The sequence below is a fragment of the Lithobates pipiens genome, unplaced genomic scaffold, assembly GCF_037356315.1.
Source record: "Lithobates pipiens isolate NorthernLeopardFrog02 unplaced genomic scaffold, aLitPip1_a1.2 Scaffold_28, whole genome shotgun sequence".
Lineage (NCBI taxonomy): Eukaryota > Metazoa > Chordata > Amphibia > Anura > Ranidae > Lithobates > Lithobates pipiens.
This window is the reverse complement of record NW_027507789.1, coordinates 64,634,073-64,706,161: the sequence shown is the minus strand read 5'-3', so window position 1 is coordinate 64,706,161 and position 72,089 is coordinate 64,634,073. Positions and strand designations below refer to the sequence as shown.

At 45.1% G+C, this 72,089-nt stretch overlaps 1 protein-coding gene across 1 annotated transcript; it reads left to right on the top strand.

Moving 5' to 3' along the window:
- The first annotated feature begins 14,177 nt into the window (after window positions 1-14,177).
- On the top strand, window positions 14,178-61,701 carry KCTD2 (potassium channel tetramerization domain containing 2). Its single transcript, XM_077459329.1, has 6 exons — window positions 14,178-14,536; window positions 17,018-17,126; window positions 20,461-20,552; window positions 24,215-24,310; window positions 42,312-42,437; window positions 60,177-61,701. Exons 1-6 carry the CDS (start codon window positions 14,270-14,272, stop codon window positions 60,204-60,206), a joined length of 720 nt encoding a protein of 239 aa, XP_077315455.1. The 5' UTR covers window positions 14,178-14,269; the 3' UTR covers window positions 60,207-61,701.
- The last annotated feature ends 10,388 nt before the right edge of the window (window positions 61,702-72,089 follow it).

Here is a 72,089-nt window from a genome sequence, read left to right as displayed (position 1 = left end):
CCTCCGGACTTTCCGAACGAGCAGACCTGCCCACACATGGCTGAACTTTTCCGGTGGACCTATGGCGGGAGTCCGCCGTACTTTTGAAATGAACGGACTTGCCCACACACGGAGGAAAGTCCATTCATTTTGAATGTGGCTCCAGGTAACCGGGACTAGTGAAGGAAGTCAATGTCGCCGCCTATGGCGGAGAGATTGACACGTCGCTGGCCCCGTCACCTGGTATGGATTTTAAGGGGAACCCCCACGCCAAAAAAACGGCGTGGGGATCCCCCCCAGATCAATACCAGACCCTTATCCGAGCACGAAGCCTGGCCGGTCAGGAAGGGCCGCGTGCACTCAACATGGGGGGGTTGGTGCTTTGGCACCGCGCGCCCCCCCTACCCCAAAGCACCTTGTCCCCATGTTGACGAGGACAAGGGCCTCTTCCCGACAACCCTGGCTGTTGGTTGTCGGGGTCTGCGGGCAGGGGTCTTATCGGAATCCGGGAGCCCCTTTTAATAAGGGGGCCCCCAGATACCGGCCCCCACCCTATGTGAATGAGTATGGGGTACAATGTACCCCTACTCATTCACCTGTGAAAAAAAAGTAAAAAAAAAAAAAACACAACATAAAGGTTTAAAATAATTTATTGCACAGCTCCAGGGGTCTTCTTCCTTCTTGGGGGGGTCTTCTCGCCGGACTCCTCCGCTATCTTCTGCTAGCTCTTTTACTAGCGGAGGAGCCCGGCTTTCTTCTTCGTCACCACCTGGGGGTCTTCTTCCGACTTCGGGGATCTTGTCCCCCTCTTTGGTTATCTTCTTGCCGGGCCTCCGCTCCTTCTTCCAGCTCTTTTACTGGCGGTGGCCCGGTCTTCTGTCGCCGCCTTCTGTTCTTCTCTCCTTCTTCCTTGAGATGTTGACTTGTCGCTGTCTCTGGCCGTAATGACAGGGACGTGTTGCGCTGCGGCTTATATAGGGACAATGGGCGGGGTCACCGAGGGATGTCCCCGCCCATTATGATGTCACAGTCCCAGAGGATGCTGGGACTGTGACATCATAAGGGGCGGGGACATCACCCGGAGATGTCCCTATATAAGTCGCCGCACACCGCGTCCCTGTCATTTCGGCCAGAGAGAGCGTTGAGTCAACATCTCAAGGAGGAAGAAGAACAAGAAGAGAAAAAAAGAAGGTGGTGGCAGCGATAGAAGACCGGGCCACCGCTTGTAAAAGAGCTGGAAGAAGGCGTGGAGGCCCGGCAAGAAGAACTGAAGAGGGGGACAAGACCCCCGAAGTCGGAAGAAGAGGCGGTGGCGGCAACAGAAGACCGGGCCACCACTAGTAAAAGACAAGAAGATAACCGAAGAGGGGGACAAGAACCCCGAAGTCGGAAGAAGACCCTTGAGCGGCGGCGAAGAAGAAAGCCGGGCTCCTCCGCTAAAAAGAGATAGCAGAAGATAGCGGAGGAGTCCGGCGAGAAGACCCCCCAAGATGGAAGAAGACCCCCGGAGCTGTGCAATAAATTATTTTGAACCCTTGTGTTGTGGTTTTTTTTCACAGGTGAATGGGTAGGGGTACATTGTACCCCATACTCATTCACAAAGGGTGGGGGGCCGGTATCTGGGGGCCCCCTTATTAAAGGGGGCTCCCGGATTCCGATAAGCCCCCCACCCGCAGACCCTGACAACCAACGGCCAGGGTTGTCGGGAAGAGGCCCTTGTCCTCATCAACATGGGGACAAGGTGCTTTGGGATGGGGGGCCACGCGGCCCCCCCTTCTCCAAAGCACCCCCATGTTGAAGGCACGCAGCCTGGTATGGCTCAGGAGTGGGGGGCGCTCGCTCGTCCCCACCCCCTTTCCTGAGCGGCCGGGCTGCGTGCTCGGATAAGGTCTTATATGGACCTTGGGGGGGACCCCCACACCATTTTTTCGGCGTAGGGCTTCCCCTTTAAGTCCATACCAGGTGACGATGCCAGCATCGTGTCAATTCCTCCGCCGAAGGCGGTGACATTGACCTCCTGTGCTAGTCCCGGCTATCTGGAGCTGCGTTCAAAATGAATGGACTTTCCTCCATGTGCGGGAAAGTCCGTTCATTTCAAAAGTCCGGCGGACTAGCACACACGCGGCCGGATTGTCCACCCGGACTCGCAGTCCGGCGGACAATTTTTGAGTCAAAACTACTTTCTAAGTCCGCCGGACTTTTGGGGAAAAAAAGTCCGCCGGAGCCCACACACGAGCGGATTGTCCGGCGGACTCTGGTCCACTGGATAGTTTGATTGTGTGTACGTGGCATTACTCTTAATTTTGGGACCCTCATCATGTGATCTGATTCCAGTAGTGTTTTCAGTGTAGAGGAGGGACATCTGAGAAGGGATGCCCCATAGTAAGTGTAATGGTGACGTACCTCTGAGAATTCCTTCTACAGGGGAATTAATATAGGAGCGAGGAGGGAGTTGGGTGGTGGTTTAATCTTAGTAATAGCCTTGACTTTATCTTTAACCACCTGTAGGGCATCCTATGACGTTCTTGAGTTTCAGTGGTCAGACTGGGATGATGCTTGCAGCTAATAGACTCTAGATCTCTCCATAAAGAGGTTCTATCACACCCCATGCTGTCACTAGGGATGTTGCTCATCCCTTGTAATAGCAATAAAGTTGATAAAACAAATAGGGATACAGTGTTCCCCCTAGCTCATGCGCAAATACAAACACAGGTATGTTTAAACGGTGATCACACCACACACATAACTCTAGCACCAGACCTCCTCTTTTAAAGTGGTTGTAAACCTTAGATTTTATTTTCGTAAAAATAACAAACATGCCTATACTTATCTGCTCTGTGTAATAGTTTTCCACAGAGCAGTCCTGATTCTATTTTTCTGGGGTCTGTCATGGGCGCCCCAGGCCCCTCCTCTTCATCGGGTTCCCCCATGGAAAGTTGCTTTCCATGGGAGCACCCATGCATGTTCACTCCCGAGTCCTGCTGCTGCGTCCATTGACACAAATAGCAGGACTCGGCCTGCTCCCGTGTCACAGGATTTGATTGACAGCAGCGGGAGCCAATGGCTCCAACTGCTATCAATCTGTCCAATGAGGAGGGCGAGAGCGGTCAGAGCCTCGAGTACATCGCTGGATCGGACCGGGCTCAGGTAAGAAAAGGGGGGAGGGGGGAGCTGCAGCACAGAAGATTTTTCACCTTAATGCACAGAACACTTTAAGGTGAAAAACCTTAAAGGTGAAGTCCAGCCAAAGCTTGTTTGGCTGAGCTTCTCCTATGGATCACAGGAGTGCAATTCGTTTTGCACTCCTGTGACCCGTTTTCAGCAGAGAGCGGACTGAAGTCCACTCTCTGCAGACATCACAGAAATCAATACAGGCATCACGTCATCCCGACAATAGGAGTCTGGATCCACCAGGTTCCTGGACTGATACCCGTCTCAGTCTCTCCCTCTGAGAACCTGAGAAGGCCGCTCCCCGCCCCTCCACAGCTCAGCGCTCCAGTGAGCATGAAGGAGCAGAGCGAAGAGCTGCTTATTGACAGTCAGCAGCTCTCTGCTTAGGGAGCTTTGAGAACCGAGTGATTGGCGATGTTCGTTCGCCCGCTTCTCAGTACAGAGGTGCCGGGGGACAGGTCCGATGCTGCATCCACCTAGGTAAGTATGATGGAAAAACACCCAAACCCATACTTCTCTTTTAAGGCTTTACAACTATGTTAAATCACCAGCTAGGTTTTTTTTTTATCTATTTACTCTGTGACATCATCTTTTATATTTTATCAAAAATTGGGTATTATATTGTGTTTGTGTGCAATAAAACGAATTAACAACTTCAATTCAGGGCACTTTCAACTCCTTGCTGCCCCTGTCAATTTTTGGCTGTTAGCGTTGTCGCATTTTCAATTACAATTGCCCAGTCATGCAACACTGTACCCAAGCAACATTTTTATATTTTTTTTCCACAAATAGAGCTCTCTTTTGGTGGTATTTGATAACCACTGCGTTTTTTATTTTTTGCTAAACAAACTAAAAAAGACTGAAAATTTTGAGAACATTTTTTTTTTCTTTGTTTCTGTTATAAAATGTTGTAAATAAGTACATTTTCTCCTTCACTGGCAGGCACTAATAAGACGACGCTGATGATAAGGAACTAATATGAAGCACTGATATGCAGCATTGATGGGCACTCATAGATGGCACTGATAGGCAGCACTGATGAGCACTTATAGGTGGCACTGATTGGCAACTCTAATGGGCACTAATTGGCATCCTTTATGGGCATGGGTTGGCATCCCTAGTGGGCATCCTTGATGGGTCTGCACTGATAATCAATGCACTAATTGTCTGCGCAGACCCCCCCCCCCGTCAGGCAAACCACTGATTGGTTCTCCTCTACTCGGGCCTTGTCAGTGCGAATAGAAGAAAAGCCGATAAATGGCACTTCCTGGTTACAATGTGACCATCTGGGATTGGACACAGCTGATCACATGGTAAAGAGCCTATGTCATAGCCTCTTTACCTAGACCAGAAATGCGGTGTGTCAGAGTGACACGCCGTGCTGCATGCCCTCATGGCTTATCCTGCTGGACATCATATGATGCCCAGTCAGGATGATAGAACCAGCCTACAGCTGTCATTCTGCATGCGGCGGGCGAGAAGTGGTTGAAGTTTATATTTTCCCAAAAGTGTGAGTTTGAAACACTGCTGCACAAATACCATGTGACATAAACAATTGCAACCCCCATCGTTTTATTCTCTAGGGTGTCTACTTTATAAAGACATGATTTTTTGGGGATCCAAGTAATATTTGATCAGAATAATGTAGATTTGTACATGTTGGAGAGAAATGTCAGAATTGGTCTGAGTGGGAAGGGGTTAAGGACAGTACAGAGCACCTGAGGTCACTTTACAGATAAAACAATTAATCAGTCAAAAGATTACCAATCCCCTTTTCTAATTTGTAATTCATAGATCACATGACCACTGATCACTACAGATTAACCACTTTCAGACCGGACCAATTTGCTGGTCAAAGACCAGACCACTTTTTGCGATTCGGCACTGCGTCGCTTTAACTGACAATTGCGCGGTCGTGCGACGTGGCTCCCAAACAAAATTAACGTCCTTTTTTTTCCCACAAATAGAGCTTTCTTTTGGTGGTATTTGATCACCCCTGCGGTTTTTATTTTTTGCGCTATAAACAAAAATAGATCGATAATTTTGAAAAAAACGCATTATTTTTTACTTTTTGTAATAATAAATATCCCCCAAAAATATATAAAAAAACATTTTTTTCCCTCAGTTTTGGCCGATACGTATTCTTCTACATATTTTTGGTAAAAAAAATCGCAATAAGCGATTATTGATTGGTTTGCGCAAAAGTTATAGCGTTTACAAAATAGGGATAGTTTTATAGCATTTTTATTAATAATTTTTTATTATTTTTTTTTTTACTAGTAATGGCGATCTGCGATTTCTATTGTGACTGCGACATTGTGGGGGACCCATCGGACATTTTTGACACATTTTTGGGACCATTGTCATTTATACAGTAATCACTGCTATATAAATGCAGTGATTCCTGTGTAAATGACACTGGCAGTGAAAGGGTTAACCAGTGGGTGGCAGTGTAGGGGTTAAGTGTTCCTAGGGGTGTGTTACTAACTGTGGGGGGGTTGGGCTTTCATTTAGTGTACACTGATCTCTGCTCCAATCACATGGAGCAGAGATCAGCGTCACTAGTTGCTAGGCAGAATGGAAAAATGTTGTTTATACAGCATTTCCTCCATTCGGCCGCTCCGTGAGACGATCGCGGGGATGCCCGCGGCGATCGAGTCCGCGGGTCCCGCGACCGGACTCACGGGGGTCCCGACCAGCGCGGGAGCGCGCCGCCGGCGGCGCGCTCCCGATGGCACGGCGGCAACGAATATTGGACGTACATGTACGCCAATATGCCTGCCCGTGCCATTCTGTCGACGTACATCGTCGTGCGCTGGTCGGGAAGTGGTTAATTATAGTATACACGCCCTGCCTCTCCCCATCCTTAGTCTTTCTCCTCCCACATATTGTTCCTCTCTCCTCCCTCACACACCCGGAGACTAGACAAGCTCCCTCCCACATCCCTGGCCCCGACACCTGCTCTCTGGTCTGTCAGGGGCTGCAGAGGATTGCTGATAGCTAAGGATGAGCTCAGGCGTGTTTCAGGAACTTGGCACTCTACAGCGCTAATCACAGGCAGTGAGACATTCCTTGATCTCTGCAGCCGCGCATCAGGAAAATGTCTCACTGGCTGTGATTAGCGCTGTGCCGTCCTGACTTCCTGGCAGCCTCTGCACATGCTAGTTGCGAACACGCCTGAGCTCATCCTTACTGGTAGCCAATTCATCAATATCTCATTTACATCACTTTCAGTTTCTGTAAAACATCAGTAATTGGAGATTTTGATGAGTTGCTGTTTTGACACAACACCGGACAGCCACCGCATGCGCCGTAGACAGCGGTGGCTGTCTTCGGGTAAATATCTCCTAAGCCATATAGGTTTAGGAGATATTTCTTGGACCTAAAGGAAAGCCTTAATCCAGGCTTACCTGTAGGTCAAAGTGGTTTGTAAGGGTTTACAACCACTTTAAAGAAACCGGAAGGGAGGTGGCTGGAGTTTTTGATGAGTTGGCTAATTTGACAAAACACCAAAAAGCGGATACAATCCAGTAGATGAAGAGTTTGCTGTTTTGATAGAACAGCAGATAGGGAGTGAAAAGTTGTCGTTGCCATGGAGGTGACCATTTAGTTGGTTAGCATTGGAGCAGGCTAACTTTGTCCGCCCATAACACCGTGCATCGGAGTGTAGATGCTTTATGGTGTTCTTACAAAAAAGCAGTTTGTCTAAATCTCCAATTACTAATGCTTTACAGAAACAGGAAGAGATGTAATTGGAGAGCTCAATGAATTGGCTGTGTTGACAGAACACCAGGCGGTGTTTCGTCAGATTAGGCGATCCGTCAGAATGTGTGACAGAAGTGATGTTCTGTCAGCGCCATCTTGCTACACCCCCGCACTCCTCCATAGTAAGAATACACCGAGAAGGTGGTAAGTGGAAATCTTGTTACACTCAAATAGGCTACTACTTCCAGGCTAATTCGAATACCGAGAGTAACCCTGGAGTGATATGGGAAGCACATAAAGCAGTGAGCCGTGGGGTACTTATTAAACATGGTTCTAGGCTACACAAGCAGGGGACGGCACAATTGACGACGTTGCTGCTCAAGGTGCAAAACCTTGAAATGCGTCATAAACACACTCCTTCAGCGCAATTAGGTAGGGAACTGGATGTAGCTCGCAGACAGATTACCGACCTGCTCCATTATAAGGCCAAGGCAATGCTCCAAATATGCCGGAAAAAAATTTATGAATCAGGCGATAAATGTGGGAGGACCCTAGCTCATACTCTAAGAGAACAAACGCTCGCCTCCTATATACCATATGTAATCTCTGCAGGGGGCCAGAAGATCTCCCTGCCACAACAAATTTCGCAAGAGTTTAGAACATTCTATGACTCCCTCTATAATCTACACACGCCCCCCGCCACCCCCAAATGCTACTTCTCGATATATTGCCACCTCCCTCATGCCAACCTTACCGGCCAACGTTATAGAGAAATTAGAAGAACCAATTACGTTACTGGAACTTCAGTCGGCGCTAGGCGCCACCAAGTCAGGAAAGGCGCCAGGACCAGACGGTCTCACGAACACATACGATAAGATCCTTCTCCCATCTTTAGGTTCCCATCTGATTAATCTTTTTAATGTCCTGAGCACGGGATCAAGCTTCCATAAATCCACAGTACAGGCCCAGATCTCTGTAATAGCGAAAGAAGGTAAGGACCCATCGCAATGTGGGAGCTACCGCCCCATTTCCTTGCTAAATACGGACCTGAAACTTTTCACGAAAATCTTGGCCACTAGACTACAACAGCACTTACCTAGCTTGATCCACTTAGATCAAGTTGGTTTTGTGCCGATCAGAGAAGCCAGGGACAATACTATCAAAGTCCTGAATTAGGCAAACAAGGAACGTATTCCATGCGTATTCCTCGGGACGGACGCCGAAAAGGCGTTCGACCGAGTGAGCTGGCGGTTTATGTTTTCCACATTGGAGCACATAGGACTGGGGGACAGGATGATGCGCTGGATCTCGGCGGTATACTCCAACCCGACGGCCGGAGTGAGAGCAAACGGCGTTCTCTCAGATATGTTTGAGATAACTAATAGGACCAGGCAGGGGTGCCCGCTTTCCCCTCTGCTGTTTGCTCTGACTCTGGAGCCGTTCCTTTGTCATGTTAGGAGGAACCCAGATATTGTAGGGATCAGTGTTGCGAACACACAATACAAAGTCTCGGCTTACGCAGATGACTTAATGTTTACATTGGCTGACCCATCCCTATCGCTTCCTACCTTACTACGTGAATTTTAAACTTATGGCAAACTTTCCAACTTCCATATAAATCTCAGTAAATCAGAAGCCATGGGCATAGGCATACCCGCCCCCCAGATGACTAACCAACAAACATGTTTTAACCTGAAATGGACAGAAGTGGCCCTGAAGTACTTGGGCACGTATATACCCCCGAAAATATCCCAACTTTTTCAACTCAATTTCCCGCCCCTACTTCATAGAGTCCGAGCCCTGTTACACAAATGGAACAGCGGCCTCCAAGCTCTCCCAATACACATTCCGCTATCCTACTTCGCACAAATACGGTCAGCATTTCTAACTTTTCTTTGGGCGGGGAAAAAATCCAGGCTTCAAAAGAAGATCCTATCACTACCAAAACGATATGGGGGACTGGCGGTGCCGGATGTGCACACATACTACAAAGCGGCACAGCTGGGCAGACTTATTGACTGGTGTCGTCATGAGAAGGTTAAGCTGTGGACGCAAGTGGAGCAAGCCCAAAGCGAGATCCTCCTGAGGGTCGTACCATGGTGCTACAATGACGTGCCGCCGGCCCTTAAGCGCCACCCGCTCATAGGCAACACTGTGGGGGTGTGTGCGCATCTGGTTTCCCAGACCCCCCTATTTTCCGATAACTCGCCCCTATGCCCAATTCTGGACAACCCACGTTTCCCCCCGGGCGCATCTGATGCAATATTCTGAGCCCTGAGGGAATCAGGGTTTTATTTGGCCTCGCACTTTAGTATTGCGGGGTGCTGGAGAACGACCGCGGAACTGACAGACCCAATTGGCCCATACCGACTGGATTTTTTGAGAGCGGCACAACTGCGCCACTTCCTAGACACTCTGACGCCACCTAGGGCCGCGACCCCATCTCCCACACCCATGGACGACCTATGCTCGGGAACGGGGATGGTGGCTCATACTTTATCCTTGACCTACACGTTATTGAATGTACCGCCGAAAGGCTATCAGCTTCCGAGTCTCATTAAATGGGAAAAGGAACTGAATTGCATGTTCACAGATCTTCAGAAGCAGAAAATCGTGCTGTTTACGCACAAATTGTCAATCTGCACCAAAGTGCAGGAGACGAACTATAAACTCCTCACGAGATGGTATAGAACCCCGGTGGTGTTGCGCAAATTCTTCCCAGCAGTGACAGATGAATGCTGGTGCTGCCGGGAGGGAAAAGGAACTTTGCTACACATTTTTTGGTCCTGCCCCAGACTTAGGGGTTTTTGGGAGGGAGTTCGCCGAATCCTACAGGGATTCACTGACTATGTGGTCCCTGATGAACCGGCGTTCTTCCTACTCCATGCAAACGACATACCCACACACTCCTATAAGAAATCCTTGATACGACATTTGGTAGACACAGCGAAGGCATGTATCCCCCTTGCTTGGAAGTCTCCGCTCCCGCCTACTCTGAATACCTGGGTTAGGAAAGTCGAGGAGGTTAATAGGATGGAGGACCTCGTCCTGACGAGCCAACATAGACAGGAGTTATACTCCAAGACATGGCAGCTTTGGAATGTATTCAAATACTCACAAGAGGGGCAGGCCCTTAGGGAGCCCCTAGAACACCCACCGTGAAGTAGATGATATCTTGAACTGCTGAATGAATGATTTACCTTACCTGTGTATACTGGACACCCATGCTAATGGGTTCCCCCCCCTCCCGCGCCCCCCCAACCTCCTTCCTTCTGTCCACCCCTAGACCCTCCTTCCCCTCTTTCCTCCTACTCTTTCCTCTTCTTACTTTCTTTCTCTCCAGTCTTGCCTTCCTTGGCACTTCAGGGCTCTACTGGAGTTCTTGCGCTTCTTTACATTCTTTAAAAAAAAAAAGAAAAGGAGGGGGAGGCCCGGCCGGGCCTGGACAGCTGGTTGTAGAGTGTAGATACCAGGGAATACCTGTGCTGCAGTTGTATTATGTGTTGTATCCCGTAATGTTGTTACCTGTACCTGCACTGTGATTGTTCTGATTGTGTACCTGTTGTGGCCGGTTTGGTCATTTCTTCCGATTCCAAAAAAAAAGAAAAAAAAAAAAAAGAAATCTTGTTACACTCTCCGGAGTTTTGCATCTTACATTTATTTTTAACCGTAAACTGAGGTGAAATAGACTACTTAGAATTTCAGTGTAACTGGTTAGTAGGGATACGCTCAGGCGTGTTCGCATGGACCATGTGCAGAGCCCGCCAAGAAGTTGGTGCTGCGTTAATCACAGGCAGTGAGACATTGCCCGATCTCTGAAGCCGCACATCGGGAAATGTCTCACTACCTTTGATTAGCGCAGCGCTGCGCCGACTTCCTGGCGGGCTCTGCACGTGGTCCATGTGAACGCGCCTGAGCTCATCCTTACTGGTTAGATATTGAAGTTTCAAAGCAGCGGCAACCCTGCTGATCTCATAGGTTTGCTATTTTGACAGAAGTTTGCTGCTTTTAAAATTCAACATATAAACATTCATACGGGGTTCCAAGTACTGTATTTCACTATATAACCTCTGTTTACTGTTAAAAATAACTGTAAAATGCAAAACTGCCGTGGGTATAACAAGATGTCCGCTTCCCCCTTCTCAGTGTAGTGTATCCTTACTAGGGATGAGCTTCGTGTTCGAGTCGAACGTACTTTCGACTCGAACATTGGCTGTTTGGCCGTTCGGCGAATTCCGAACGTTTGGGCCGTTCGCGTCAAAATTCGAGTGACGCGCGCGGACCACAATGCACTGCGGTGGCGCAGTGCATTGCTGCCCCATGATTGGCCAAGCATGCACTGTGACCCCGCATGCTTGGCCAATTGCAGCGCCAGCAGAGAGGAGAGCCATGATTGGCCACAGGCATCCTGCCTGTGGCCAATCATAGCTCAGGCTGTGTAGTGCACGCCCCACACTATATAAGGCCGCCTTTGAGGCGGCTTCGTGTAGTGTGTTACTTAGCATCTGAAGCAGTGGGTGTTCTGTGTACCTTCAACACAGTACACACCAATAGTTTTTGGCTGATTTCCTATCTTGCTGCTGTGTAGTGGTTGTTGTCTGTGCCCTGACTGCAGTATACACCACTATATTCACCTCACCTATATAGCTAGTGATCTAGCTTTAACCACTTAACAACCGCCCATTGCCGATTATCGGCTTCAGGGCGGTTGTTTAACTCTGAGAGGCCGTTAATTAACGGCCTCCCAGAATTCTGCTCTCGCGTGCCCCGAGGTGTGCGCACTCGAGAGCATCCGTGACCGCCGGGTCGCATCACGGTAAACGGCCGCTCATAGCGGCCGTTTACCACGTGATTGCTCCGTCAAATGACGGAGTGATCACTTGGAAACAAACCGGCGTCATGTTATGACGCCTGTTCCTCCCTCCCCTCTCTGTACCGATCGGTACAGCGGAGGGGAAAGAGATCGGTGTCAGCAGCGATGTGGGCTGCATCTGCAGTGCCCACATCGCTGCTCACCGAATTTAACCCCTCAATTCCCTGCCAATACTCTGCAATACCAGTGCATACTCTGCAGTACCTTGCCATTACTCTGCAGTACCCCGCCATTACTCTGCAGTGCAGTACCCTGCCATTACTCTGCAGTGCAGTACCCTGCCATTACTCTGCAGTACCCCCCATTACTCTGCAGTACCCTGCCATTACTCTGCAGTGCAGTACCCTGCCATTACTCTGCAGTACCTCCCATTACTCTGCAGTAACCCCCATTACTCTGCAGTACCCCCAATACTCTGCAGTACCCGCCATTACTCTGCAGTACCCGCCATTACTCTGCAGTACCCCCAATACTCTGCAGTACCCTGCCATTACTCTGTAGTACCCCCCAATACTCTGCAGTACCCTGCTATTACTCTGTAGTACCCCGCCAATACTCTGTAATACCCTGCCATAAATTGCCATACCCAGCCATACTCAGAGATACCCAGCCATACTCGGTGATACCCTGAAATACCCAGCCATAGACGCCCCCCACCCCTCACCGCCCTCCGGTGCTTCTACCAACTCGCCAGTACGATCAAAGCCAGAATCTTTTTTTTATTTTTTATTTCAGGCTTCCCAGCCTAGAGGTGAGATGTGGGGTCATATTGACCCCCCAGATTTCACTGTAAAGAGGACCTGTCACCCCATATTCCTATTACAAGGGATGTTTACATTTCTTGTAATAGGAATAAAAGTGATCAAAAATATATTTTTGGGGAAAAAAATGTCAAACTAACATAAATAAAGTAAAATGAACAATAAAAAAATAAAATAAAAATTAAAGCGCCCATGTCCCCATGTGCTCGCATGTGCCACACATGTGAGATATCGCCGAGAATGTTAGAGCGAGAGCAATAATTCTAGTCCTAGACCTCCTCTGCAACTCAAAACATGTAATCAGTAAAAAAAAAATTAAAGCGTCGCCTATGGGGATTTTTTAAGTAGCGACGTTTGGCGCCATTCCACGGGCATGTGCAATTTTGAAGAGTGACATGTTTGAAATCTATTTACTCAGCATAACTTCATCTTTCACTTTATGCAAACATTGGGCTAACAAGTGGTTAATAATAGAGCTTGCAGTCAGTAGTGTTAGGAGATAGTGTGTGCTATCTGCGTGCTCTGTACCCAGTACATACCGCTATAATATAGGGCAGGCCCCTACTTTAAAACATCCAACTTACAAACATCTCCTACTTGCAAACGCAAGGAGACAGCAGCAAGTGAGATGAAAAAAGATGGACGACAAAACAAATTATACAGGGGTGATAACCCTTCCCTATGTTTTCCAAAAAGCTTAAAGATAGTTTTTTTGACTGGAGCTACACTTTAAAAATGTACCGGTTGAAAATGACAAACAGATTCAACTTAACACAACAAACCTACACAGTCCCTGTCTTGTTTGCACCGCCTGTATACTGCTGTTCTGAGTATATAGGGCCTGGGGGCCACACGCATTTCCTTTTTTTAATATGGGTACGGGGTTCCCCTTAATATGCGTACAAGACCGAAATAGGCTGGTAATGGGCAGGGAGGGCTACCCATGCCATGTTTCTCAATGATTTTCAACCATATTGCAGGAACCAGATATAACATTAAAACCGCAAGCAGTTTTAAATGGTGTTATTTCCGTTTAATGTCATTTTGTGCAGGGACTGTTCTAAACACGGGAAACACGTGGCACTTCACAGGCATACTACAGACACCCCCCAGGCACCATATTTAAAGGAATATTTCACTTTTTTTTTTTCACTTTAATCATCATTAAAATCAGTGCTCCCGCCAAAACGGCAGTTTTTAAAACTTTTTTTTGCAGTGACCCATGTCCCCTGAGGCAGGAGGCAGGTCCCCAAACCCTTTTTAGGACACTATCTTGCATATTAGCCGTTAAAATTAGCACTTTCCAAGTCGAACGTTCGAGTCCCATAGACTTCAATGGGGTTCTAACGTTCGTACCGAACGCGGGGGGGTCGTTCGCAAGTTCTGGTGCGAACCGAACCGGGGGTGTTCGGCTCATCCCTAATCCTTACTATGGAGGAATGCGGGGTGTAGCAAGATGGCGGCGACGGACCGTCATTTCTGTTACAATTTTGTACAGGTCGCCTAATCTGACGAAACAGCGGTGTCAGATCTATGAATGAGCAGCGAACTATGAATGGTTGCTATAGACGCCGCATTCTTAATTACCAAACACGTCACGGCTTTGTCCCGCCCCCTCCTCCCAGCTCGAGCTTTTGGACTGATGTTCCGGGTGTAGCAATATGGAGCGGGATTATGATGGCCTCGGAAGTGACAGTTCCATGCCCCGGAAGCCTTACTCGTTGCTGTTATCGGTATTATGGCACCGCCGCTATCCCGGTTCTGTCTGGTTTGACTAACCATGGCGGAACCACAGCGGGAATCCCCGTGCAGTCTGACCATACCGGTTGCGCGGAGCGGACCCCCCAGCCCGGGCTTCTCCTGCTCCGGACCCCGAAGTCCCCGCAGTCCCGGCCATCAAGAAACTACCGGTAAAACGGCCGGGAAATGGGTCCGTCTGAACGTGGGCGGCACGTACTTCCAGACCACCAAACAGACCTTGTGCCGGGAGCCCAAATCCTTCCTGTACCGCCTGTGCCAAGAAGACCCGGACCTGGACTCCGACAAGGTGCTGACCCGGAGCCGCTGGTCGTCATGGAGATGTGTGCTGAGAGGAGCAGCCATGGTCCCCCCAGTACACTCCTATATACACATATATAGTGTATGCGTTTAGATGTAGAGCGTTTCCTGAGCACATTCGCTTTTACTAACCGTGTGCGGTGCTTGCGGTGGGATCATTGTTCGTGGCACCCCAAATCTGCAAAAAAACGCCACATTTAGTGCAAAAAAAGGGACTACCCTATGTGTGTAGCTGTAGCCCATTCAGTGTTTTCTTTCCCCCCCCCCCCCCCCCACACATTCCAGGTGGATGAGGGAATCCTACCCCCCCAATGAGCTCAGGCGTGTTCGCAACCAAACATGCCCGTCAGGAATCTGACATTGTGCAGCGCTAATCACAGGCAGTGAGACGTTTCCCTGTCCGCAGCTGCAATCAGGAAATGTCTCCCTGCTGTGACTAGCGATGTGCAGTGTCAGATTCCTGGCGGGCGCAGGCATGTGGGATTGGATTGCGAACATGCCTGAGCTCATCCTTATTCCACACTAAGCTATTTTGACAGCTGGGAGACTTCCCCGCCATCAGAATACATACTGGCTATAACTGGCGACACTGATCAAGTAGAAATTTTCCAACAGGATGGTTGTACAGAAGTCGATTGATTTGACTTCTGTACAAACAATCTGCCCATACATGATCCAAATTCAGCTGATTTCTGCTGAACCAGTCGGGTTTCAGGACAAGCGGTCTGTTGTAGTGCGTTAATGTGCGAAGAACCTATTAACGTATTTTCACCCAGCCTATTGTAAGATGACGGCTGTGGCAGGAGCAGTGTTCTGGGAGGATGCCATATGACGTCCTCCCAGGATCACACCTCACCAGACATGGCAGATCACTGTACCATGTGGCCAATCACAGCAGATCACATGATAGTTGTACACCAGTGGTTCTCAACCTCAGTCCTCAAGTACCCCCAACAGGCCATGTTTTCAGGTTTTCCTTTATCTTGCACCGGTGCTTTAAATCAGAGTTGATGGCTTGGTATTTTGGACAGCTTTTTTGAGGTCTGAGGTTAAGAATCACTGTTGTACACAATGGAAGGCTTTATTGCATGCCTTTAATTGTGTTCTATTGTGATGAGCTCTGTGATTGGTCACAGTGATACAGACAGGGCCAATCGCTGCTAATCACAATAGTAAACACTGAGCGGTTTTCAGATTTGTACAGTGAGCTATAAAAAAAAAAAGATGGCTTCTAACTGTAAAATGCAACTGTATAGCATGTATGTAAAAATAAAATAAAAATCCTGATCACCTCCCCAGAGTAGTAGTGTTACTATAGTAACACTGTATTGCTCTGGTCACTGTATGTAGTAATAAAATAATTATGAAAATATTCATAAAAACATTCTTAGACTATAAGATTCTTACCAATATGTACTGCTATCTCCCATGTAAAGCAAACATACTTCAAATAGACTGTAGATTAGTGCAAACAGCAAATATTTACATAATTTATATATGCTAGGTAAATCTGATACAGTATATTGAGATACATTTACTCAAAATCATTATAGAAAATGCAGTGAATTGTTAAAATGTAGGGATTCAATGCATCCTGCAAATAAGTTAAAGGAACCCTCCATCTTATGAGCACAATTTACTGTTCCAACTGCCCAGCCAGTATGTGTGTATTAAAGTGATTGTAAAGTCTTGTAATTTTTTTATATTTTTTAATAAAAAATAACAAACATGTTCTACTCACCTCCTCTGTGCAGTGGATTTGCACAGGGCAACCCGGATCCTTCTCTTCTTGGGTCCCTCTTCTGTGCTCCTGGCCCCTCCCTTATGTCGAGTGCCCCCACAGCAAGTAGCTTGCTATGGGGGAACTCGAGCTGAGTCACAGCTCCGTATATCCATTCAGACATGGAGCTGTCCCTCCTCTCTCCTGATTGGTTAACTGACTTTGACAGCAACGGGAGCCAATAGAGCAGCTGCTGTGTCTCAGCCAATCAGGAGGGAGAGTCTCAGATGGCCAAGGGGCTGGGCAGGTCCTCTGTGAGAACACAATAGCTCAGTGAGGAGGCAAACAGAATTTTCACTTTCCAAGTGAATTTTCCCCAAAGCTTAGTGAATGAGCTGAAGCTCTGCCAACTTCCATCATCCAATCTTGTACAAGCAAAGAAATCAAACATTTTGTATTTTTTTTATTTTCCTTGCACATGATTGGGTATTCTTTGCAAATTGGAATATCAACACATTCTATAAGCTTGGGGGAAAATTCCCTTCCAAATGTGAACAGCCTATTTGTCTTCAGTAAGAAAACCATCATATTTACATTAATTCTTCAGTGTTCCTTTATAAAGGTGAAGTAATGGATAGTGGTGGTAATGGCAGCTTGTGTATTAGTATGATGTCAGAAAATAATTTGGTCTGTGTATTTTAAAAGTTTGCAAAAAAAAAAAAAGCTAAAACTTTGCTGGTTGTTTCCTAGGATGAAACTGGAGCCTATCTGATTGATCGGGACCCTACCTACTTTGGTCCAATTTTGAATTATCTACGACATGGGAAGCTAATACTCGGCAAAGAGTTAGCAGAGGAAGGTAAGAAATAAAGACACAAGGGAATTCACAAATGATGTCACACTAACAGGCACATGACCAAGAAGTTTTATGCTAGGGGTTGATAGGGATTAGTTCTTCATCGGGTCCCCTTTACGTTTGACAGCAAATGGCAGCAGGAAAATAGCCGCTATTCAGTCCAATAGCGGGTTTTGAATCCACCCACTGCTGTGTACAGCCAATCCGAAGTCAGGCGGACATGATGGGAACTAATCTCTAAGTTCCCCATCAAGCTGCATGCAGCTTCACCCAACCAGGGCCAAGCCATTTCCCAAATATGAACATCACCAGTGTCCCTGACCTCAGGGTGACAGCTGAATGGGGCCGGGGATGCAATACTGTGCAGGAAGCTGTTGCAGAGAGTGTATGCCCAACTGTATGTACAGACATGCCCCACTCTGGGCACTGATATACAATACCTCTGCATACCAGATCAGAGGTGGTCCTAATTACCACCAGATTCCTAATCTGCAAACTGGCGATAATTATTTAAAAGAGAAGTTCACCCTTTTTAAACCTTTTTATTAGGAGCCTGTAAAGCATTGTGCCTGTGATCAGCAGATCGTGGGTGAAATCTCAGGCTCCTGCAGACTGTCAATGTAGCTGTCTGCCGGTACCTCGTATGGGCAGCTAGTCACTGAATGACAGGAAGACTCCATAAGCTGCCAAGAGTAGTTATCAGCACCCTGGTAGTTCATTGAGAATTACAAGCCGTCAGCCGCAATGGCTGATAGTGGTGGTTCTCCCATTCATAGATCTCTGTGAATTAATGACATGTTTTTTTTTTTTTTTTTTCTTTTTTAAATTGTGACAGTGGGAATATCTCCGGCCCCCTGTCACAATGGTGACTTGATCGAGGTGCAGGGGCTGCTCAGTTAGTAACATGTTACACCCCAAATTTGGGTGTAGCATGTAACTAAAGGTGAACTTATCCTTTAAGAATATTGCTGCCATAGGGACAGGTTTTTAAAGCAGCAGTAGTAAGAACAAACTGAATTTGCTGCATGTGTTGGTAATGGTACCGACCCTGGCACAACTGCTTGTTTGAATTAGGTGCAGGTAGTTCTTAAGAAAACGCCCTCTAGAAAACTGTCAAGGTTACTGCTTGCTTACTGGGCAAGTGGTTAAAAAAAACCTTGACCCCCCCCCCTCCTGCCCAGACCAATTTTCAGCTTTCAGCGCTGATGCACTTTGACAATTTTCGCGGTCATACAACACTGTACCCAAATTACATTTTTTTTCTTTTTTTTCCCACAAATAGAACTTTCTTTTGGTGGTATTTAATCACCGCTGGGAGTTTTATTTTTTGCTAAACAAACCAAAAAAGATGCAAAAAAAATAAATAAATCATGTTTAATAGTTTGTTATAAAATTTAGCAAACAGGTCATTTTTCTCCTTCATTGAAATGCGCTGATGAGGTGGCACTGGTGGGCACTGATAGGCTTCACTGGTGGGCACTGATAGGCACAGATAAGGCGGCACTAATAGGCACAGATAAGGCGGTACTGATAGGCACAGATAAGGTGGCACGGATGGGTGGCACTAAGGGGCACTGATAGGTACCACTGATAGATGGGACTGATGGGCTCTGATAGGTGGCACTGATGGGCGGCACTGATGGGCACTGGTAGATGACACTGATGGGCACAGATATGTGGCACTGAGGTGCAACACTGTTGAAGCAGATTGTGGGCACTGATAGGTGGCACTGGCAGGGGGCAGGTGGGCACTGATGAGCTGGCCGTGATCGGGACTGAAGTCCCTCTCACGGCCGCCGGTGATCGGCTTTTTTTTTTTTTCTCCGGGAGGAGGAAAAATAGCCAATTACCGGCTCTGTTGTGTCACATGATCAGCTGTCATTGGCTGACAGCTGATCACGTGGTAAGGGGTCGGGATCGACCCCTTGCTCCGATCCGTGATCAGGCGAGTCTCATAGACTCGCTGATCACAGAGCGCGCCGCGCGCGCCCCTCAGGGGGTGCGCAGGGCGCTCGTGCACGGGACGACGTCAATAGATGTAGTCCCGGCAAAGCAGGTCCGCGCTGTAGCAGTCATTCGGCTATAGCGTGGATCTCCAGTGGTTAAACATCCCAGTTATCACTTAATATTCTAGAATAGAATAAAAATAATCTGTCTGACTTATTTTTGTTAAAAAGACCCTTTTACCACATTGGGCAAGCTTTCATAGCTATATGTATACAATCAATAAAATATGAGTTCACAACACTTTTATTTTTAATTCTGCAATTAATTTAACCTAAGAAAATCAGCTATTTGTTATTGGCTCCATTGTGTCTGACCTTTTGTTGCTAAATACATACTGTAAGAAGATGGTTAATGACCCCATTCTTGGTCAATAAATATTGAAAGTTACAAGTTTTTCTATAATACATTCTGAAGTGCCAAATTCCTTTGTCTGGAAATAAAATGTAGATAAACCCTAATAACGAGCTCCTCTTAAGACTACTTTAACACTGGGGCGGGCGGGTGTTGACAGTAAATCGGCGCTATTTTTGCGACGCTTTACCGTTGTTTTAGCAGCGCTATTCAACCGCTAGCAGGGGTTAAAACCGCCCTGCTAGCGGCCGTATAGCGCTGCTAAAACAACAAAAAAAAGGGTTAAAACCGCCCGCAAAGCGATGCCCTATTGTTTTCAAAGAGGCGCTTTAGAAGCGGTTTATACACTGCTGTTTTACCATTCTGCAAGCTCAACGCTTTCACACTGGATAGACAGGAGAGGCTCTTTGCAGGCGCTATTTTTTATCACTGTATCGCCTGTAAAGCGCCTCAGTGTGAAAGTAGCTGGTTCACACAGGGGTAACTCAGAACCGACTTCAGGTCGCCCCTAGTCGCCTCTAGTCACGCTACATGTAAATATCAATGTAAGTGAATGAGAGCCGTCTTAATGCACACTACTGAAGTCGCTCCGACTTCAGAAAAGGTTCCTGTACTACTTGTATCCGACTTGTAGGGGACTGGTACCCATTGATCCAAGTCGGATCTCCGTCTATTGAGGCGACTCTCACAGAATTATCAGCTCTCAAGGAGGAACTCCACGCCAAATAATAAAAAAAAAAAGGTGTGGGTCCCCCCTCCGGGAGCATACCAGGTCCTTAGGTCTGGTATGGATTTTAAGGGGAAACCCCTACGCCGAAAAAACGGCGTGGGAGTCCTCCAGATCCATACCAGACCCTTATCTGGTATTAAATAATTGAGTTCATGTGTGTCTTCTAAATACAGGGAAACCTTTAAAAACCTAAATTCAAATTGTTGATGCCCATTCTGTGCTGAAACAATGTTTATCCTTCCTCTGCAGGTGTGTTAGAAGAAGCGGAGTTCTACAACATTGCTTCATTGGTCCGGTTAGTAAAAGAGCGTATTCGAGACAATGAGAATCGAACTTCACAGGTAAATTTTACCAAAGAGGAAGTAAAGGCAATATAAAAAAAAAAACGCACCCTGTAAGGCAAAGGCATAATGAGCTAGTATGCATAGCATACTAGCTCATTATGAATAACTTACCTGAGAACGAAGCCCCCAAAGCGGTCCTCAGTCTTCATCTTCGCCGCTGCCATGTATCCCGGAGTGACTTCCGGGTCTCTCCGCTCCGGGGCTGTGATTCGCCAGAGCCGCGATGACGTCACTCCTGTGCATGCGCACAGGAGCCGACACGAGCGGCATATCGCAGTGATCTGCGGCCTGCTCAGTGCGCTTGCGCGCCGCATGCGCCGTGGACAGCGGTGCCTGTCTTTTGGTAAATACGGTTTAGGAGATATTTCTTGGACCTACAGGTAAGCCTTAATCCAGGCTTACCTGTAGGTCAAAGTGGTTTGTAAGGGTTTACAACCACTTTAATGACGTCTTATTTCCTTGGTGTTTTATACTCGTCACCTTTTAAACTTGACTTGACTTCTTTTATTCCATGGCATGAAATACAAAATGATTCTGACATGTTTTTGAATGACCAATGTTAGTGTACTGATAAATTGATAAATCCCAATAAGCTGGCAAAAAATTTGTCTATTTTTTAGAAAAAAAACATTGCAAATTGTATTAAAGAGGAAGTAAACCCCGCCAAAAAAATTATAATTTTCAAATGTTTGGATATTTATTAACATCAGCAATCATAATAGCTATAAATAATCCAAAAACGAGCGTTATAAATACCTTTTTTAGAAGTTTTATATTACACTATCTTCCGGGTATCGCCCGCGCCATTGTTAGTGCTGATTTTAGAAGCCTTTGCGGACGTCATTTCCGCCCTTAGTTGGTGTCCCTCACGAAATCTCGCACATGCGCCGTAGCGTTATAACCAAGCCTCGATCTCGATTGCCGTTACCACGGCAACAGCATTTCGTCACATGAAATGCTGATCAAGGCTGTAATATATGCAGTGAACAGCATAGCTGTTTCCATATATATATATATATTACTCGAACATAGGCATTATAGATTTATTCAACTTAATTTAGATGTAATAACCTGGAAAAACGATATTTAAGAAAACATTAAAGAAGAAAATTTGGTTTTCTATTTTCTCTGCTCTGATTCACTCCCCTTCGTGACGTCTTGTTCAGTCACAAGGGGGAGTATCAGGAAGAGCAGAATGATATCTACATCACAAGACTTCTCCTCTGTGCCAGTCAGAGGAGAATCTCGCGTACATACAATGCAGGCAAGCCGAAAAAACACACGCGGCAAAGGATACATGCCGCGCTTGAAAGTCCATACTGCGCAATCGCGCATGACGTCATGGACCATAAAAAGGTGATTTTTATCAAAACTAAACAAGTAAGTGCACTTTCTCAGGCAGCGATCAGCTGCCTGTGTTAAGTAACATCTGACAAGCTAAACATGTATCTGAGGGTTTACAACCACTTTAAGGTTGCAGTTTTTTTGTTTCTACATTTAACATTTGCTGGTTAGCTAATGCGCCTAAAAACAGCTTGCATGTCCTTTCATGTAGTGGCTCCTGAAAACTGCCTTGTAGATTTTCTGGCTTTTTTATTAAACCCTAATTTGTTCACTTCACTTGACTAGAAACAACAGTCATGAGTTGAAGAAATCATGTGAGTCACTCAACAAAGTCCTCCTGTCTGTTCCAGTGGTGCATCCTCTGGCCAAGTCTTCAGTATTTGACAATTTAGGGAGTGTCAGATTCCTGTGTCCCTCGCTCTGGTTCCACCCTCCAACCCTTACATTGCTACAATGCAGCACTGATGTGGGGGTGGGAGGATGGAATCACAGCTCAGGACAGGGGACAAAAGCACCCAAAAAGCATTCTATGCTTCTGAGAGCGTTTAGGATTTTGTCAGTGAGAACAGCTATTTTCAAACTGAAGTTTATTTTGCTTATATTCTGCAGTCCCTGGTTTCTCCCTTCCTGCTTCCTTAAAATGCTAATTTGATTTTATATAAAACCTTTTTGTTTTCATTAAAGTGGTTCTAAAGGCTGAAGGTTTTTTATCTTGATGCATATGCATTAAGGTAAAAAAACCTGGGCACCATCTGGATCCAGCGATGTGCATGAGAGCAGCAATTCTCTGGGGGCTCTCTATCTTCATTGGCTTACACAGCCAATGAGGAGCGGGCGGGGCAGAGCCACGCTCCTTATGTGAATTGACACACAGAGTGTGGCTCTGGAGTGAGCCTGCTCAAGTACCCCCATAGCAAGAAGCCTGTTATTGGAAGCAGGGGACAGGAGCCAGGACCACTGTCGGAGGACCCAAAAAAAGAGGATTAGGGCTGCTGTGTGCAAAACCATTGCACAGAGCAGGTGAGTTTGTGTGTGTGGTGTGTTTTTTTTTTTTTTTTTCTTTTTAATCTTTCCTCTATAAACACTTTTTAAAATACCTTTGTTATTTTAGACCAGCTGAAATCATCACTGAATCTTTTTGCTTCTCAATGCAATGCAGTCAGATCAAGGCTGCTGGGATAGGCCTGCAGGTTGCTGTATTTATCTTCCTTAAAATATCACTGCACCCTGATTGAGCACTTCTCTTTCAAGAGTCTTCAGCCCTGATGCAAGCAGTGGGCTGGCTGTTGGGAGGAATTATGCAAATATTGAAACACTTTGATCGGTGGATGTCAGTCTAAAGGAGTAGGCATTCTTGGGCAGAGTACATTTGAATGCAGATAGTTTTCTAACACCTTGATATAATGCTGACCCTCTATGGTTGAAAGAAATTAAAGGATAAGTTCACCTTTTAGGAATAATAAATGTGCACATTTTTGCAAAAAAAAGTGCATTTAATATTTTTTCTAACAGAATCCTGAAAAGCATTGCATCCATAATCGGTGGATTGCAGGTGCAGTAGCTGGCTCCTGCACACTCTTTCTTCAGCTCTGTGCCCGTACCTACGGGTTTTCAATTACAAAGCTGAAGGAAGAGTGAATGGTACCGCAGTAACAGACAGAACTTGCAGTTTCCCCTTTTGCAGATCCCTGTGAATGGATGATGCGGCTCTGTGGGCGGAGCCCTGCACAGCTGCGTCGTTTTTAATATGTGGCAGAGGGTGCGGGAAGAGGATCCCTTGCACACTGTAACAATGGAATGGGTGAGGGGGGTGAGCAGGGCATGAGCTGGAACATATTACATGTTCACTAAATTTGGATGTAACATATTCCAAAGGTGAACTCTGCCTTTAAATTCAGTGAATAAAGGGTAGGCCAAGGACAGTCTGGTTGGGGAGAAAAGGCTAGATGATGATGGATCTCAGCCTATATATGAGGCAGGCACTATCTGACTTGTTGCAGCTTCTAATGCACAATATAAGAAGACTGCAGTGTGCATTGAAATTAGAATATGCAGTTTGAGTACAAGACAGGAGCCTGTATGACACTGCAAGACTGCAGGTAAGGCTGGGTTTCAGCATCAGTTCTAGGTGACTGACATGGTCACTTTAGGAATTTAACCTTTACAACATGCAACAGTACATTCAATACATACATTTGTTTGGCTTAGTACTTTTTTTTTTTTTTTTTTTTTTTTAACTACCCTTGTATTTGTTGGGTTGTGCACATAGGTATATTCAAATTAACAGTGCTAATAGCTTTAACACTTTTTACCAGGGTCCTGTGAAACATGTATACAGAGTGTTACAGTGCCAGGAGGAGGAGCTTACACAGATGGTGTCCACCATGTCTGATGGGTGGAAGTTTGAACAGGTGAGTGCATGAAATAAAGATTTGTCATATTGGTATACAATAAAAGCTTTATTATTTTTTGTTTTGAGGTCTTATGTGAAAGGCCTCTGTACTTAAGAATGTACTATTTCTATACAAACAAATCCATATGCCACTATGCGAGTATGGATATCATACCATTAAAGAGGTGGTAAACCTATGACTTGGAATATGGATAAAGCATATCCTCTTATAGTGTGTACTCCAGAGCACTAAGTGTCATTTCTGTCTGCTCCCCTGTTCCTCTCTCTGCATAAGTTGCTTCTGACAAGTTTTCCTGGCACCAAAAGAAAGGAGGTGATGGGGTAGAGCTCCAGCACATAGTCTGTGATTGAAAGCCTCAATTCTATTCCTGTGTGCTTTGTTATGGGGGCGTGTACTACAAAAACCAAACAAATGAGGGCTCACCAGCCTAGTGGTTTCTCCCACAGCATTTATTTAAGATCAGCAAAAATAATACTCACAAATGTGAATTAAAATTGCTCATCAAGCTACTCATCTATACAGTGGCGTAACTAGAACCTTCAGGGCCCCAATGCAAGAAACCATGAAGGGCCCCCCCTGAACCCCAGCCAGGGCCCTTCCCTGCGAGTTCAGCGGTGGAACTCCAGGGCGTGGTCACAGGTATGACCTTTGTGAGCCCTGTAGTTCCACCACTGGCATCGGTAGTTTTTTTTATTATTTATTTTTTTATTTTTAGGTGCCCCATTGGGGGACTGTCCCTAGGCAGGATGGGGTCCCCGTCCCCAGAAGAGATGAGGTCCTTTTCTCCAGGGCAGATGAAGTTACTGCCCCCAGGTAAGAAGGGGGTCCCTGTCCCCAGGGGAGGTGGGGGTCCCTGTCCTCACATGAGAAGGGGCCCCTGTCCCCAGGGGGAGATGAAGGGGGTAAGTAATGGTGTGTGGGGGATGGGGTCCTCTGACTCACCATGATCAAGCTGTAGGCCACGCACTCATCCATGTTGGCCTGGGCTCCATCCAGTGTGCTGGACGGGGGATCAGCATATTTCCCAGAAAGACCTTTCATCATCTGTGTATGACGGGGGAGGAGGGGGGCTGGCAGACAAGCCTGCAGTGTCCTCCGGGGGGCTCTCATAGGGCTGCACTGCATCTGTGTGCTTAAAGTTTGTTTACCCAGGAGAAGTATGCAGTGCAGTGTGGGCCGGACTCGGGGGGGGCGGGACTCTGGCTGGGGAGAACAGACATCAGACTGAGCGGCAATGCATGGAGTAGGAGAGGGGTACTCTGAGGAGCCGGCTGAGGACACAGGTCATGCGAGGAATGCACAACTAAAGAGCAGCCAGTGCGATAGTCGGGAATGGAGCTCTGCTAGTCACCCTCCACCTCCAGCCACCCGTGGGCATGGTGCACTGGTACCCCTAGCTGCCTATGCTGCTGCCGGCCATATGTAGAGGGGGCTGCATGGGCCCCCTGCAGCACAGGGCCCAGTTGCGGTCGCGACTGCTGCCCCCCCTATAGTTACGCCCCTGCATCTATAGCCCAGTAGTCCTAAACTTGGCACACTCGAGTGCAGGGGGACCTCACCGGGCTCCTTAATGGCTAACACATTTTGAAGCACCTTCATTAGAGGTTTTCCTTCGAAACACGTTGGCCATTAAGGATGGATGAGCAATTTTAATTCACATGTTTGTGAGGAGTATTCTTGTTGATCTTAAATAAATGCTGTGGGATAGTGCACTAGGCTGGTGTGCCCTCTTTTTTTTTTTTTTTTTTTTTTTTGGCTTCAGGACATCCCCAGTCCTAAAGGGCAGCAAGGCTTGAGGAATTCCCCAGCGATGTTGTCATCTTTTATACCTGTACCAGGCTATCACACTTTTATGTGCAGGTGACATTCTGACATTTAAGGAGGTGTGTCTTTTCCCTCCAATCGGCTCTCAGAGCTCTCCTCACTGAGCTCTGTAGTGTTTAATTCCAACTGTCTGCCCTTGTTTTGTGGAAGCTCAGACAAGCTTTATAAATTCTGGACTTTGAACAGATGTAGAGAATTGATGACTGCAGATAAACAGGTACAATTTATTTAGGAGGATTTGTTTCATCTATGTATCCCCTGAGGCCAGTTACTTCACTGGATTTACTACCAATTTAAGATAGTCTCACACCTATGCAGATATTTGATTTAGAATGAAGGGCCTTGGATTATAGAGTTGTGCTCTGTATAAACACTGTACACTGGTTGTTGTAGCCACTTGCATTTATTGGCTTATAGTCCTTCTACTTAAAGGATAAGTTTGCCTTTTTACAAAAATAATGCACGTTTTTTTTGCAGGTAAAAAAAATTGTGCATTTATTTTTTGTTGTAGGAGCCTGTAAAGCATTACACTAGCGATCAGCATTTTTCTGATGCTATGCGGGACTCCTACAGCACTTTCAGTGTATCTGCTTGGTCATACCTCTTACAGGCAAGCTGATACATTCTGACAGGAAGAATCAATGAACCACCACAGCGCCGTGATAGGTCTTTAAAAATGACAAGCCAACATCTGCTGAGGCTGTCAGGACTTGTAGTTCTGCATTCACAGAACACTGAAATATGTGACGTGACCGTTAAATTTTGACAGCTAGCTGGGGGAGAAGTTCCCCCGGTAGCTGTCACAACGAGGGAGCGGAGGCTGGTTCTTTTATAACATATTGCATATTACACGCTGTATATGGGTGTAACCTGTAACGTTATGAAAGGCGAACTTCTTTTACTGCTTTTACATGTTGTACTAGCAGATTAAATGGTTGCACAGAATTAATGGTTTTACTTTTCTTTGTGCACTCATATTCGTATTCGAAGGACTAACTAACCATTCAACACATCCCTAAATTTGAAAAAAGGAAATTTTGCATTTTCAGTCATCTATTCAACAAAAATATAAATTAAATGTAATGGCATACTGTGGTAAAAAGTATATCTGTTACATGGACTCAGTGACATCTTTATTCAGACAGTTCCTATAGATAAAGGTATAAAGAGAACTTCTGCTTAAATCGCCTAGGCGATCAGAGTGGAGGCAGGGGGCAGATACCTATCAAAATCGGGTACCTGCTCCCCCTTCAAAAAAAAAAAATGATGTGCCCCATATGTGCATGGTGGGTGGGTTCTGCTTTAATTCATGAATTTTAAAAAAAATTGTGACAAAAAATTACAACTTAAAATAAAATCACCATGCTTCTTAATAAACACCTCAGACTGTCTGCTTTCCAAAAAGTGACCATTTGGGGGTTATATGTACTGTTATATGTACTGTCCTGGCATTTAAGGACCTTAGTAAATTAAACAGTAAATTAGAACTGATCTAGATAGATTAGATATAATAAATTTTTTTTTTTTCGTGATTTGTAGAAACTATAATATTCACACAAACCAATTAATATACACAAAGGCCCCTTTCACACTGGGGCAGTGGATACGTCGGCGGTAAAGCGCCGCTATTTTTTAGCAGCGCTTTACCATTAATTTTGCAGCACTATTCGGCCGCTAATGGGGCGCTTTTCCCCCCCACTAGCGGCTGAGAGAATTAAAACCACCACAAAGTGCGGCTGCAGCAGCGATGTGCCGGCGGTATAGCCACACTGCCCCATTCATTTCAATACACCACACCACCGCTCCAAAGATGCTGCTAGCAGGACGTTTTCTATCTACCATCCTGCTAGCGCACCGCTCCAGTGTGAAAGCCACATTGGAAAAACAGCAGCGGCTCTTTCAGGATGCTTTGCAGCGCTATTTTTAGCGTTCTAGCACTTGCAAAGTACCCCAGTGTGAAAGGGGTCTTATTGGGAATTTATTTTACCAAAGACCTGTAGCAGAATACATTTTGGCCTAAATTTATGAGGAAATTAGATTTTTTTTTTTTTTTTTTTTTTTTTATTGGATTAGTTTTATAACCTAAAGTAGATAAAAAATAGTAAATCTTCTTCTTCTTATTATTATTTATCGATTTTATATAGCGCCAACAGTTTACGCAGCGCTTTACAATGTATAGGGGGGGAACAAAACAATTACAGTACAATACGTACAGGAGGGCCCTGCTCGTAGAGCTTACATTCTAAAGGGAGGGGGTGGTGGTTCTTATCGTACATCACGGGACACAAAGCCATAGTAGTTACTGTGTGGATTATAGGTGATGGACACTGGCATACCCTAAGACAAGAAGTCCATTCCCTATATAACCCCTCCCACTATTGGGAGTACCTTAGTTTTTTCGCCAGTGTCTAAGGTGTTGGTCACGAGTGAAGATGTGCTTTCCTGAGCTCCACTGGAGAAATCCTTGCTGGGGCTAGCTATGCAGCCGGATCCATTCAAAGTGTCTTTTAGGCTGAATTGAATAGTACCCAGGTTTCGTGTCCGAAGAAAGGAGGTTTTGCCTGTAACGCTTCTTGCTTTAGAGAGCTGGATCCCGGGATCCAGTTCTTTTGGTATTAAGGTGGGATGCTATTACAGGTCCAGGATTGTGGGTTCCCCCGAGGGTCCCCGTTCCTGAAGGTTTAACGGAACCCACTGTGAAATGTGAAGATCAGGTCTGTTTGTTTTTACCACAGAAAACCCTGCGGTGGGAAAGGTAAGTGGAATTTTCTAAGAAATTTTTGAATTTTCTTACTAAGTGTCTCCTTTACTTAGTAAATGTTGTCATGCCTAAGTGTCACCACTGGGGGCTGGGTAGATCACGTACCTTCCCATACTTCTTCAAAAGATCACTCTGTGTCTGGAGCAGCAGGCTTCTTTCTTTATTTTTTTTCTCCAGCTAGCAGGCAGACCTCCGGTAAGTCTGGAGGGGTTTTCCACTTCTCCAGACACACCCCACCTGGGCTGTACTCTCCCCCTCTTCACAAGGTAAGAGCATTAGGAGAGAAAAAAAAAATCAGCACGCCTCCCTACTCGGCGGTGGCTTCCAGGTACCCTCCTCGCAATTTCTCCTTTACAGAACGATTCCGTAGGATCAGAGGCGCGCACTTGTGCAGGAAAACTGAAAAAAAAGAAAAGAAAAGGAGGGCGTGGGGCTTAGCACAGCGTTGGCGTGCTCCAATGTCCAGTGCGGGAGTGTACTTTTTAAAAGCTCCATTGTTGCTGCTGCAAGCTGGGACATGAGCAAAGAGGGGCATGAAAGAATTTTGTTGACACCAGGCATTCCTTTTGATACATTTACTATTGCATCAGGCTGAGCATTAAAGTGGTTGTAAACCCTTACAAACCACTTTGACCTACAGGTAAGCCCAAGAAATATCTCCTAAACCTACACGGAGCAATTGAAACTGCCTTTATCCTCTGTAAATAAAAACTTGACTTTTCCGGTAGACAATAATCAAATGCTGAAGGATCCAACGGATAAGAAGTTGGAATTTAAAAACAACACCAATATTTCTCTGGCAGGTTCAGTGGTTCAGTCTGCACTGGCAGCGATCGGTGTATGTCAGTCCTTAAAAGACCAGTTTAAACAGGTGCTCAAGATTATTCCTGATCAGCAGGCCCAAGATTTGGCCGGGATATCAGAGGCGTTATGTTTTACAATAGACGCTATGAGAGATAGTATTCTCCAGGCCTCACATCTTATGCTCGGGCTGGTGTATGTGCATAGAGTTCTATGGTTGAAAAATTGGTCAGCCGAAGCGCCATGCAAAAAGCTCTTGGCTAGTTTTACATTTCATGGTGAACGGTTGTTTGGGGACGATCTGGATAAATACATCCAAAGAATTTCTAATAGAAAAAGTTGCTTCTACCAGTTAAGAGGTTTAAATGTTTTTTTCTTTTAAACAAGCTTCTTCTCGAGTGCCAGGAGCATCAACCTCTAGGCGGTCACGATGGCCTCCACCGTCAAGTTCAAGAGGTAAACCTCAGGGTCAACCCCAGAGACAAAAGAGGCCCTGGGGGAGGAAACCCACAAAACAAAATACTAAAATCTCCTTATGAAGGGGTGCCCTGATCGCTTGAGTGGGGGGGAAGACTTCTGCAGTTCTCAAGGGTCTGGCAGGAACAGTGTCGACAAATGGGTGGCTTCTTCAATATCTCTAGGATACAAACTAGAGTTCTGAGAGTTCCAGTCTCCTCGTTTTCTCAGATCAAACGTTCCCAGAGATCCAGAAAAAGATGAGTCTCTTTCTTGCTTTGGACCATCTCTTGTCTCGAAAGGTGATATGGGTGGTCCCCATGGAAGAGCGAGGGTTAGGGTTTTATTCAAACATTTTTAACCAAACAGGGATGTCAGACCCATTTTATATCTTAAAGATCTAAACCGGGTTTTTGAATATCCGCTTTTTTCTAATTGAGTCAATCCAATCAATGGTCTCTATTCTACAAGGTGGAGAACTACTAGCGTTAATCGACATCAAGGATGCTTACCTCCATGTACCTATATTTTTCCCGCTCACCAGAAATATCTACACTTCGAGATAGAAAATCTTAATTTTCAGTTTGTAGCTCTGCATTTCGGTCTAGCTACTGCACCTCGAGTGTTTACAAAGGTCCTGGCTTTCCCCCTTCTAGCTCACTTAGACAATCTACTCTTGATAGATCAGTCGGTAGCCTGCTTAAACCAAAGTTTGGTCACCATGGTCCGCTACCTGGAATACCTAGGTTGGATTCTCAACCTAGCGAAATATTCCTTTAAAACCATCAAAGAGATTGAAGTACCGTATTTATCGGCGTATAACATGCACTTTTTCCCCCTTAAAATCGGGGGAAAGTCGTGGGTGCGTGTTATACGCCGATTCCCACTGTCTGAGTCAAAAATACCGAGCGCCGCCGAAAAAGACCGAGCCGACTGCTCGGCTCCGCTCATAGTCCCGCCTCCCTGCTGTTTCTGGAGCGAGCGATGCCGAAAAAGACCGAGCCGACTGTACTGTGTATTCGGCTTGGCTCGGCTCGCAGTCCCGCCCAGTATGGCTTGGCTCGGTCTTTTTCAGCGGCGCTCGTTCGGTCTGTCTCGGCGGTGGGATATTTAAACATGGGCAAGGCTGCAAACGGCGCTGGGCAAGCTGGAAATGACACTGGCAAGCTGCAAATGACACTCTGCAAGGCTGCAAACGGCGCTGGGCAAGCTGCAAATGATGCTGGGCAAGCTGCAAATGACACTGATCATTCTGATAAGGCTGCATTGACGGGCATTTAAATGTTTTTTTTTTTTTTTTTCTCCTTAAACTTCCCTCCTAAAACTTTTTCCTTAAAATGCCCTCCTAAACTTGGGGTGCGTGTTATACGCCGGTGCGTGTTATACCCCGATAAATACGGTACTTGGGTCTGATCATAGATACAGCTCAGAAGAGGGTGTTTTTGCCCCAGGTAAAGATCAGTTCCATAAGGGAACTGTTTCAGGTGGTCAAAGGAAAGAAGAATCCTTTTGTTTGACTTTGCATGAGTTTGTTGGGAAAGATGGTGGCTTAATTTGAGGCCATTCCTTATGCTCAGTTTCAGTTTTCGAGACTGCTGCAAAACAGTATCCTATCAACTTGAAACAAGAAGGTCCAAGCTCTAGACTTCCCAATGCGTTTATCCTCAAAAGTGCGTCAAAGCCTCCGTTGGTTGATAACCAATAATCTCCAAAAAGGGAATTCCTTTCTACCAGTTACCTGGAAAGTGGTAACAAAAGATACCAGCCTTCTGGGCTGGGGAGCAGTTGTAGAAGAAGCGTCTGTCCAGGAAAGATGGTCCAAATCAGAAATGACCTTGCCCATCAATATTCTAGAGATTTGGGCAGCTCGTCTGGCCCTGAAAGCCTGGACGCTCAGATTACGGAATTGTCTTGTCCGGATCCTATCCGACCATGCCACAGCAGTGGCCTATATCAATAGCCAAGGGGGCACAAGAAGTTGTGCGGCCCAGAGAGAGGTGAATCATATTCTATCTTGGGCAGAAGACAACATTCCTTGCCTATCGGCAGTCTTCATTCCAGGATTAGAGAATTGGCAGGTGGACTACTTGTGTTGCCAACGTTTTTTTCCGGGTAAATGGTCTGTTCTCCCTGACATCTTTCTATCAATATGTCAAAGATATGGAATTCCGGACGTGAATCTGTTTGCGTCTGGGTTAAACAAAAAGATCAACAACTTTGTGTCAAGGACAAAGGATCTGCTGGCATGCGGAACAGATGCCTTGGTTTTTCCGAGGGATCAGTTTTCACTGACTTATGCGTTCCCTCCTATTCTGTTGCTTCCGCAACTTCTTTGGAGGATCAAGGAAGGGACCTACCACCACGGCCTGTCCTTCTCGAGCAAGGTCCAGTATTCCATCCTATCTTACAAATGCAAAATTTAACGGTTTGGCTATTGAGACCCACATTCTGAAGGAGCGTGGGCTGTCAGGTACAGTAGTTTCTACTTGCGTAATGGTAGGAAGCCAGCCTCCAGAGTCATATATTATAGAGTCCGGAAGGCATATGCTTTCTCGTGTGAATCCAGGGGATGGCACCCCAGGAAATATGTCATAGGTAGGATCCTTGAATTTCTACAGATGGGATTAGAAATGGAGCTGGCCTTAAGTACTATCAAAGGCCAGGTGTCTGTCTTATTTTTTCAAGGACCACTTGCTTCGCACTCTCTGGTTCATGGCTTTATTGAGGGGGGGTAATGTGGATTAATCCTCTGGTTAGGTCACCCCTTAACCCTTGGGACCTGAATTTAGTCCTGTCAGCATTACAGAAACAGCCTTTTAAGCCAATACTAGATATTCCCTTGGTCCTTTTGACAAGGAAATTAGTTTTAATGACTGCCATATCTTCTGCAGGAAGAGTATCAGAGTTGGCTGCTCTTTCTTGTAAAGAGGCATATTTGATTATTCACAAGGATAAGGTTGTATTACGTCCTCATCCTAATTTCCTACCGAAGGTAGTGTCGGGTTTTCATTTCATTTAGGACAGGCAGCATCAAAATCTACTATTTCTAAATGTATTCATCAAGTGATTGTTCAAGCTTATGGTTTAAAGAAGAAAATTACACCTTTTCATATTAAAGCGCACTCCACCAGGGCTGTTAGTACTTCCTGGGCAGTGCATCACCATGTCTCCATGGCTCAAATCCGCAAGTCCGCAAGTTGGTCTTCAGTCCATACATTTACTAGATTCTATGAAGTAGATGTAAAAGGTCATGAGGATATCGCCTTCGGGCGAAGTGTACTGTAGGCAGCAGTATAAGTCCTCTAGTCTCTTGGTGCCCTACTTTTACAACAAAATTTTACAACCGCGCTCTCCCATATACCAAACCCCAGTGAAAATCAACTATCATCTAATAAAATTAAAAGCAAAAAAATAATAATAAAAATAATAATAATAATAAAAAAAAGTGATATGTAAACACAACTAGTGTGTATACACTATAGACAATTAAGATCCAGTGCAAATAAGTTCATACACAATATAAACAATTGAATTCAAACAGATAAATAAATAGAAAGAAGTTCATTGAAATAAACATAAATAAATTCATGCAATTAATAAAAATTAATTGAAAAGCATGATACACTAAATATGTAAACAATTACATGCACACAAATAATTTATAAAGTGCTCAGAGAAAATGTGCAAACAACAATTCCTTTAGGGATACAAACACAGGTGCCCAATAGACAGACATACACAAATAAATAAATGAATAAAAATATAAAATATAAGCGTGACAGTCCGTAAGATAGAAATATTTCTCCAAAGAAAATTCAGTGTAGAGCATAAATTTCCTTCACCACCACTATCAGCACGATTGATAGTAAGAATGCGTGCTTACCAAATCCCCAAAAAAACAGGCATGTATAATCAGGAATCTCAAAGGATCATCACACCAGGACAGCATCTCATCTTTCCACATGATGGGATCATTCATAGAATATAGATAGAAACTCCCATAGCGTAAATCCGTAAATAAAATCTTTTATTAAAGCGGGAGTTCCGCCGTGTTTTTTTTTTTTTTTTTTAAAGCCAGCAGCTTCAAATACTGCAGCTGCTGACTTTTAAAATAAGGACACTTACCCGCCCAGCGCGCCCGCGATGTCGGCACCCGAAGCCGATCTCTCGATCGTCTCTCGGGTGCTGCTGCCGCCATCTTGCGTATGGGAATCAGGAAGTGGAGCCTTTTTCGGCTTCATTTCCCGCTTCCCTACTGTGTATGCGCGAGTCACGCTGCGCAAGAAGGATAGTCCCCGCTGTCTCTGGGATCCGTGTGTTTCCCAGCAGGCAGCGGGGGACTTTCGGAAAGGGGCGTAGATTCTACTTTAGGGTGGACCTCCGCTTTAAGTCATAAAAAACATACTCACAAACAGAAAAAGTCAAAACAGCCGGCAAAACGAGCGCCCAAAAGTCACGTGATAGCGTCAAGCACGCCCTACTTTTGTTGTCTCCCTCCCTTAAGTTGGCATTGCTATGGGACATCCCACATAGAAACTACTATGGCTCTGTGTCCTCTGATGTACGATAAGAAAATAGGATTTTTAAAACTGCTTACCTGTAAAATCCTTTTCTTTGAAGTATACACGTGTATTGCTTTGCTACAAAACTGAGTTACTCCCAGTAGTGGGAGGGGTTATATAGGGAGTGCACTTTTTGTTTTAGGGTGTGCCAGTGTCCACCTGAAGGTGGCCTATAGCCCACATAGTAACTACTATGGCTCTGTGTCCTGTGAGGTACTTCAAAGAAAAGGATTTTATAGGTAAGCTGTTTTAAGAATACTATTTTTGTTTTTTCAAAAATTTCGGTCTTTTTTTAGTTTATAGTTCAAAAAATAACAAACCCAGTGGTGATCAAATATCACTAAAAAAGCTCTATTTGTGACTGGGGGGAAAAAAATTATAAAAATTTCATTTGAGTACAGTTTTGCATGACCACGCAATTGCCACTTAAAGTAGTACAGTGCAGAATAGCAAAAAAAAATGCTCTGGTCTTGAAGGGGGAAAAACCTTCCAGAGGTCAAGTGGTTAATGCAAAATTTCTTCAATTGCAGAATGTTTGCGTTTGCTTGCAAGAGCCGCCAGTTTCAAATTACCCCATCTTTCAGTGCGATTTGGATAGGGATCTGAAAAGGCAATTCCATAACCCTCAAAAAAAAAATTTGGATCAGTATTGTGTTGAAGGACACATTTTAAATTGAACTTTCAAGAAGCCTCACATTCTCATCAAGCACACTTGATATATTGCAGAATTCATAGTTAACTCAATGACTGCAAGCTTCCCAGACTCCTTCCATTTTTGCCAAACATGTTTACAATTACTGTGACCAGACAACTCTATATTTGATACAGATGTCTACAGCTAATGTTCTTTTTGGATAGCGTGGTTCTGGCACACCTCCCATGCAGGTTAAATTGGTGCAGTCGCTCTCTGAATATAGATGACATGAACTGTAACAAGAGTTACCTGCCCATCCCAACAATTACATTTTGTTTTGTTTTTTGGAGACAGTTGGAAACGCTTGGCATTAAATGGTATTTAATCACCGCTGTTGTGTGGGTTTTTATTTTTTATTTTTTTATTCCATTAAAGTGTATTTTTCTCCAAAAAGTGAATATTATAGTATGTAATATTTTTGTGTTTTTATTTTTTTATAATCTGCAAAAATGTCAATAATTCTGTGTTTTTCTATCAATATGGGGTGCTGTGTGTACATTAGTGAGGAAAAAAAATGAACTTAAATGATTTTAGCAAATGGCCTCAATATAACAAAGAGTGAAAAATTTAAGGGGTCTGAATACTTTCCATCCTAGTGTGTGAAAAAAAAATATATATATATATATTACACACTGGAACAGAAAGTATTCAGACCCCTTAAATTTTTTGTTGACATTTTTGCAGATTTATTAAAAAAGAAAAATGGAAATATTACAATATAAATATAAATATATATATATATATATATATATATATATATATATATATATATATATATATATATATATATATATATATCTATATCTATATCTATATATCATTTTTTTTTTGTGCGTGTATGTTTGGGGATTTAAGTAATTTTCTAGATACTGATTTTTACTTGTAAATAAAGTGTCAAAGAGTTTCAGAAAAAGAGACCACCGCCTGTGGAAGGTAGAGGTGCACATCTTCACTGGTCTCACGATTCTATTCCGCGATGCATCATGATTACCGAGAAGTTCTCAATTCAGCTTGGGCCGCCTAGGTGGGCCTTCCTCCCTGCAATCTTCTGGGACACATCACGGGTCCCAAAAGATTGCCTGGCTTTGCAGGACAGTGCAGTGAGACATGCGCACCCGGCTTTGAAGCTGCAAGATGTCACAGCTGTAGTGATGTCCAGTTCATGAACGAATCGTTCTTTTGAATCGATTCTTTTCAGTGAACTGGATGAATCGATTCATCTGAGTGAACTGATTCGTTTGAAACCGTTCATTATGCAGTCAGTACATAGAGTAGGCCTGGTAATATGATCCTAGAGTGAGAGAGCTCCGTCCCTCCATGCAACCAATCAGCTGACTCAAAGCACAGTGACACTCAGGAACTGGATACAAACTTAAAACAAGAGTCAGGAGTACACAGTACACCGAGTTAAAGAATCATACAAGTTACCGAGTTAAAGAATCATATCAGTTTTTAGAACACAGTACACTGAAAGAACCACCTGTAAAACAATACACTAAACCAATGAGGTAGCAGCAGTGATCAGGTGGTACGGACAGCCTAAGGCCCTTTCACACTCGTGCAAATTGTCCTGCGACTTGAGACTGCAAAGTCGCATGACAAGTCATACCCCGTGATTTCCAACGAGTTCAGTTCATATCTGTCCAACTTTGATGCAACTTGTGGCAGAGACCTCAAGATTACACAGACATTGCTTCAAGTCGTGGCAAAAATCATGGCAAAAGCACTTGACTTTCAAGTCGCACAAGTGTGAAAATGGCCTTAACGATTGAATTTTACTACCAGGGGTACTTCGCCCATGGTAGTGGTAGTAAAATCTGATCATCATTACTGCGCATGCGCTGTAAAGGCTACGGGCAAATCTGATGGCTAGCAATGTTAACTGTGAAGTTGGCCCATCAGAATGCAGTTCACATGCACAAAAACCCACTTTTCATTTAGGCTCCATTTCCACTTGTGCAACTTGTCCTGCGACTTTGTACTCTATGATTTCCAATGAGTATTATTCATATCTGTGCGACTTCAAAGTAGTCCCTGCACTACTTTGGTCCCACTTTGATGCAACTTGAGATCCATAGACCTCCGGGATATACAGGCATTGCTTTAAAGTCGCATCAAAATTGCGGCAGAATTGTGCAACTTTCAGGCTGCGTTAGCCTCAAAAGCCTGAAAGTTGCACGATTCTGCCGCGACTTGAAGCAATGCCTGTGTATTCTGGAGGTTTACATTAAAATGGGACCAAAGTAGTGCAGGGACTACTTTGAAGTCGCTGTGACTTGAAGTCGCACAGATATGAATGGTACTCATTGGAAATCGGGTACTTCTTGTCATGCAACTTTGCAGTCCCAAGTCGCAGGACAAGCTGCACAAGTGGAAACGGAGCCTAAATGAAAAGCCGGGTTTGTGTGCATGTGAACTGCATTCTGGGGAAACTTCACAGTTAACATTGCTATCCATCAAATTTGCGGAAACCTAGGCTCAGGGCCAGTTCACACTGCTGCATAGTGCAAAATCGCATGTGATTTGCACTGCAGTGCAAATCACAGGCGATGTCCGTGCAATGCGATTTCAGCCATACAGATAGTATGGCTGAAATCGTATCGCATTCGAACTAAACTCGCACAGGACCCTTTTTTTGGTCGTCACCAGAATCGGATCGCATAGCACCCATGCGATCCGATTCATGTCCAAACTGACCCTTTGCAGTGCGACATGCGAGCTGAAATGGGGGTGTCATTAACATTGTATGACACTCCCCAGCAGTTCGCATATGTCGTTGTGAACTGTTGTGCGAGTCAGGTGCGATGCAGGTACCCGTAGTGGAATCGCAGGGTTCCCGCATCGCACAAGTGTGAACCCAGCCTAACACAGCTGTTTGTGTGTCACCAAAATTCATGACACTGAGCTAATCTGACAACAATAGACTTGTGCTCTGCACCAATCAACTAAATCAAAGTAAATGTCCCCAGGACCTGCCAACCTCCTGAGTGAATCAGTCTTCTGATTCTAATCATTTAATATGGTTGAATCAGAGCTTCGGTTCACTTGCTTGTCAGTAGACTCAGCAAGTGAACCGAAGAATCGATTCATTTCAGTGAGCAGTTCGAAATGAACCGATTCACTTTAAAGATCCGGACTTCCCATCACTACACAGCTGGATGCTCACAGTAGTAATGTGGACAGACGGGGGTGAAGGTAGAGTTTGGATGGCCACGTCACTGGATTGTGGGACAGGTAAGTGTCTTTATTAAAAGTCAGAAGATACTTTTTTTTTTTTGTAGTGGCTGACTTTTAATAAACAAAAAATTGACTGGAACTCCGCTTTGCGTTAAAAATAACCTCACTCCCTTAAAAAGTGCACTATAGGGTACAGGCATTTACATACACTGCTGCTATTAGGTGGGATAGAATCCACAGCTGACAAACGGCCCTGTGAAGTTCCTTGTACTGTCTCTGTGCTGACAGTTCCCTGGCTTCCCTGTTTGCACCTTCCAGCACACTAGGAGTTAACACAGTGGAGTTCACACATGAATTGCAAATTTATGATAAGTCAAAGGCAAAACATGATTATACTCTCTCATTGAAGTCATCCATCTGCACCAAAATCCAAGAAACCAACTACAAAATACTGACAAGATGGTATCGCACCCCGCAGATGCTACATAAATTTTATCCCGAGGTGCCCGATCATTGCTGGAGATGCCAGGAGGAGGGCGGTACGATGCTACATGTTTTCTGGTCCTGACGAGGATAGCTCCATACTGGAAGGAAGTGCGGAACATTGTTCAAAAATTTACTGACTATAATATACCCGGCTTTCTTCTTACTACACATTACAACTATTCCAGCTAAAAAATACAAGAAATCAATTCTACGACATTTAATCAACGCCGCTAAGGCATGTATCCCCCTTTAAGTGGAAAGACGTATCACCCACTTCAGTTGGCTACACAAAGTGGAAGAGATCAGTAAAGAGATGGAATATATGTATCTTCTCTAAAGAAGGTCTAAATCTACTCAGATCATAGAGCATAGATACCGTACCTAGCCGCCCAAAGATTGGGCATCCTCGTCTCTCCCAGGGTTCCCCCAATGAGACTCGGGGGATCACAAATCCGAGTGAGGGGCCAATCCCGGCCCCTTACCACGTGATCTGCTGTCAGCCAACGACAGCTGATCACATGATGTAAACAGAGGTTCTTCTTCTCTCTTCACTCTTCACCAGAGAGAATAGGTTCAGAAATGGCTGTTGCTAGGCAGATCGTCCTAATCTGCCTCTTCCTATTACGTGGTGATCTTCGGACTTCTCCTCCTCGCGTTGTCTTCTAGTGAATGGGGCACGGTGTGTTGTGGGAACTGTGTGTCCCACAACACAGCGCGACTCACACGTGGGCAGTGAAGCTGCAAGGCTCCACTGCTTGTTTCCCTTACTTTGAATGGCGCTGGGACAGGTCGGCCAACATCGTGGGCACCCTAGAAAGGTAAGTGCTTATTAAAAGTCAGCAGCTACAGTGTTTGTAGCTGCTGACTTTAAATTATTATTTTTTGGCCCACCACTTTAAACCCCCTTCCTAACCAGACCAATTTTCAGCTTTCGGTGCTCTCACACTTTGAATGACAATTACTCAGTCATGCAACACAGTACCCATATCAAATGTTTGTCCTTTTTTTTCACAAAAATGAAGCTCTCTTTTGGTGGTATTTAATCACCGCCGTTTTTTATTTTTTTTGCGCTATAAATCAAAAAAGACTGAAAATTCGGTAAAAAAAAAATGAAAAAATTATTTTTCTGTTAAAATTTTATTGGCGAGTATTGGCAGAGTATTACAGTGTTGCAGAGTATTGTCACTGAGCAGCATTGTGGGCACGACACATCCAGCCCACAGTGCTGCTGCACTCTCTCCCCTCTTTGTCCCCTCTCGGTACAGAGAGGGGAGGGAGGAACCGGTGTCATGACGTGACTTTGACAGAGCGATCACTTGGTAAACAGCCGCTATCAGCAGCCGTTTACCTTGATCCGTGATGCGCTGGGTCCTCCAGACCCAGCAGTCACGGATGTTCCCAGGTGTGCGTGGGAGCATGATTCTGGGAGGACGACCCACGGACGTCCACCCAGAATAAGCCGACCGTGCTGTAGCCGTCTTTCGGCTATGGCCCGGTCGGCAAGTGGTTAAAATGATGTAAAGTGTTTTCCCAATTGTGGTTTAAGGACCCTAAAGTGAAGGATGTGTGTGAAAAATGAGCGGCATTAATGCCTAAGAGGGTAAGGGCATAAATTAAAGCTAAGGGAGGCCATAACAATCAACTACTGACCGATAGTTAAAAAAATACTTTATAAACTTGAAATTGTCTCATTGTAACATCATGTTTGTCCCAAATAATTTGCACAGTACTGTATAGTGGCATCTATGCTTTGTCAAGTCAAAGCATAGATGGCTGATCGGGGTATATACTACTTCTCTTTATTAACCACTTCATTAGCCAGCCATAGTCATATGACATCCACAGATGGGCTCTCCCATCCTGGGCAGGCGTCATGGTGTCCTCACCTTCTTGCTGCTACTGCTCCTGAGCGACGATTGGGGTTGAGGCTTGTCCCTCGGACAAAGCCTAGCCCCAATCGGGGTAAAGAGCCAATAAAATTGGCTCTTTACAACATGACTGGCTGTGTCCAATCACAGGCGGTCATTACTGGGTTCTCCTCCTTACACACCAATCCAGTGTGAGGAGGAGATCGCAGTTAACAGTTACAGTTTACTGTAAATATTACCTGTGCCCAGATTGCCCTCCTGAATAAAGAGGACCTGTCATCAATACCATCTGAGTACCTGTCACCATCCATCCCATCTAAGTACCTGTCGTCCATCTGTCCCATGAGAGTACCTGTCCCGTGAGCCCATCAGGAGTACCTGCCTGTGCAGCCCATTAGTCCCTGACATGCAGCCCATCAGTGTCACCCATCATACAGCCACTATGTCCTGGAAAAGGTATACGCTCCAGAAGAGGCATATCAAATACCGAGTCTGACCAATGAGAGCAGTGGGGAGCTCTCCCTGCCCAGTTACAGTTCTGATTCCATTCTGGTTTGGAATATGAGTCCGTCAAATGCAGTACATCAGGATCAGAATCAGAGGAGCAAGTAGTCCGTCCAAAAAGACCAGGCAGCTTTCAGCAGTGCCAGACACCCCCCCAAAAAGAAAAAAAAAGTGTATGCCTCCTTATTAAATACCTTGGAATTTCTACTTTACAAAAAGGGGTCATTTGGGGATTATTTGTACTTTCCTGGCTTGCTAGGGTCTCAAGAAATGAGATAGGCCTTCAGTACATCAGGTGTGATCAATTTTCAATGAGTTGCACCATAGCTTGTAGACTCTATAACTTTCACAGAGACTAAATAATATACACTAATTTGGGCTATTTTTACTAAAGATATGTAACAGTGTACATTTTGGCCCAAATTTATGAAGAAAAATGACTTCTTTGCAAATTTTCACAACAGAAACTAAAAACTTTTTATCGCCCTACATTGCAAAAAATAAAAAACTCGACAGTGATTAAATACCACCAAAAGAAATCTCTATTTATGAGAAGAAAATGATAAAAATGTTGTTTGGGTACAGTGTAGCATGACTGGGTAATTTCATTCAAAGTGTAAGAGCGCTGAAAGCTGAAAATTGGCCTGGGCAGGAAGGATGTATAAATGCCCTGTATTAAAGTGGTTAAAGGTATCCTAAAAAGATACTACCTGTATAACATAATTTTTGCGCCATAATTAATGACCTTGAGATTGAGTTGAGTTCATTTTTAGCATATTTGAATCATGTTACAACTATCATAAACTTGAATATTCTTCTCTGCCTAGAGTAATAATGTAATTGTATTTTTTTTCTTTCTTTTAAGCTTATCAATATTGGTTCTTCCTACAATTATGGGAATGAAGACCAGGCTGAGTTTCTTTGTGTCGTTTCCAGAGAGCTGAACAACTCTACAAATGGATTGGTCATTGAACCCAGTGAGAAAGCTAAAGTAAGTGCATCTGGTGAACTGTGTGTGTGCAGTATACAGTATGTATGTAAGCTTGTCTTAGTTGCAAAAAGGAAAAACAGTTTATAGGAAAACTTTTTCTCAAGCAGTTTATCAGGACATGCAGATCACTATATACTACATTTTGCTCTAAGTATTTTGTAGATTTTTACATTTAAAATAGATCTGACCTCCTAAAACCTTGGCTGCTTTGAGTACCAGTGACTTTGTCCTGTTCCAATTGCTTACTCTGAGCTATGCTTACCTTTAGGAGCATGCTACACGCATATTTAGGCGGTATCCTGTTCCTTTACATCCGCCATAGCTTGCAGTATCCAGACATTTTACCAGCAATCTGCTGATCATGGATGCAGTGCTTTACAGGATCCAATGAAAAAAATATTTTTTACCTGCAAAATGTAAATTTTTACTTTTTCAAAAAAAAAAAGTAAACTTATCCTTTTAATGACCTGCTTCCTTGGTGCTTGCTCTGAGTATTACAGTGGTCATAAAGACTAATTTTTTAACTTAATGCATTCCTTGCATTAAAATGGTTCTAAAGGCAGTACAGTTACCTCTATGTATTAGGGTAAAGTACCTTCTGGGTGCAGCTCACCCCCCCCCCCCCCCTACGTATACTGGAGCCCCATCTCGATCCAGCAATGTGCATGAGAGCAGCAGCTCTAACGGGTCTTTCTCTTTTTATTGGTTCGCACAGAAGTGGGAGCCGTTGACTCCTGCTGCTATCCATCACAGCCAGTAAGAACTACTGTGAAGGGATTGTATAGGCCAGAAGGGATTGTATGGGCAGAAAAAATAGTAGGATACCCAAATGAAGAAATAATGGGGTGTTTACAAAAAATATAAACAAAGTTTATTATAAAGTTAAAGGGGTTGTAAAGGTAAATATTTTTTTCACCTTAATGCATTCTATGCATTAAGGTGATAAAACATCTGACAGTGCCTGGCGCCCCCAGCCCCCCTGTTTTACTTACCTGACCCCTCAAAAGTCCCGCGCTCACCTCCGACATCCTCTTCGCCACTCAGGCTGGCCGCTGATTGGCTAGAGTGGATGGATTGAAAGCAGCACAGCCATTGGCTCGCGCTGCTGTCAATCACATGCAATGACACGGCGCGCAGCGGGCGTAGCCGAGTGATACAGTGAGCTGCTATAGCTGCCGGCTGTATCACAGGAGCATGCCCACAAGTGCTTTTCACCATGCGAGGGTACTTGCTGGGGGAAGCCAAGACAGCCGCAGAGGGACCCCAGAAGACCAGGTTCAGGGCCACTCTGTACAAAACGAGCTGCACAGTGGAGGTAAGTATAACATGTTTGTTATTTAAAAAAATAAATAAATTACTTTACAACTCCTTTAAATACGCATAGAACACAAAATAGAACAGCTACCACAGATGTTGAGACATACGACTCTAACTGACACGGTCAGAGAAAAATGTCAATTCCGACATGTTTTCGGAAAATACAGCCACAAGGCTGAATTGTTGCTGTATCCATATACTTCCTCAGGGGTTAGAGGGTAGCGTATTCCTAACATTCTATTAAAAGATATACATATATATATAAAGAGTAGGGCTGCAACTAACGATTATTTTCATAATCGATTAGTTGACCGATTTATTGTTTCGATTAATCGGTTAATAACCTTAAAATAAAAATAAAAAAGGTAATTTTGCGGCGATTTGCATTTTTACATTTTTTTTGGCCAATTTGTTGTTGGGCAGATTAAAAAACACAAATTGCCGCAAAAACGCATTATTACATACTTTTCTGCAGCATCTCCATTGAAGTATATTGAACCAAATACAACAAAATAGCACCGTTTTGCATTAAAAAAAAAGTCTTTGTCTTTTCCAAATACGCAGAAGCTGAAAAAATCATGAATGTGAACGTGTCCCATAGGAAACCATGTAAATTAACTGTAGTGTGTTTCTGCAAAAAGCACCAAAAAAACGCAGAGGTGTGACCCAGGCCTGACATGTTTAGTAACATAATGGGGTTAAAAAAACTAAAATTAGTACAAAGAGCAAATAATCGCTACTGTAAGGGGTTTTTACTATGGGACAGTGAAAGTAATATTTACAGTAGCGATTTGCTCTTTTTGTACTATAAAGGGCTCATTTTTTTTTTTTTTTTTTTTTTAAGCCCATTATGTTAGTGGTTGATTTATTGATTCTGAAAATTGTAATCGATTAATTTCATAATCGATTAGTTGTCGATTAATCGATTAGTTGTTTCGGTCCTAATAAAGAGTGAATACAAAAAATGTGTACATTGAGTAATACAGTAAATGTACTTAATAACAACAATCAAATACATTCTCACACATTAAGATACTTACAAATTCAGTGTTTCTTTAAAATTAGGTAGCACAGGTGGAGACAGATGATCCCTCAAACTTCAAATATTGCTGAATCGTGAGGTAAACTGAGCAGCACTTAGGTAGCAAAAAGACATAGTATATATAGCAAATGTCTAAAAAAATTAAACCAAAATGAAATGTGCACGGCTTGAGCAGCAGATTCCCCCAACCAGTAAGTGGCAAGTGCACTGACTTGTTACAAGGAGGGCCAAGAAAAAAGGGGCTGGAGACGAATGCCTGCCAAAAAGAATAAAAATAAAATAAAGTGTAAACTGAATCTCAGCAGGTCTCTCTATAGAATATGGATACAGCCAGTTAGTAAAATTGTATATAAATATAACAGGTGAGGGGATAAGGCGGCATCAGCAATTCGGCACATGGCCAAACATCAAAAAAGGATGCCGTGTACTGAAGTAGCCTCTAACTGCAGCATTGTATGTAAGCGTATACATGAATAAAGGAAAGGGGATAGTGGTAAGAAGAGTATCCTACCTCAGACCATAAAGCACTTAATGCAGCTCACTCCATCAGAACCTGTATCCTGGCTGTGCAGCAGAAGTGCCTCTAAACCTTACCTGCTTAAATAATGACCCAGCATGGGAGATGACAAAAAAAGAGAGACTATCAGCGCTTGAACTCAATTAAAGCACCTGTGCCAATTGACTACAAGCGGTGTTACATAATGGACCGACCTAGAGCGATCCGTCCGTACACCTGAAGTCTAAGCAGCCTAAAAGGTACTGCCCATAGACTAGGCCCACCCCCGGCTCACGTGGTGCCCGGCGTCACCGGATCACTACCGGTGATGTCAGGCGTCAACAGAGCCACCGACACGTCGCTGAGGGCAGGTAACTACTGGCAAGGGTGGAAAAAATGCCTACTGCGCAAGTGCGGGGAGACACTAACGTGTCTCCCAGTCAATACGCAATGTAGTGCCACCCACAGCAGAAAACCAAGCACCTCCCAGATGAAAACTGCATCAATCCGGAGGCCACCGGTGTGCCGAAAAGTGACGAAAAGCCACAATGCAAAGAGGGGGAATGTCTGCCCAATTGTTTAAATTAAAATTGTAGCTGGCAAAAATGCTAATATAGTGCATATCTATTAAGGTATATGATTCACCAAATGAGAGGTGGAATTCACCAAATGAGAAGATGAAGGCACACATGTTTAACATCTTATACCACTGGCAAAAAAGAAACAGAAAAAGAGGTTTAACATCTTATAATCAAAGTATAAGAGCCCGTTCACACAGGGGCAACTTGGGATCCGACTTCAGGTCGCCCCTAGTCGCCTCAGGTCGGACAACATTTAAAAATCAATGTAAGTGAATGAGAGCCGTCTTAATGCACACTACTGAAGTCGCTCCGACTTCAGAAAAGGTTCCTGTACTACTTCTATCCGACTTGTAGGCGACCGGTACCCATTGATTTCAATGGAAATCGCCTCCAAGTCGGATCTCCGTCTATACGGAGGCGACTCTGACAGAATTATCAGCTCTCAAGAGGGCACTCCACGCCAAATTTATGACTTGTATAGGGACAAGGGGCGGTGTCACATGGCTTTATGTCACATGGGTTGGTGTCACATGGTGACCCCGCCCCCTTACGATGTCATAGTCCCCATGTGACATCAACCCATGTGACCAACCCATGTGACATCAACCCATGTGACCAACCCATGTGACATAAAGCCATGTGACACCGCCCCTTGTCCCTATATAAGTGGCAGCGGAGCGCGTCCCTGGCATTGTGGCCGGAGAGAGCGTCGAGTCAACATCTCCTGGAGAAGAAGAAGAAGAACGGAAGGCGGCGGCGGCGGCGACAGATGACCGGGCCACCGCCTGTAAAAGAGCTATAAGAAGGCGCGGTGGCCCGGCAGAAGAACCGAAGAGGGGGACAAGACCCCCGAAGTCGGAAGAAGAGGCCGGCAGCGAGGAAGAAAGCCGGACTCCTCCGCTAGCAAAAGAGCTACAAGAAGATAGCGGAGAAGTCCGGCGAGAAGACCCCCGAAGACGGAAGACCCCCGGAGCTGTGCAATAAAATATTTTAACCCTGTGTTGTGTTTTTTTTTGTACTTTATTTCACAGGTGAATGGGTAGGGGTACATTGTACCCCATACTCATTCACATAGGGTGGGGGGGCTGGTATCCGGGGGCCCCCTTATTAAAGGGGGCTCGCGGATTCCGATAAGCCCCCGCCCGCAGACCCCGACAACCAACGGCCAGGGTTGTTGGGAAGAGGCCCTTGTCCTCATCAACATGGGGACAAGGTGCTTTGGGGTGGGGGGGCCGCGCGGCCCCCCCTTCCCCAAGGCACCCCCCCATGTTGAGGGCACGCAGCCTGGTACGGCTCAGGAGGGGGGGCCGCCCGCTCGTCCCCACCCCCTTTCCTGGCCGGCCGGGTAGCGTGCTCGGATAAGGGTCTGGTATGGATCTGGGGGGGACCCCCACGCCGTTTTTTTCCGGCGTAGGGGGTTCCCCTTAATATTCATACCAGACCTAAGGGCCTGGTATGCTCTTGGAGGGGGAACCCTAGCCAAATTTTTATTCATAAATTTGGCGTGGAGTGCCCTCTTGAGAGCTCATTCTCTGATTGGCCGCGGCAAAAGTCGCCTGGCCTGGGGCGACTTGTAAGTTGCGTTGAAGTCATCACAAGTCGTGTTGAAGTCATCCCAAGTCGCGCTGTGATCTCAACTCAAGTCGTGTCCAAGTTGCCTGACTCAAGTCGCCTACAAGTCGTGTTGCCCCTGTGTGAACGGACCCTAAGTGTGAGAAACAACATATTGTTTACAGTAACAAATGCAGAGTTTGTATACAAAAATAATCAAGGAACACACAAAGAGAGACCAGAAGACATAAGGAGCAAATGAACGAAAGACACCGTGTGTGTGTGTGTGTGTGTGTGTGTGTATATGTACGTATATATGCGTGTGTGTGTGTGTGTGTATATATATATATATATATATATATATATATTATAATATATCTCTCAAATCTCAGGAAGGGACATGCGTGGAAGAACCGAGGCAGCGGGAAGTGCATGGTATATTTTAACTAAAATTAAATTGAAATTAAATATGTTAAGTAAACCTCAACATAATACATAGTGATAAAAAAAGATTAAACATTATTATCTATGTAATTTATATGTGAGTGACCTCATATATCATTTTAACATTGTGGGTAGTATATAGGGTATATATTCCACCCTTGCCCCCACAACTTGTTCGATATGTCTGCCCAACCCTTACGTTCTTACCACTGTCTCAATTTGTATCCACACATGTCCCCCACAAGCCATATTCTCTAGATATTAAAATAATAGGTCATAAAGAACATATTACAAATCTTTGTCAAAACCACCCGTTGCAAAGCCTGGTAAAAAAGGTTTCTAATTGAAAAGCTTCATTTAAGCCTGGCGGTTGAGTAGCATCTAAATTACATCCATTTGAGCTCACGCTGTAATAGAGAGACCTTAGGGAAAATTCCATTGTGCGTCTGTGCGACATGTCTGCCCAATGGAGCATCCATATCACTTATTTGCATGGCTTTAACGTGTCGGTGTACCCTTTGCCATAATTTCTGGATAGTTTTACCCACGTAAAAGCATTTGCAGCTACATACAATGAGATAGACTACCCCAGTGGTTTGACAGTTTGAATAATGTTTTGGAACATAACAGGTGCCATTTGGCAGATAAATGGTCTTTCTCAAGTCCATATATCAGCAATATGCACAAGAACCACATGGGAAAGTACCCTTATTCTAACAGGGATCTCCTCTAGAAGAGCCCTTAAATTCACTTTGAACAAGAAGCTTGCCTACAGATTTGGCTCGTCTCTAGGTGATCATTGGAACCGGAGACACAAACGGTCCTACTACAGGATCAGAGGTTAAGAGATGCCAGTACTTTTTGCATATTACGAGTATTTTAATATGATCATTAGTATAGGTGGTAATGATTCTATGGCCCTCATTGGTGGTTTGTTTTTTCTTTGGAGCTAAAAGAGCATAGCACAAAAATAATTACTTACAAAATGTTTGAGACGTATATATAACTCAGTGTAGCGTATGCCCTATAGGAAAACACGCAATTCCTCTTTAAAATCAGAAGGTTGTGACATTCATTTCAAATAAATATCAGGAACTAGTATATATATATAAAAAATATAAGAAAAAATACAATAAAAATCCAAGTGTCCTTAAATCGTGCAAAATAAAGCAAATGATTACAAATGCGATTGTTAAAACTGCCGAAAATCGCATACAGTGCCAGTGCTAAAATTTGTTATACAGGTGAATAAATTCTCTAAAACGTAATACAATATTGAAAATAAAAACAAAATCTTATTTAGAATGACAAATGTCCATTACACTGTGCAAAATGTGGCGATTACATCCAAAAAAACGCATAAAGTGCCAGTGCTTAAATATAATAGTGCAAATAACAGTGAACAAAATGCAGTAAACGGTGATACTGGTGATGGTGGGTATATCTCTCGTGATCCTGTGTGATCTGGTTATGGGTGTCCCCTTATCTTACAGCTGTAAGGTAACAGCATGTGACAAGTATATCCTTAGGGTCCTTGATGCTCTTTCCCTTTAAGGTCCCGCTGTGGTGTCCCCAAATCCTGGCGTTTGTGTCCTGCCTATTGCGCTGTATGGCCCCTTTAAATGGTAGCTCTGAGGTATTCAGCGTGGGGGTCCCAGCTATAAGATATTAGTTTCCTGTGGCTATTAGCCAGCTGGGGCCTTTTTCCTCAATCTGTTTCAGTGCACGATCTGGTTGTCGCATCTGTAGGAGGGTCCCCCGGGCTAACTGTTTACGGTTTAAGATAGTAAACAGTTTACTATCTTAAACCGTAAACAGTTACTTCTCTAGAGCAACAGAAGCCTCTTTGCACCACCAAACTTTTCTCTGTATTGGCTGCCAGTGGAGGATTTGTTTCGTGGATACAGCTTAGCCCGGGGGACCCTCCTACAGATGCGACGACCAGATCGTGCACTGAAACAGATTGAGGAAAAGGCCCCGGCTGGCTAATAGCCACAGGAAACTAATATCTTATAGCTGGGACCCCCACGCGGAATACCTCCGAACTACCATTTAAAGGGGCCATACAGCGCAATAGGCAGGACACAAACGCCAGGATTTGGGGACACCACAGCGGGACCTTAAAGGGAAAAAGCATCAAGGACCCTAAGGATATACTTGTCACATGCTGTTACCTTACAGCTGTAAGATAAGTGGACACCCATAACCAGATCACACAGGATCACGAGAGATATACCCACCATCACCAGTATCACCGTTTACTGCATTTTGTTCACTATTATGTTTAAGCACTGGCACTTTATGCGATTTTTTTTGGATGTAATCGCCACATTTTGCACAGTGTAATGGACATTTGTCATTCTAAATAAGATTTTGTTTTTATTTTCAATATTGTATTACGTTTTAGAGAGTTTATTCACCTGTATAACAAATTTTAGCACTGTATGCGATTTTCGGCAGTTTTAACAATCATATTTGTAATCATTCGCTTTATTTTGCACGATTTAAGGACACTTGGATTTTTATTGGATTTTTTCTTATATTTTTTATATATATACTAGTTCCTGATATTTATTTGAAATGAATGTCACAACCTTCTGATTTTAAAGAGGAATTGCGTGTTTTCCTATAGGGCATAAACTACATTGATTTATATATATGTCTCAAACATTTTGTAAGTAATTATTTTTGTGCTATGCCAAACTAGTATCTGATTAATTGCCCTGCCACGGTACCTATAATTCAAGTTCTTATATAGCATACCACCCCTTGAGGTTGGACCATCCCTGTCACAGTATAGCGCACCACTACTTCTTGTTTACTAGTTTACTCTTTTGGGTTTAGACATCTCCCTCCAGTGTGTGCAGCAGTATGTCTCCCTTCTTACCCTGATTAGGCGCAGAAATATCTCTTTATACCATTTCTTAAGATTATTAGCCTCTTCTTGAGGATTAGAGCAATTGCACTTGATGCGCAGGTATTGTCCATAAGGGATGGAATTAACCAAGGATCTGGGATGGAAGCTGGAAATGCAGGATAGTATTACCTGCAGTGGCCTTCCTGAAAAGCTTACAAAGCATATTCATATTGTTTTTAAATATTTCGACATCCAGGAAAGTAATCTTGGACAAGTCATGACACATTGGGAATTTGAGATTAAACTCATTCTTATTCAGTGCCACCAAGCATTCGTCCAGCAATGATAAAGATCCATTCCAGACGAAGATGTCATTGATGTACCTATGCCACATAATAATGTGGCACAGGTACATCGAGAGATCCCCATCGTTGAAGATGGTCCGTTCCCATTCCCCCAGGTACAGGTTCGCGTAGCCAGGGGCACAGCAAGTGCCCATGGCTACTCCCTGCACCTGGAGGAAGAAACGGCCATCAAATGAAAAAATATTGTGAGTCAAAAAAAATTCCAATGTCATCAAAAATTAAGTAATTGAAAGGAGCTTCTGTGTGACTGATTTGAGATAACACCTTACGGATGCGAGATAGTCCTCTGGCATGTGGAATTGAGCTATAGAGGGCTTCTACACCGATACTTACTAGAAAACTGGGAACTTGAACACCTTCAATAATTTGAAGAAGATGAATAGTATCACGAATATAGGAAGGTATGATGAGTTCATCTATTAATCGTAAATGTATGTACAGATGGCCTTGCTTAGGAAAGGGGGGAAAAAATGTTAAGGTTGCTGCGGCCCTTTAATTCCTCAGACTTTGTCAGAAGTCTGTGGTCTGTAGCTATTTGTAGTATTGGTATGGGCTGTTGGCGCTACCTCTGCTAAGTTACTTTAGCCTCTACTAGATTGTTTATTACCTCTATCAGGTGACCCAAAATATTTTACAGGTGCTTATTATAGAAAAAATGAATAAAATCAATGAGTGTGCACCCCTATGCCAACCATATATATACACTAGTAATTACAGTAGCATACAGTAGGATAACCAGTGTCATGTATACAGCTGGCAGGTGGAACCGTTAGATGCAAGGCGCACAGTGGTGGAGAGTCTATATGCCTACAACCCCTTAGGGGGATGTGAATCTGGTGAGTGGGGACCTAAAGGGGGCACGAGCACAGAAGTCACCAGATATATACGATCACAAACGTCACCTTTTTCTTCTTTCTTGAGCTGGGATCCTGAACGCTGCTGAAAATTACAAGACACCAGTTGAACTTTATATACTGAGCACTATTTTTATACATACTTGTTTTTGTTTGAACTACTTTTTCCACAATCTTTACAAACCTGACGGTTGAGGACTATTGAATATATACATAATGTAATGTGACCATTTGTTCGGTCTACAGTTATCTTTACATATAATGTGTGGTCTTTGTATGGTTCATTTTACCCTATGTGAGGATTTGGACTGATAGCTGTAGGGTTTATTTGCACAAAAAAATTCTTTTTGCACTTTATAACCTTTATTGTAGTATCTATGCACCTTACTGGTTTATAACCTAGATATGCACTTTACTAGCTTATAATTTTGCACATATATGTTTAAATCACGTTAGCATTATAAGATTGAGACCTGAAACGTCCCTGCGTATACAGCGGAGTGGGACTGTGCATGAGGTAACACTTTTGGGTCCTTAATCTATAGGAAGGCACGCTACGCACAAATATAGGGCTACATTATTTTTTGTTCTATTTTTTTTTACCTTTTGTTCTACTCTTTTTGTAGTTTTTGGTCTATTTGTCTTTTTCTTCACCCCCCCCGAGGGCCATTATCCTACTGTATGCTACTGTAATTACTAGTGTATATATATATATATGGTTGGCATAGGGGTGCACACTCATTGATTTTATTCATTTTTTCTATAATAAGCACCTGTAAAATATTTTGGTTCACCTGATAGAGGTAATAAACAATCTAGTAGAGGCTAAAGTAACTTAGCAGAGGTAGCGCCAACAGCCCATACCAATACTACAAACATCTATTAATCGAGATAAGTTTTCAGTAATGGACCCATTACCCGAAAGTATAGGCCTACCCGGGGGCTTCTGTGCATTCTTGTTTTTTTTTGGCAATGCATAAAAAAGTAGCAGCCCTAGGGTAGGGAACAGTGATGAAATCCCATGTTTGTTTAGAGATGACTTAATTTTCAAAAGCCATGTCGACAAACGAGTAAATTGTTTATTAAATGCCTCTGCAATATCAGAGCCAACAGGGGGTGATACTATTCATGGTTACCAAGGATGTTCATACACATTTTATTATAGTACTCATTGTCCATAAGGATAATATTGCCACCCTTGTCACTGGGCTTAATAGTGATATTGTGGCCATTGGATAGATCATACAAAGCATTTTTTTTCATTTTTTTGAAGATTTCCTATGGGGGAGGTGTCTGTTCCAATGATTTAATTTCTGAGTAAACATTTTAAGAAAAGTAGCTACTCCATGATTGGAACTTGGAGCAGGATACAAAGAGGAGGTTTTCTTTAAAGTAGATTTACCTACTATATAGCCGTGGAAGGATTAGTAGTCGGATCAAGTAAAGACTCTAAGTCAATGGTGTCTATAAGATCTACTGGTTCATTCTCCTCTAGTAGGGCTTTAAGATTATCCAGGGCCTGCTGCTCACTAAAGGTGCGGCAACCCTCAGTGCCTGGCTTATCTTTTTCAAACATACTTTTCAATAGTAATTTTCGTGTATACAAATGTAAGTCCTTGATGACCGTGAATTTATCTAATTTGTTGTTTGGACAAAAGGTCAAGCCCTTTGAGAGAACTGAGATTTCATCAATCCATCACAGCCAGTGAGCCAACGAGTAAAGAGCGGGGGCAATGTCCATTCACAGGAGCGTGGCTCGAGAGTGAGCCTACTCGAGTGCCCCCATACCAAGAGTCTTGCTATTGGGGCGGTCATGGGGGGGGGTCAGGACCATTAGCGGGGGAACCAAAAAGAAGACGATCGGGGCTGCCCTGTGCAAAACCATTGCACAAAGCAAGTAAGTATAACTAGAGGTCAACAGATATGGGTTTTTCTCTGGCCGATGCCGATATTTAGAAATCATGGCGGCCGATGGCCGATATATGATGCCAATTTTTTTTGGGCCGATATGTTAGGCCGATTTTTTTTTTATTTTTTTTTTATCCCCCTTCATCTCATAAAACGGAGACCTTTCCCACTGGGGCATTTTTTTAGGCGCTTTTGGGCTAAAAATAGTGCCTGTAAAGTGCCTGCAAAAACGACTCCCCTGCAGTCTGTGTGAAAGACAGAGTGCTTTCACACTGAGGCGATGCGCTGGCAGGATGTTAAAAAAAAAAAAAAAAAGTCCTGCAAGCAGCACGTTTTGGAGTGGTGTATACCGCTCCTCCACCACTCCTGCCCGTTGATATTAATGGGCACCACTGCCGAAGCGCATGCAATGCGATTTGGCAGCGGTGCTTCACGGGCACATTTAACCTCTTCTTCGGCCGCCAGCTGAGTTATATGCGCCCCACTAGCAGCCGAATAGCACCACTAAAATGATGGTAAAGCGCTGCTAAAACTAGCAGCATTTTACCATCAACGCCTGCCCGCTCCAGTGTGAAAACAGCCTATAAAATAAAAATAGGTAGTCAAAACTTTTGGACGAAAAAAAAAATGGGCTAACTTTACTGTTTTTTAGTTTATTTTTTTAAAATCATTTTAGTGTATTTTTTTCTCCCATAAAATTGCATTTGAAAGACCTCTGCGCAAATGCCGTGTGACATAAAATATTGCAACAAACACTATTTTATTCCCTAGGATCTCTGCTTAAAAAAATATATAATTTTTTGGGGGTCTAAGTGATTTTCTGGCAGAAAATACAGCACGTTATTGCTGAGGCGGCCGGTGCCCATTTTCTAGTAGCCTCAAGTAGTTTTGCCTCTAGCGCTGGGTGCTTGTTTCCTTCCAGCGTACTTTTCACTCATAAACACTTGGTGGATAACACAGGAGAGAGTGGACAGCAGCAGCACAGCGCAGTACCTGGGTCAGGATGGTGAGTCCTGCAGGGGGGGCCCTCAGTCTGTAGCAGCTAGCAGGGGGGACATTTTGTGTGACTTGCCTTAGGACCCTAAGTGGTGACAGGCAAGTGTGGGTCAGCATGCCGTTGGAAGCTGGCGCTTCTTCCCCAGACATCCCTGTTATTGCAACTGGTTCCCCTGCACCTATGGTGCCTATGGACGCTCTGTCGGCAGTCCTGGAGGCCTTTGTTGCCAAGGTGGATGCGGCGTGCGGGCGCAAGGGGGGTAAAAAACGCCCTCTGCCCCCACTGTCTTCTGGGGAAAGCTCTGATTCAGACTCGGGACCCGCTGTGACAGGCGGTTACTGTTCTGACTTGTCAGAGGATGCAGACCAGGACAGTGAATGACTCTGTGTCCGGGTCAACACAGGAAAAAGCGCTTGTAGGAGCACTTATTACAGCGGTGCAGGATACCCTAAAAATGGAGGATACTACGGGGGCATCTACAGAGGCGCCGGTCCCTTTGGGTCCCACAAGCCGGCCCGCGTGGCTAAGGTGTTTCCTTACACAACTTATTTTGATACATTTATTTACAAGGAGTGGAGAAAACCGCAGAGCATGGTGGTGTGTTACCCCTTTTGGTGAAAGTTTCCTGAAGAAATGGGCATGTCCTCCAATTGTTGACCCCCCGGTATCCAGGTTAAATAAGGTAACCACGATTCCGGTGGAAGGGACTCCTGCTTTCAAGGACTCTGCCAACAGAAGGGCCGAGGTGGTTGCCCGATCCATATTTACGGTGGGGGGGCAGTATTGCTGCCAGTGTTAGCCACGGCCCTGGTGTCACAGATGCTTACTGAATAGGCAAAATTGTTGCACCGTGAGTTGGAGAAGCAACAGGCTTCCCTGGTCTGCGTGGAGCTGGCAGACCAGTTGGTGCAGGGCCTTAAATATGTCTGTGATGCGGCCTTGGATACGGCTCCCTTGCGCTCTAGAGCCTCTGTATCAGCAGTAGTGCTTCGTCACCTGATTTGGCTGAAATGCTGGTCTGCGGACCAGGCATCTAAGAAAGCCCTGGCAGACTTGCCTTTCCAGGGAGAGAGGCTATTTGGTGCTTCACTGGATGACATTATTAAGAATGCTACTGGGGGTAAGAGTACGTTGCTCCCACAGTCCAGAAAAGGGAAGGAGCTACGCTGTAGGCAAGGGCCCTCCTTTTCTACTCTAGAAGCGTATTTTTCGTCCGCCTGGGTCGGCAGGTAAGCGTTCCCAGTCCAACAAGGTGTCTGCTGAGGGACAAAAACCTGCGAGCAAATCTGTTACCGTATGAAGGCTTGCCCCCGCCCCACTCTCAGGTGGGGGGTCGCCTTCGGGAGTTTGCAGCCTGGTGGACCTCCCTACTTTCTGACCAGTGGATCTGTGAACTGGTTTCATCAGGATACAAGAAGATAGTTTCTTTCTTGTCCGCCAATCAGATTTTTTCCCTACAACCTTCATCTTCTTCCGGCCTGTTTGGGGCAGTACAGGACCTGCTGCTGCGTGGGGTGATAGTACCTATACCGACGCCAGAAAGATTTCAGGGATTCTACTCCAATCTTTTTTGTATTCCCAAAGAAGGAAGGGGTCCGTCCAGTACTGGACCTCAATGCCCTCAACAGCTTTGTGAAGGTACAAAGGTTCAGGATGGAATCAGTTCACTCGGTGGTTGCTGCACTCCATCAGGGGGATTTTCTGGCATCCCTGGACATCAAGGACGCATACTTGCATGTCCCCATATGCATAAAGCATCAGAGGTTTCTGTGATTTAGGGTCGGGGACCAGCACTACCAATTTGTAGCTCTCCCTTTTGGCCTGGAGTCGGCACCGAGGGTCTTCACCAAGGTGCTAGCCCCTATTTTGGTTTTGCTAAGGCAGCGAGGGATCGCAATCCTGGGTGACTTGGATGACCTCCTTCTGAGAACAGCTTCCGCCTCAGAATTAAGGGAGAATGTGGCAATCGCTATGCAAACTCTTTGGGAGTTTGGTTGGGTACTAAACCTACTGAAGTCAATGTTGGTGCCGACTCAACGCCTGGAGTACCTCAGAGGCAAGAGTCTTTCTCCCTTCGGACAAGAAATTCCACACTTGAGTCTTGCAAAAGAAGATCCTGTAAAAATGGGACAAATCTCCATTGTCCTTGGATTGTCCAATTCGGGTGAGCCAGCTAGTGAGGGATTCCCTGCTCTGGTGGTCGCCGGCCCTTTGGTTCGGGAAGTCGTTCCTTCCTCTTCATTGGACGGTGATCACAACGGACGCCAGCCTGACTGGTTGGGGGTGGGAGTTTGGGGCATACAGTCAGCCCAGGGTCGCTAGACCCAGGAAGAATCCCGCCTGTCGATCAACGTGCTGGAACTTCGGGCAATCAGGCAGTGCCTCTCCACATGGTCACAGAGGCTGCAGGGGCATCTGGTCAGGATCCAGTCGGACAACACCATGGTGGTGGTGTATGTCTTCCATCAAGGAGGAACAAGGAGCTTGGCTGCAGCACTGGAGGTCGCTCACATCCTGCGGTGGGCAGAGAGGCGCTCTGTCGGCCGTGTACATTCTGGGTGTAGAAAACTGGTGAGCGGACTAAAGTCGTCAGATGCTGGACCAAGGGGAATGGTCGCTACATCCAGATGTATTTCGGCTCCTTTGCTTAAGGTGGGGCATGCCAGATGTGGATCTCCTGGCTTCTCGACTCGAGGTACATAGTTTTGTGGCCAGGTCAAAGGATCCCTGAGTGGATTCTGCAGGCGCGTTGGTGGCCTAATGGGGGCATTATCTGCTGATTTATTTTTTTTCCCCCACTCAAACTTCTACCACATCTGCTTTGCAGAGTGGAGGTGAGGGGATTCCGGTAATTCTGATTGCCACAGATTGGCCTCGGCGTCCGTGGTACGCCTACACAGTACGAATGGTGGCGGATGTTCCTTGACGACTGCTGATGCGAGAGAACCTTCTATCGCAAGGTCCAATACTTCATCCTGCTTTACCGTCACTGGCTTTAACGGAATGGCTGTTGAAAGCCAGGTGCAATGGGACCGAGGTCTGTCGGATTCGGTAATATCCACAATGCTGAGGCCATGGAAGTCATCTTCTCAAAAGATTTATCATCGTACGTGGAAGACCTACATCTCCATGTGTGAGGAGATGGGGTGGTGTCCACGCACATACTCGCTTTCCAGGAGCCTGCTGTTTTTGCAGTGAGGAATGGATCAGAAACTTGCCTTAAGCACCATCAAGGGGCAGATATCAGCTTTGGCTGTCTTTTTTCAGCAACCCTTAGCGACTCATTCATTGGTGAGTACGTTTGTTCAGGGGGTTCGACATGTGGCCCCTCCAGTTCGATCACCACTACCTCCGTGGGATTTGAATCTGGTGCTCTCGGTGCTTCAGAAACCGCCATTTAAAAACATTTAGGGAGATCCCCCTTATTGACAGTTTCTCAGAAAGTAGTCTTTCTAGTGGCTATTACATATGCCAGGAGGGTTTCTGAGTTGGTGGCCTTGCAAGTCTTCCTACTTGATCCTCCACAAGGATAAAGCGGTCCTGTGTCCGCAGCCTTCGTTTCTGCCAGAGGTTGTTTCAACCTTTCATATAAATGAGGACATTGTGCTTCCGTCCTTATGTCCTCGGCCTTCACACCCCAAAGAGGTGGCTTTGCATTCCTTGGACATGGTCTGGGCTCCGCGGGTGTATGTCTGCTACAGCTGCTTTTCGGAGGTTGGACTCGCTGTTTGTATCGGTGGCTGGTCTGAAGAAAGGACTGGCGGTCTCATCGACCACCATTTCTTGGTGGATCAGACAGATTGTGGTTCAGGCTTATGCCATAAGGGGACGGGCGCCCCCCTTTCCTGTAACGGCACATTCTACCAGGGCAATTTGTGCCTCTTGGGCTTTCTGACATCAAGCATCGGTTTCCCAGCTGTGTAAGGCGGCGACCTGGTCGTCCATTCACACTTTCACAAAATTTTTCCAAGGTTGATGTGAGCACATCTTCGGATGCATGCTTTGGCAGCAAGGTTTTGCAGGCTGCTGTTTAAGGTTGCAACTCCTCCGTTGAGGAGCTCTGGTTGTTATAGGCGGAGTTATTTTCTTGCTGTTCCCACCCCTCGTTTCTTTGACACTGCTTGGGGACGTCCCTAAGGTCAAGATGAAGATGCTGTGTCCGTCAATGAACGAAAGAGAAAATAGGATTTTTTTACTTGCCGTAAAATCCTTTTCTCTGAAGTTCATTGACGGACACAGCACCCACCCCTCCTATTTATGTTTGCACTGCTTTTGATGAACTGAGCTGCTGGATGCAGTGTGAAGGGTTATAGCCAGTAGGACCACCCCCTGGGCGGTACTGTGCAAGTGTTGCTGTTTTTAACACTTTTTCAGCCTAGTCCTCTACTAAAGGGGCAATATAACCCTAAGGTCAAGCTGAAGATGCTGTGTCTGTCAATGAACTTCAGAGCAAAGGATTTTACGGTGAGTACAAAAATCCTATTTAAAGAAATAGAAAAATATTTGCGCATCAATAACGCCCTCTCAGGATCCTGGAACCTGGACCCCTGACCCTCTATCTGAACAGTGCCGATTTGCCCTGTGCTGATCACATGTACTCTACCAAGAAAAAAAAAACCTCTCTAGCAATATACACCAAACTGAGCATATGCAGCCTGACTCCAGTAACTATGCCTTATCCTGGACCTGTTCTGGAGTCAGTGGAAGAAGAGGAGGATCTGTGCATACAAGATCAAGCGGCCTTTTTACACAATGCAGAGGATTAACCCCCTCAGGTTCCACAGTGATCATGGTTTACTGCATATACAGACTGATTTTACTGTTATGGGTTTAGTAACACTGACTGACTGATGTATTAGATATTTTTTTTTTCGACTGTGACTGCTTGAATAGCAGTCCTCCCTTCAAAGAACACACAACATTTTGTGACCACCAGGTGATTCAATGTACGCTCAGGGGGCATGATACATTGCACTTCCAGTACGTGTGTTGGATAGGGCTGGATATAATCGCTTGGAGACGTGAGTCTGTGGGTGGTGAATATTGCGGAGAGGTGATTTTTTTATTTTAATTGCTGGTAATTAGATTTTAGGGCATTAAGATAATGATCATACACAACACATACTGTATATACATTTCCTATACCTGGTAACATCATGTGAATATAAAGTGCCATTGTTTCAAATGTATTTTTAAAAGACGCTATTTTTGAAGTAATCTGTTGTAAAATAGTTCACAGGGATGATCAGCACTGCTTTATGTCTATGCATTACACTGTATGCTATTCCCTTATAGCTGTTTTAGATTTTCATTGTTTGTCTTTCCAGATTCTTCAGGAACGAGGATCTCGGATGTAAGGAAGAACATGGACTGGAATCTAATTATGAGCTATGTCCAGACTGTAACCAAAGCCCTCACTGCCTGCCGAGCTCATGCGCTGTATTCCTCAGTGATCCCCCTTGTCCTCAGCAGGCCTTAACATCCCCAAATTAATGAGGGGAAACTTGTGAACATAGTAACACAGACAGTGTCTCTTCTTGTGGGCCTGTGCTTTGTATTTTCAGGTTATGTAGGAATGATGTCAGTTATTGTGGGGTGGGAGGTTAAAATCTGCTTGTTTGCAGGTGCGTGTATATATATATATATATATATATATATATATCTTTTTTTTTGTGTTTGTCCTTTTGTGGCCTGTCATCGTTTTCTGCTGTGCTCCAAGGACTTGCCGGAACCTGGCATGTTCACTGCCTTTCTGCTTCATAGTGGAATCTCTGGCCTTCCAATTGAAATCTCTTCCTTTCTGACAGTTGCCAAAAGTCTTTCTCTGTTTCCTGTTTCTAGGGCTGCTTACAGGGCAGTCTTGTCCTCGGCTGTGCTATTAAAGAGGAACCATCTCCTAGAGCATCATGTCTGATACATGCATTTCTACATACCACTGGATCTCAAGAAACAAAATTAAGACAATTGTGGACTTTAACTGAAATGATCATTGTTACAGCACAGAATGCTGCTTATTCCACCATGGTTACTATTCAGCAATTCTTAAGGGAGCATATATAAGGTATCTACAGTGCATGCATATACTTACAGTACTTAGCATGGTATTGTGTCCAGTTTGCAAGCAGGGTTGTGGATATTGTCTCATTTTGGATTGCCAGCCTCACTCGGGCTGCTTTTTCATTGAGCAAAGCACAAACTTTCTTAACATTCCTTCCATACAGAGAAAAGATGTGGAGCCAAGTAATTTATGTTGTTGATGTGGATGTAAAAATTTGTCTTGCAAGAACTGTTTCATTGCCAAAGCTAGTGTGTAATTTTTAATGTGTCCTCTCTCTCCTACATTTACCTGTGGCTGCCAAGTTAATCTGTTTGCAGTATGCCTGTACAATACATTCTTTGTATCTAAAAAGCATATCTTTGTTATGATATTGAAAAGGGAAGAGGTCAGCACACTGTAATTACTGAATGATAAAATCGGTTTGTTCTTTAAGCTTCAGCAGATGAGAGAGAGAAAATCTATTTGTATTGAGGTATCTAGCTGTGATAATACTATGCCACTGCACTGACTTTCACTCACATCTGTTACTACTTGCATACTTTAAGGTGGAAACCATTAAAATAATCCAGAAGGTATGCATGAGAGGCACTGGATCCAAAGTTAGTTCAGTTTCACAAAGTGGAATAGGGACTGTGCTGAAGAGCACAATGGCAGCCCTGAACCACAAAGAGGGCTCTAAATGTTGCTTTGGCTGGAACCCAGGTTTTTTAGGAAAGACAAATGCGACACACCACTAGTTTCAAAGTCAGCTGCTAAAGCCTGTTTTTAGCACAATAAATGTATACTTCAGCTTCCTTTTAGTCCTTTCTCTTCTCTATCCGTATTCTAAGCCCTGATAAAGGAGGTGTGTTTATAGCCCCAGGAATGTGTTGGCTTTTTACCATGACATTTTATGACAGCATAAAGTCTACAGGACTATTATTGGTGTGGCTCTTGTCTTTCCTCTACTACCAAGTGTTCATCTTTTACAGAAAAAATGTAGAGGTGTACTAACCCCCATTTCTCCAGCTGAGCTGTGAGTATCCCTGTAGCCACTCCAGTGGTCCAATATTAGAAATTGCTGCTCTTCCCACTCTTCTCTGTGCAGCAATTCCGGGACCTGTATAAAAATAAAATCGAGCATGGGAGCCACTTTCCAGATATTGGAACAATATGTGTTGGTTAACACTGGTTCGTCTAGTGGACAGGATACCACCAGAGCTATGGGGGATCAATGAAAAAACAACAGTGATGAGACAAAGATGTTTTAAAAAGGTTAGCAGATATGAGGATCAACCACCGTGTATCAAAAAATGAAAAACCTTTATTCATAAATCGGAAAAAAGGGGGCCGAACCACTAGGGTTAAGGTTTACACCTTGCTGGTGAAAAACAGCCCCCAGTGCATCCATTTTAAAAACGCATACAAAAATTGCCAGCGTTGTCACAATATGGCGCCAAACATAACCCCCCCCCCCCAAACGCACGCATATGCGTGATCAGCATAGAAAAACTGACTACTTGGGTGACTTAAAAATACTTAACTGTCTATACCTAGCATGTCCATGATTAGGGTTTGTGCAATAATAATATAAATTGATTTGGTTAGACAGGTATACAAGTCACTCCTGATGGTATGGCACAGAAATAGGGAATCATGCACCGGTTATGCTGGTTTGATATATCAGCGTGTACCATATAGACTGTGATATGAATTTGCCAATGTCCATTTAATAAAAGGAGAGAATGTCTCTGCAGAGGATAGTTTAATCCAATCCTGGGTGAAGGTGGCTATTGGTATAGGAATACTGTAAATGCCTTTAATAATCTTCACAGTTCAGCAAATAGATGGTATAATATATCACTAAGAGCACAGTTGAAGAGTATCACAAGGACAAAATAATTAGATTTTTGCCCAAAGGCTCTCACCACTCAATGGTAATAGGCTGGAATGAAGATGGTATATAATTCGTCTTCCTTCATGGATGCGGCAGTCAGCGTTTTTTGGTGAGTCCTTGAGCTATACTCTCGTGGTATTGCGTCGGCTCAATGTTTGGTAACAGAGGCTAGGTATCTGTCAGGGCTGGCTTAGCCCTTCCTTCTCTGGGTTGGCTGCTCAGCTGTCGGCTAATTGCCAGCTCTCGCTCTCTCCACAGTTACCAGTTGTTCCTAATCTTGCTCGTCTGACCTGCCTACTTAAAGCTGTCCAGCTCACTTCACCTCTGCCTTCGCCTTGGTCACATCACAAGAAACCATCTCCTGCGGTTCTGTTTAAATTCTGGCTTGCTGACATCCCTTCTGGCTCCTTATCCTGCTTGCTATTGCTCTACTTGGATCCCTGACTTCTGGCCTGGCTGATTCCCCGATCTGGTTATTGAACTCTGGCCTGGCTGAGTACTCGATCTGGTTACTGGACTCTGGCTATGCTTTGACTACGCTTTTTCTATTTACCTTTTTATTTTTGTTTAATAAACAAGTGTGATTTAATTGTACTTCTGTCTGTTTGATTCATGGTTTCTGACAGTAGAAAAAGGCCATGAATTCAGAAGCTACAGTCAATCCACTTGTTGGTAATATTTTTTCCATATTGGATGAGCAAGATCACCGCATGGATCAGTTTGCCATGGCGTTACAAACGCTCCTGAGTCGCGCGGCTCACCTGGAATCCCCCGCGGTGGCGGCTCCTCTACAACCTGCCTACAACCCGCCTCGAGTATTACCTCTATAAGAGGTATATCTGGTTCCGCTCCGCTTCCCCAGCGATTTTGGGGTGATTCAGCTCAATGCAGAGGGTTTCTCAATCAGGTTGAGATATACTTCGAGATGCTGCCCCAGACGTTTCCCATGGACAGAAGCAAAGTAAGTTTTGTGATATCTTTACTTTCTGAGAGCGCCTTGGCCTGGGCTAACCCTCTATGGGAGACGCAAAAACCTGTTGTCTTGAGTTACTCTCAGTTTGTGGCCTTCTTTAAAAGGGTGTTTGACGTTCCCGCACGCTCCGCTTCTGCTGCCAAGTGCCTCATTTCCATCAGAGTACGAGAACTGTTGCCGACTACGCCATTGAATTCCGTACTCTGGCAGCAGAGGTTGCTTGGAACAATGAGGCACTCGTGGCTGCTTTTTCTCATGGTCTCTCGGATTCCATCAAGGATGAGATAGCAGCCCGAGATATACCCACTGAGCTGGAGAGCTTGATCTCGTTTGCCATCCTCATTGACTCCAGACTCAGAGAAAGACTTTCTCTTAAGGATCGCTTGCGGAAGCCTCCTGTACGTTTGCCTCCAAGCTTTGAACCCATGCACCTGGGCTTCACGCGTCTCTCTGCGGATGAGAGAGCCTTTAGGAGGAGGGAGAAATTGTGCCTTTATTGTGGCCAAGCAGGTCACTTTTTAAAGTCTTGTCCTACCCGTCCAGGGAACGCCCGAACCCTGAGGTCCTGTCATGGACAGACCTTAGGTGGTGTTTCGTCCCCAGTTATCCAGAAGGATAAGCCCCTGGTTTTGGTCACCCTTTCTTGGGCTGAGTCATCCATTGAGATCCAGGCTCTAATCGACTCTGGGGCTGCGAGCCTGTTCATTGATGCTGCATTTGTTTCGCAGCACTCGATTCCGCTGCAGCTGCGTGACACTCCACTTGCCATTGAGGCTCTTGATGAGAGACCATGTGGCTCATGAGATGGTTCGGTTGTCCGTGGCCGTAGGGGCTCTTCACCATGAGATAATCAATTCCAAGTTATTTCCTCACCCAGGTTTCCGCTGGTTATTGGTTATCCTTGGTTACAGAGGCACAACCCCTCTTTTGATTGTCTCCGTGCTGTGTTCTCCTGGTCACCACAATGCAGTGAGACAAGCTTCCTGAAGGTATCCAAGGTCCTGTACACCTCTTCACTCCCCTCCCTGCCAGAGGAGTACGCGATTTTAGTGATGTCTTTGATAAAGCCGGTAGTTTGCCTCCACACCGGTCTTATGATTGCGCAATTGACCTTCAACCTGGTGCCATACCTCCTTGTGGCCGGGTTTACCCTTTGTCGGTCTTGGAGGATAAGGCCATGGAGGAGTATGTTGCTGATGCACTTTCTCAAGCTTTCATCCGCAAATTCTCATCTCCTGCTGGTGCTGGTTTCTTCTTTGTGAAGAAGAGGAGCGGTGAGCTGAGACCTTGTATAGATTATAGGGGTCTCAATTGTGTCACGATTAAGAATGCCTACCGGATTCCATTGATTACAGAGTTATCTGACCGCTTTAAGGGAGCAACCGTTTTCACAAAGCTGGACTTGAGAGGGGCATACAATCTCGTGCGCATTAAGGAGGGCGATGAGTGGAAAACTGCGTTTAATACCAGAACAGGCCATTATGAATACCTGGCAATGCCTTTTTGGCCTTTGTAACGCCCTGGCAGTTTTCCATCAATTTATTAATGATGTCCTCCGAGATTTGTTGCAGTTGTGTGTGGTGGTTTATCTTGATGATATCCTCATATTTTCCAAGTCCCTGGAGAGCCACCACACAGATATCTGTCGTGTGCTTAAGAAACTAGGAGAGAACAATCTCTATTGTAAACTGGAGAAGTGCGAGTGCCATCGTGAACAGGTTACATTCCTGGGCTATGTCATTTCCACTGCTGGTTTTTCGATGGACCCAGAGAAAGTGTCGGCAGTCCTACAGTGGCCTCGACCAATGGGTTTACGTCCTCTGCAGCGTTTCCTGGGCTTTGCTAACTACTATCGGAAGTTTATTCGTAACTTCTCATCTCTGGTCAAACCTCTGACTGATATGACCAGAAAGGACAGTAACCCACAGAGTTGGTCTCCGGAGTCCATTAAGGCCTTTGAGACTCTCAAGGCTGCCTTTATTTCTGCTTCTGTGTTTTCACATCCTGATCCTACGTTGCCTTTTATCCTAGAAGTTGATGCTTCTGAGACGGGAGTTGGTGCCCTTCTGTCTCAACGTCCTAGCCCTGAGAGCGCTATGCATCCGTGTGGCTACTTTTCCAAGAAATTTTCACCTGCTGAGTGCAATTATGAGATTGGTGACAGAGAGCTGTTGGCGATCATTTTAGCCCTGAAAGAATAGAGACATCTTGAAGGTACCACTGTGCCCGTTCTTATTCTTACTGACCATAAGAATCTTACATTCTTGTCTGAGGCTAAGCCACTCTCTCCTAGAAGGGCGCGATGGGCTCTTTTCTTATCGAGCTTTAATTACATTGTCTCATTCTTACCTGGTACTAAGAATGTAAGGGCTGATTCTCCTTTGGGTGACAAAATTCTTGCTGCTCAGGTCCATGCTCCTCCTGATAAACCTTGTGACCACTGCTTTGTGTATCACCCGCAGTCTAATGGGGCAACAGAGCGAGCCAATCAGTCTTTGGAGCAATTCCTACGTTGCTATATTTCTGACCACCGTAACAACTGGTCAGAGCTATTACCATGGGCAGAGTTTGCTCACAACAGTGCCTTGAATTCTGCCTCCCGATTGTCTCCAGTTATGGCGAATTATGGTTTCCAACCTTCCATGTTGCCTGACTCGTTTGTTCCGCAGAGTATTCCTGCGTTAGAGGCGCATCTCCGTGGTCTTTGTTCCACTTGGGTACAAGTCCAGGAGGCTTTGCGTCATGCTAATGATAGGTACAGACTCCATGCTGACCGCAGACACCTGCCTGCACCTTCCTACCAGGTTGGGGACAGGGTCTGGCTGTCCTCTCGCAACCTCCGGCTTTGTGTTCCCTCACTGAAGTTTGCACCTCCGGTTTATTGGGCCTTTCTGTATGCTTCGCAGGATTATCCCAGTGGCTTGCGCGTTGGACCTTCCTCCTAGTATGCGCATCTCAAATGTGTTTCATGTCTACTTATGGAAACTGTTGGTCTGTAACCAATTTACCACCTCAGTGCCACGCCCTCACCCTATTCAGGTTGAGATCCATGAGGAGTATGAGGTACAGTCCATTGTTGACTCCTGTAGGTTCAGTGGGTGCATATAGTACGTGGTGCATTGGAAGGGGTACGGTCAGTTACGTCAGAACTTCATTAAAGGGCCATCTAGTGCTGACAAGTCATATTGTAATGCAAAAAATACATGAGGAATGAGGAGAGATTATGCGTATACAATAGACTCAGTCTTTTTATATACAAATCCATATAAGTCACGTATATGTAGAGGAAAAGGTTGTGAATTTGACACCCCAAGAACATATTAAATCCTTCCCAGAAAGTGATTTTACTATTACTTGGACTTAGAACACCAAGTTTGACAGACATTTTAGGGCTCAAGGAAAATTTTAAGGCTTAGCTCATTAAGCCATTTTGGCCAAAAACTATCTGGCCTAAATATCGAAGACTTTTCTTTCCTAAGTAACACTGTGTCATAGTCTCCTCTACGGTCTGTTAAAGTGGAAGTAAACTTGTGGATTTAAACAGTTACAAAAAAAAAAAAAGGCATGCCGGGAATGCTAACTGCACATTAGCTGTGCTCTCAGCCAAACTATCAAACCATCCAATGGCTGGTGTCATAACGAATCACATGTGCAGCACCATAGCAGTTGAAGATTAAACAGAGGCAAAGATGGCAGCTCCCTTGGCTGAAAACGATAGGGGAGTTTACTTCCACTTTAAGCTTAAGGCAAGGAAGCCCTTAACCTTCGGACCGGTGGATTGCCCACCATGACATTCTAAGAAATGTGCTACAGGGGCTTTCTTTTTTTTGCTTAATGCTTTTTAGGTGTTCACCGAATCTGACACGAAGCTGACGTTTAGTTTTCCCTAAAGTGTTTTTGCACGGGCACTCTAAAATATAGAGGACCCACATTGTAGCACAGTTAATAAACTGATTTCATATTCCCGACATCTTTCCGAGTCGTTGAAGACCTTCAAGCGTTCAACATAGTTACACATCCCACAGTGCCCACAGGGGTACATTCCAGTCAACCTAGGGAGGTCCGTGAGCCAACTTCTATTCAGTGGATGAATGTACTCTGATTGCACAAGTGTGTCATCAAGATTCTTAGTTCGCTTTGCCACCATGCCAACAATTGCCTCCACACCCTTTGAACGTGCTAGTATGTGCCAGTGGTTCTGTAAAATCCTACTGATCAGGTCCCACTGTACACAATACTGTGTAATCAGTCTCGCCGGGCCCTCTGGTGTATCAGTCTTTTTTCCTTGGGTACTTAGGAGATCTACTCTGGTTTTCTGCCCAGCAATTCTTTTAGCCCTTCTGAGGGTGCGGTGAAAGTAGCCTCTTTCCCTGAAGCGTCTGTAGAGTATGTCAGCCTCACGTCTGTAATCATCCTCAGTGGAACAGTTCCTCCGAATCCCGAGGAACTGTCCCACTGGGATCATCTTAATCAGTGACTTCAGATTGGTGGCTGTCCGTGGAGAGGAGGGCATTAGTTATTACCTTTCCATAGGTTTTGGCTAATAATTTGCATGTCTCTAATCTTATGGAGAGGTCAAGAAATTAGATCTCATGGGGATCCACTGTATAGGTCAGATGTATATTACGGGTGTTGTGGTCAAGTTCATCCATGAATTGAGTCAATTCTGTCCTAGATCCCACCCAGTTCATAAGTGCATTGTCGATGTACTTTAGCCAGGTGCAAGCATTGCCCAGGTACATTGACGAGGCCTATACCCACCTATTCCTCCCATCATCCCAAGTGGAGGCAGGCATAGGCTGGCGCTCAGAGGGCACACATCGAGGTGCCTCATATTTGTTGATAGTTAAAGCCCATAAACTGAAAAAATTCAGGGGGCCTGACCTTGATATGTTGCACAGAGAAGGGTGGATATTTCAAACCCCCGTCCTGCTAGAGCAACTACTGGGACACTGGCAGCTTAGCACCGCCAGAGGTTAATACAGCTAGGACTGAGGAGTTGTGGTGTACAGTGTTGCCTGTCCTTTTTATGGTTACACACACCTCTTCGTTGTATCTATAATGGCAGCCATGGCTGTCTTTAGGCTGAACTACAAATATGTCTACCTTTATTCTATATTATTAATTTTGTTTTTACTTCTAATTAGTATTTCTATAGCGCTTTTCTCCCTGGGGGGGCTCAAAATAGTTAAGAGTTGAGGCAGCCATCTTGTGTGCTCAGTTATAGTGGTTGTAAAGCCTTAATGTTTTCCCCCACTTATGCATTAGGTGAAAAACCTTCTGTGCTTCAGTTCCCCTCCCCCCTTTTTTTCTTACCTGAGCCCGATCCTATTCGATCCAACCGATGTCGCTCTCCTCATTGGACAGATTGATAGCAGCAGGAGTCATTGGCTCCTTCTATTGTCAATCAGAGGCTGCGATGTGGGGGGAGGGGCCGAGTCCTGCTGTCTGTCAGTGGACGTAGGGTATACCCATGGAAAGTGGCGTTCCAAGGTGGCACCCGATGAAAAGGAGCCTGGAGCAGCGGTGGGTGACCCCAGAAGAGGATCGTGGCTGCTCTGTGCAAAACCATTGCACAGAACAGGTAAGTAGAGGCATGTTTGTTATTTAAAAAACAAATCTTGAATGCTTACAACCACTTCCCGCCCAAGGAAGTCATATGACATCCTGGATTTTCAGTGGAAATATCTGAATGATGCCTGCAGCTACCGGCATCATTCAGATATCCTTGTTTTCCAAAACGACTTTCAGGACAGCCACCCACCCAAGAGATCATGGCTCCACCTCCCAAAGGAAACCCCTCCCCCATCAGAGCTTTTTAAGGGAAGTCTCCACGCAGCCGCCTCAGTTTTTTGTGTTTCCTCCAACCAGGAGGAACACCTCCGGTGGGAACCATGATCTCTTGGGTGGTCCTGGGGGTTAGGTTCTCACCTGGGATTTTTTCTTTTTTAGGAGCTTGTCCTCCCATCTGCCTCCCGGTGAGGATGGTCCTATGGGCTCCCTCTTCAGTGCTCGGGGAGAGCGAGTACATTGCAGGTCCTGTGCCCTATTTTTGGCATCAGAGTGGCGGCTGCACCGTTTTGGATTTCCCATGTGCAGCATGCGCTGCATTGCAGGAGAGCGGTCGTCATCTTCCTAGCGGCCAGGACAACTTCGGCCGCGTCCTTCGGAAAAGGGCGGGACTTCCAGTGGCGTGCCGCGTCATTTCCTGGCGCTGGAACTCAGGGGAAGAGAGGAGGACCAACTGGCACCTTATTTCCGGTCGGCGCAGCGGCGATTTTAAATCCGGGACTGGCGGCGGTGGGTCTGTTTGCAGCCATGGAGAGCAATACAGACAAGGGGGCAAGCCAAGGCGCCAGCAAGGTGAAAGTAGGAGCAGTGCTTGGCCCGGATCCTATGCTCCTGTGGGGGGGAGGAGTGATCACCCCCCCCCCCCCCCACAGGAAGTGGAGGGGGGAAGTGGGAGGCCTCCTTAAAGCGATATATTCCACTTTAGGTATTGAAGAGAAGAAAGACCCTACATGATCGCATGTATGCAGAGCTAGGGGATTCCAGATCTCGCACCTTTCCAGTGCATTCCCTTTTGTCCAACATGATCGAGAGAGTGGTTGGAGCCTGAGAAGAAACCCTTTTTTTCCAGAGCACACAGGAGGTGTTTTCATTTTGAAGATAACCCAGACCTAGTTTGGAACAAGGTCCCAAAGTTAGACTCTGCCTTCTCTCTGGTCTCAAAATTGACAGATCTAGCCTTCGACGATATGGGCACGTTAAAGGAACCCATGCATAAGAAGATGGATCTACTTCTAAAAAGATCCTGGCAGCCGGTGATGATGAATTTGAAACCGGCCATGGCAACAACCTGTGTGGCAAGAAATCTGGATCATTGGGTTATCCAGTTAAAATTCTCATATTTTAGCTGATTCCCCTAAGCAGGAGATTTTGGATTCCTTTCCTACTCTTTCAGCAGCAATTGCGTACATTGATGATGCCTCGGCGGAGTCTGTCCGCATGACAGCCAGGTCAGCCGCCCTGACTAACTCTGTTAGAAGGGCTTTGTGGCTGAAAACCTGGCCAGGGGATGCGGCCTCGAAAAATAGGCTATGTAGCATTCGTTTTGCGGGGGATTTGTTGTTTGGCTCAGAATTAGAATCCATTCTGGACCGAACGGCGGATAGGGAAAAAAAATCCTTTCCGGTAAAGAAAAAAACGGAAGCGTTTTTTTTGGGATCCCAAGGGACAAGCCGAGGATAGGTCGCAAAACAGGAGGAAACCTTGGGCGGTGCAAAAGCCCAAGGGCAAAGGGGGAGTTCTCAATCCTTGTCATGGTTATGCAATAGAGTTCGTCTGCTTACCTGTCTCCATGTGTTCATTTCTAGAGACCAGCCGACCCTCACCTGACTGCTTTTATAATCCATCCTCTGGCATGGCTTCACCCTAGTTCCTATCAGAGAGCACTATATTAACCTGTGCACTGCAGGCCAGCCCTGCTGATCAACCTTTGTGTGTTGGCTTCCTGTTACCTGCCGTGTGCTCTGCTGTTATTCCGTTACCGACTTTGGTGTGTCCTTGACCATCCCTGTTTGCCTGTGATCCTGACCTTTTGGCGTGTCCCCGACTAATCCTGTCTGCTTGTGGCCACGACCTTGGCTTTGTCCCTCACCATCCCTATCCTCCTGTTGCCTACTGTAGGTGCGAGCTGGGGGTCGCGACCTGGAGCCAGTTGCAGCCAAGTCCATCCTCACCACTGGAGGCTCTGGTGAACACCTGCTGGCTCTTAGACTCCGCGCCCCAGGGAATCTTATGCTCTATCCCCGGTGGGATCCATCTTGGTGTTCTAGCGGAGCTGCCTTCCTATCACCTTGACCTCTGTCAGCAGCAGTTAGCCGTAGGGTCCACAACCTTGCGGTGCACTCCTAATCCCTACGGTGTGCATCTGTCACCTGGCCTCAAGGTGACCTGACAGTTTGATCAGCCATGGACCCGGCTGACGTGCCGCTCCCTGCAGTCGATCCGTTGCAGGGCATAGTGCGGAGACTCGAGACCCAGGAATCTAATCAGACTCAGGTGATGCGATTCCTTCAAGATCTGGCTTCCCGCTTTGAGCAGCTACAGGCTTCCTTGGGAACCCCGAACCTGCAGCCTCAAGTACAGTCTGCGACTGCACCTATCGCACCAGTCGCATCCACACATTCATTATTACTGCCAGCTCCGTCCCGTTTCTCTGGGGACTCCAAGGTCGGCAGGGGCTTCCTCAGCCAATCCACCATTCATTTGGAGCTCCAGCCTCAAAACTTTCTGTCTGATCGGGCAAAGGTGGCCTATATCATTTCCCT

What these genes read in the sequence shown, in the direction of transcription:
- KCTD2 (XM_077459329.1), top strand. Translation starts at nt 14,270, where the DNA reads ATGGCGGAACCACAGCGGGAATCCCCGTGCAGTCTGACCATACCGGTT. An exon ending in ATGAGAATCGAACTTCACAG is followed by an intron (nt 20,553 to 24,214) that starts GTAAATTTTACC and finishes ACTTTTTACCAG; the next exon opens with GGTCCTGTGAAACATGTATA. An exon ending in ATGGGTGGAAGTTTGAACAG is followed by an intron (nt 24,311 to 42,311) that starts GTGAGTGCATGA and finishes CTTTCTTTTAAG; the next exon opens with CTTATCAATATTGGTTCTTC.